Source organism: Sander lucioperca, chromosome 15, assembly GCF_008315115.2.
Source record: "Sander lucioperca isolate FBNREF2018 chromosome 15, SLUC_FBN_1.2, whole genome shotgun sequence".
Lineage (NCBI taxonomy): Eukaryota > Metazoa > Chordata > Actinopteri > Perciformes > Percidae > Sander > Sander lucioperca.
This window is the reverse complement of record NC_050187.1, coordinates 27,321,525-27,393,237: the sequence shown is the minus strand read 5'-3', so window position 1 is coordinate 27,393,237 and position 71,713 is coordinate 27,321,525. Positions and strand designations below refer to the sequence as shown.

At 39.1% G+C, this 71,713-nt stretch overlaps 4 protein-coding genes and 1 long non-coding RNA gene across 11 annotated transcripts in view; 3 read left to right on the top strand and 2 right to left on the bottom strand.

The window, feature by feature from the left end:
• The window catches only part of nphp1 (nephronophthisis 1), an 11,754-nt gene extending 5,811 nt beyond the window's left edge, over positions 1-5,943 (bottom strand). Inside the window, exons 1-9 of one of the 4 annotated variants that reach the window (XM_031316077.2) lie at positions 5,637-5,943; positions 4,898-4,959; positions 4,582-4,642; positions 3,779-3,912; positions 3,255-3,447; positions 2,396-2,497; positions 785-915; positions 568-613; positions 288-375 (exon numbers count right to left, since the gene is read on the bottom strand). In XM_031316077.2, the coding sequence (XP_031171937.1) occupies positions 288-375; positions 568-613; positions 785-915; positions 2,396-2,497; positions 3,255-3,447; positions 3,779-3,912; positions 4,582-4,642; positions 4,898-4,959; positions 5,637-5,702 (883 nt within the window). In that variant the 5' untranslated portion in view covers positions 5,703-5,943. Of the gene's footprint in view, positions 1-287; positions 376-567; positions 617-784; positions 916-2,395; positions 2,498-3,254; positions 3,448-3,778; positions 3,913-4,581; positions 4,643-4,897; positions 4,960-5,636 lie in introns of all 4 variants that reach the window. The other 3 variants (XM_035992431.1, XM_031316076.2, XM_031316079.2) reach the window with 3 other exon arrangements.
• A 2,405-nt stretch (positions 5,944-8,348) lies between these two features.
• zgc:65997 (uncharacterized protein LOC794398 homolog) lies at positions 8,349-10,432 on the top strand. The gene is made up of 4 exons (XM_031316080.2): positions 8,349-8,712; positions 9,661-9,838; positions 9,965-10,059; positions 10,223-10,432. Exons 1-4 carry the CDS (start codon positions 8,386-8,388, stop codon positions 10,412-10,414), a joined length of 792 nt encoding a protein of 263 aa, XP_031171940.1. The 5' UTR covers positions 8,349-8,385; the 3' UTR covers positions 10,415-10,432.
• A 2,546-nt stretch (positions 10,433-12,978) lies between these two features.
• On the top strand, positions 12,979-38,283 carry pank1a (pantothenate kinase 1a). Of its 3 annotated transcripts, none has more exons than XM_031315909.2 (8): positions 12,985-13,790; positions 25,537-25,683; positions 26,157-26,362; positions 27,283-27,536; positions 28,717-28,893; positions 29,395-29,518; positions 31,699-31,824; positions 32,096-38,283. In XM_031315909.2, exons 1-8 carry the CDS (start codon positions 13,526-13,528, stop codon positions 32,153-32,155), a joined length of 1,359 nt encoding a protein of 452 aa, XP_031171769.1. In that variant the 5' UTR covers positions 12,985-13,525; the 3' UTR covers positions 32,156-38,283. The 3 variants fall into 3 exon arrangements, with proteins under 3 accessions (XP_031171770.1, XP_031171769.1, XP_031171771.1); XM_031315911.2 differs by lacking the exon at positions 12,985-13,790 and adding an exon at positions 14,300-14,537; XM_031315910.2 differs by lacking the exons at positions 31,699-31,824; positions 32,096-38,283 and adding an exon at positions 31,439-31,675 and having other exon boundaries at positions 12,979-13,790.
• LOC116061617 lies at positions 34,495-53,389 on the bottom strand. The gene is made up of 3 exons (XR_004107752.2): positions 53,354-53,389; positions 47,592-47,602; positions 34,495-34,650 (listed from the first exon to the last, which is right to left on the bottom strand). It is a non-coding gene; the product is annotated as an uncharacterized LOC116061617 (long non-coding RNA).
• Positions 40,610-57,217, top strand: LOC116061615 (monocarboxylate transporter 12-B-like). 2 transcript variants are annotated; one of them, XM_031315908.2, is made up of 9 exons: positions 40,610-40,837; positions 49,999-50,364; positions 52,217-52,320; positions 52,804-52,947; positions 53,887-53,982; positions 54,218-54,374; positions 54,628-55,293; positions 55,385-55,644; positions 56,861-57,217. In XM_031315908.2, the coding sequence occupies exons 2-9, from the start codon at positions 50,228-50,230 to the stop codon at positions 57,046-57,048; spliced, it is 1,752 nt and encodes a 583-aa protein (XP_031171768.1). In that variant the 5' UTR covers positions 40,610-40,837; positions 49,999-50,227; the 3' UTR covers positions 57,049-57,217. The 2 variants fall into 2 exon arrangements, with proteins under 2 accessions (XP_031171768.1, XP_035847938.1); XM_035992045.1 differs by having other exon boundaries at positions 40,610-40,841; positions 50,186-50,364; positions 56,861-57,111.
• Positions 57,218-71,713: the final 14,496 nt, after the last annotated feature.

The following is a 71,713-nucleotide window of genomic DNA, read 5'->3' as shown; positions in this document are numbered from 1 at the left end:
GAAGATAACTGGCAGTTTAACTGATGAAAAGAATTGTTCATTGAAGCCCAAAACAGTTAATTTATCTGTAGTGTGTTCTGAGACAAGTGTGCTACAGTATCCCTGTCATTTTAAATTAACTTTTAGTGCTTCTAAAACTGCTCAACCCTTGACTTATTGGTATACCTTATTAAGTGTGATTGTGTGTGTTTCTGTTTGACAGTGTGTGTGTGTGTGTGTGTGTGTGTGTGTGTGTGTGTGTGTGTGTGTGTGTGTGTGTGTGTGTTTGTTAGAGTGTGTATAGTGACCTTCCTCCATCAGCAGTTTATTGAGAGATGATGGTCTGAATCCTGAAGGTATAGCTCCCATGGCAGAGAGCACATCTGTTGCATCAATCTGACACACACACACACACACACACACACACACACACACACACACACACACACACACACACACACACACACAGTTAAAACAATAAATATACTGTATATACAATTCACATATTGTGGATTTAATATTTGTTGATAGGAAGATTAACAGTAGCATCAGTTCCAGTAGCCGTAGTTGTAATGTGTAGATATTTACCTCAGTCAAAGCCTTTCTGACAGTACTCCAGTTGGAATGTGGAGAACTGCTGTTGAAGAACAGAGGAATTTAAATTGAACTGATTGATAATTAATGAGTGTTAGTCGTGCAGAGAAGTCTCTCATTCCACTTTAGTAGCAAGAACTACTGACGAGGTTACTTCTGACCACAACGCTCAATCTACAAAATCTACAAAACGTAGGTTAAAATGTAGAACCTCTGTTTCTCTTCGTCATCAGTCAGTTCTTTGCCAATCTGCTCTTCCTCCTCCTCTGACTCCTCCTCATTGTCATCGTCATCGTCTTCATCATCATCATCATCATCATCAACATCAACACCAGAGCCAATCTGAAAAGTGAGTGGATTTAACTGCCAAAGATCCCGAGTTTCGCCAGTTTACAGTAACACAATACAGCTACTTGCATTTAAATTAAAGGGATACTTCACCGATTTAGCATTAAGCTTTTTATCAGTAGAAACCCGGTAGTATTTTCAAATGACCGTGCTTCCCTCCCTCATGTCCCCCTGAGATGAGAGATCTCTGTATTGTGGGTCTGGAAAAAAATCTTCCAATGACGGAAAGCGACGATTTTTACGTCATCGGAATTTTTTTTCCCCAGAGGCAATAGACTACGAGCAGTAGTAGGAGCTACTTCCGCATGTTTTCAACCTGCCCATAGGGGGTTGGACTGTCGTCTTTATCCGAAGGTTACCGAAGCAAAACGAGTGTCAGCCATCTTGAAGCTAGGTAACAGGGAGCTCCGTCTTTTTAGCAGAAAACTTTTACAACAATTATGTGCATTCAAACTACCGCACATGTGTACCACCGGGATACATTGTTACAGATCGGAGAATATGCAGGACACTTTATTAATGATGGAATACTCGACACACTACGCGAGCTTCGTCTGCTACAGAGACCAGCACCTCAGCCTGCGATGTCGCCCGATGAAAATAGCCGGGGAAAGGGACCTCGACAGCGGTGTGCAGAAGTGTGTTTATACTCGGTGTTTACAGCCCACCAAGCTAATGCTAGTATGCGTTAGCTGAACTTTACGGAGCCTATAATGTGTGTGCACTAAATGTAGCCTTTTCGTATGTCGTTTTTATATAATGTCGTTTTTATATATTTTAAATGTGTAACACCACTTGAGCCACGGTGAAACGTTGTTTCGTGTATATGGTTGAAATGACAATAAAACACACTTGAGTTGACCGTCTCACTGTCTGTCTGTAAATGGTAGGCGTGGCTTGGGAGTGGACTCTAAAGCAGCGAAGAAAGTGCCTTCTGGGATTTGGTGTCTTTCATCCACATGAGCCAAAAACACATTTTCTGGCTTTTCTCGGCCTAGAAGCCACGAATTTCTAAAAAGAAATTCAGATTTCTACTACATAAGTGAACCAATTTAAAGATATATTCACCTTAACAACGGTGAAATATCCCTTTAACAACACAAGAAGCTTTAAAGGTGCACTATCAGTTCCTGCATGGTCACTTCTGTTGACGTTCCAAGTAAATTTCAAACAAAACAGAGCAAGCAATTCCGTAACTGTCCCCTACCCCCTCCCCCAACCATCTTGTCGGTGATTGGCTGGAGTGGTTTGTTGTATTTTGGTGTACAGCCTGTGCTTCTAGTGTTAGTTTGACGTTTACGACCCTTGTGTTATCTCCCGAGACCGGGCTTTTCACAGTGTATTCAGGGGCCAGGCAGCTAGCGGATCAAGGAGAGATGCCTATGATTTGAGACAAAAATGAAATTGCGCTGAAACCATGCAGGAACTCATAGTGCACCTTTAATGTGATGCAGAGGTTTAGCAAATTGTGTACCTTCAGATAGGTTTTTGGAACCACTCCTGTGTTGCCTTTAGCATCCTGAGCCAGCCACCATCCATCTCCTGTCTTTCTGATAATCCTCAATACCTCCCCCCTCTGAAAACAGCAGGGAGACAAACAAGTCATGTAACTTCACATTATATATGCATTACTAACAAACTCTCTGCTTAAAATTAAAGAAGTGTGTAGTTGACAAGCTTGTCGGGAATACTTCCCTTCATAATGTTTCCCTGTTAGCCTTTCTGTCACACTTTCATCGTACCTGCAGGGCTGTGCACATATGATTTGTGGGGCAAGAGCACCCTCTTTTGTTAACAAATGTAATAAAAAGCAATGTTTGAGTGGCAAGGAAAAAAAAGGAAAAACTAAAGCAGGCTTCTGAATTTACTTTCTAAGCACTGTGTTTGTAAGTTCTGTCGACAACAAACTTAAAGTATTTTTTTTTCATTTCCTGATTATCTGTTATTACTGGAGATGCTTTGAATGGCTTATTAGACATGATGATAAAAATACATTGTGGTAGTAGCAGGGAACCACGCAAAAGGCCTCAGCTCCTAAACCTCAGTACTCAAGCACATGCAGCAGTTAAAAAAGAGGTCACCTTAAGAGATTGGGCCTGGGTTTGAGCAGAGGGTTTAAAACTCAAGATACATGACCTGAAAGAGTCTATTGTTACACGGGTAAATTTCAAGTGATGCAAGAAAGCCACACGAGGAGAATGCTGGAATGTTAAGCTTGCATCTCCAGCTGAACTCTGGCTACTCATTATAACCACGTCTATACACCCCTGCATGCTGCTGACATGTAGCCTGTCTGTGCTTTATCTCTGTCTCTGAAACAGGAAGTACTTCACCTGAACAGACAGATCTCCCTCCTGTTCTCCTTTGAAATCACTGAGGGCTGTGTAGATGTGAGGGTCTGACTGAGAGGGCGGTTTCACAGCTTGTTTCTCATCTTCATCAGCACCATCAGCTTCATCATCTGCACTGTCTTCGTCGACTTCATCTTCGTCGTCTTCGTACTTGCTATCTTCCTTTGAAACATTTCTGTGGATTACAACATGGTAAAGTGAAGAGATACTCTAACATTTTGGATGAGATGGCAAACTAATGTCTTTATTTTTCTGCTAAACCCTGAAAAAAAACAACACTGAGATTTAAAGTTCAAATGAGCTGGATGTGATCGATGCTTTGAAATGTATGTTTCCGTGCAACTTCTTTACAAAGGATAAATTGTGGGGAAATTGAGCCATTGCAGAGAGGAATGAGATTTATATAATTGGATAACAAAGAGAGAGTATGTCTATAATAAAGCAATCATAAATGACCCCTATCACATCTCTTTATTGTCTTTGCAATGAACACACAGGCCACTGACCCTGCAACAGTACTGGGTCCTGGTGGTGAAAGCTCCAGAGAAAGTGTGTTTACACGCTCCAAGATCTTCAGCAGTCGTCTCTCCTCTTCCTGCTTCCTCTGATCATAGTTCCCCACTGGAGCCAGCTCATCTGCCTAGAAAATCAAGCAACAAATTACATCGTTAATTTAGCTAGCTTAGCTACCTTAAGAGAGCAGAACAATACACAATACAGTTGTTTTTTTATGAGAATTGTTAAGCAATACCAAAATAGCCTGTCAGTGATACCTGACTTTCTTTGAAAATTGTATTTGATCTATTATTTAATCAATAATGTACAGTACTGTGCTCATCATCATCGTCATATTCCTGTCATTGAACAGATCACCTACTGTAGCTGCCAACACAAACAAAATCATCAGTCTGGTTTTCAATAAGCAATGGTTGTCCTCCCATGATAATTGGAATGCTGCCTCCATGGTTTTTCCATTCAGAAAACAGGACATGATTTTGAACCATAAATGTAACCAATTTTCAAGATAAACCACTGATATAGGTCAAGCAATAGTATTGGTCACATCACTGCAATGTACCTCTGACCCACACAGGCGCTATGGTAAATGTTGCCCACATAACCCCTTTTAATCTTGCAATGAGCAATGATTTTATGTTATTTAGTATCTTTCAGTTAAACCACATTGTGATAGTTTGGTTGCAATTTTGGAGGTCATCTAGGATTTGAATTGAATCATTTTATTACATACTTATTACAAAGAATATACTTAAAACTATTCACAAGTGTACAGACAGTACAGCACACTAACCTTGGTCAGTTTCTTCAGTGTCATTAGTGTCTTCTCTGCCGACATTTGCAGTTCTTGACATCTGTTTGGAATTGGGCATTAAGATTGAAAAAGAAAAAAAATCAAGCCTCAAAGTATTGTTTAAGAAAAGGGCAATAAAATCAACCAAATCACAATAAGATAGGGAAAAAAAGGAAAAGGACAAAAAGCGGAGTAAAACCATGTCCCTTCAATAGTTTTCAGTGATTGTCTTGAAGAGGGTCCTAGTCTTAACTGGAGTTACTGTGAGTAAAACTAGTTTAGGGAGCACTGGTGTGGCTTTGTTGGAGCTGTTTACCTCCGAAATGCCTCTTCAGTGGATCCATCCTGACTCTGCACATCCTTCACTAGACTGTCAACCTGGATTAGAAGAACAAGAGTAACTGACAGTAAATACAGGGGTGTTGATACAAATGTGCAGTTGAGTACATCTGTGCAAATCACAGAGTATATAATGGATGTTTAATGATAATATTCTGTTAACCACATAGCTCAGATCTGTTCCATACGTTGGATGTTTTTGCTGGCAACAAAACTACAAGCCAGCCTATGAATGCCTTTTGTTAAAAAAAAAAATATTCATTCATTCACCAAATATCCTATGTTCCTAGCCAATCTTAATTTAAAATCTGGCTTTTTAATGTTTCCCTACTTCTTGACTGAGCACTTCATTAAACAAATCATAAGGCATTTCTCTTAATGTGTTCTGGAAAATTCGGCATTCACCCCATTAACCCAAAAGCACTTACTTTTAGGGAAATTCTCTTTGACTTTTATCTTTGTTTACATTGTTTAACGTTACTGAATGTCCATACGTGCTTCATTTCAGTCATGTATGTACATATATGCTAGCTCAAAGCACTTCTGTAACAGCAAAGGGGTTTTATAATAAATTGGTCAAAACGTAGCTAGCTAATTAAATACGGAGCTAACAGTTATAGCTCAAGCCTTGGGGATCACTTTATTTAAAAAGTGGTCGCTAAGTGCGACAGCTGCAACAAGGTAACTGTTATGAAGTAAGTTTTCCTGTAACAAACCTGTTTTGTGATTTCGTCCACTTCTCTCTGGACAAGCTGCAAACGTCCTTTTCGTTTTGGTGGCATTTATACGCGGTTTATGGGGCATATTCCATGTGTTAGACAGGCTAGCTAGCTAGCTGACGCTACACTTCCACTGGTCGCCAGGCAACCGGGCTCCTCTTCATGCTCGGACTGTAAATTACAGTCTATGGGCTTTACTGATCCATAGCTTGGAATCATCCATGCTCTAAGTCGTCTAATCTTTGTTTATTGATATAAACAATATGTGTTGTGTATGTGTTTTTTAAAATATATATTCATAAATTCAGTTCATTTTACATCAACCTTGAAACAATCTAATGCTTTCCTCTCGGATATATTGGAAGTTGGTAAAACGTTACCGCCACCTACTGGAGTGGAGGATGGAGCTATAGAAAGACCATAGACTGAGAAAGACAAATCTGTCTCTTTTGGATGCTGGTTAATTAAATGACGAATGCTATATTTCCAGTGGTAGGCCTACTTCCCCAAAATAATATTCTAATGTCGCTGTTTCCTAATAATATGTGTTATGTAACAAACTTGTTTATGGTGTGTTAGGCTACAGCAAAACCTGTGATCTGTCAGTCAGATTCTGACTCAAAGATGGGTTGGTGTACAAACCGCAATTCCAATGAAGTTGGGACGTTGTGTAAAACAAAAATAAAAAACGAATACAATGATTAGCAGATCCTTTTTCAACCTATATTCAATTGAATACACTACAAAGACAAGATATTTAATGTTCAAACTGATACATTTTATTGTGTTTTTGCAAATAGCCTGTTCACTCTTTTTGAATTTGATGCCTGCAATGCGTTCCAAAAAAGTTGGGACAGGAGCATATTTACCCATGTGTTACATCACCTTTTCTTTTAACAACACCCAATAAGCATTTGGGAACTGAGGACACTTATTGTTGAAGCTTTTGTAGGTGGAATTCTTTCCCATTCTTGCTTGATGTAGTCTACGACTTTAATTGCTTAACAGTCCGGGGTCTCCGTTCTCATATTTTGCGCTTCATAATGTGCCACACATTTTCAATGGGAGACAGGTAGGCCAGTCTAGTACCTGCACTCTTTTACTATGAAGCCACACGTGCAGAATGTGGCTTAGCATTGTCTTGCTGAAATTAGCAGGAATGTCCCTGAAAAAGACTTTGCTTGGATGGCAGCATATGTTGCTCCAAAACCTGTATGTATGCTACCTTTCAGCATTAATGGTGCCTTCACAGATGTGCAAGTTACCCATGCCATGGGCATTAACACACCCCCATACCATCACAGTTGCTGGCTTTTGAACTTTGCGCTGATAACAATCTGGATGGTCCTTTTCCTCTTTGGCCTGGAGGACACGATGTCCATGATTTCCAAAAACAATGTGAAATGTGGACTCTTCAGACCACAGTACACGTTCCACTTTGCGTCACTCCATCTCAGATGAGCTCGGGCCCAGAGAAGCTGGCGGCGTTTCTGAGTATTGTTGACATATGGCTTTAGCTTTGCATGGTAGAGTTTTAACTTGCACTTGTAGATGTAGCGACGAACTGTGTTAACTGACAATGGTTTTCCTGAGCCCACGTGTCATAATGATGTTGGTTTTTAATGCAGTGCCGTCTGAAGGATCGGAGGTCACGGCCATTCAATGTTTGTTTTCAGCCTTGCCGCTTACATGCTGAGATTTTTCCAGATTCTCTAGATCTTTTGATGATATTATGGACTGTAGATGATGAAATCCCTAAATTCCTTGCAATTTTACGTTGAGAAACGTTGTTCTTAAACTGTTGGACAATTTGCTCATGCAGTTGTTCACAAAGTGGTGAACCTCGCCCCATCCTTGCTTGTTCCTTTAATACCCAATCATGACCAATTAACCTGTTCACCTGTGGAATGTTCCAAACAGGTGTTTTTTTTTTAGCATTCCTCAACTCTCCCAGTCTTTTGTTGCCCCTGTCCCAGCTTTTTTGGAACGTGTTGCAGGCATCACATTCAAAATGAATGAATATTTGCAAAAAACAAAACAATAAAGTTTATCAGTTTGAACATTAAATATACTGTATTTATAATTTATTCAATTGAATATAGGTTGGAAAAGATGTGCAAATCATTGTATTCTGTTTTACACAACGTCACAACTTTATTGGAATTGGGGTTTGTAAATCAAGTCTATCGTTTGGTGTCTGGCATTGCCAGACCTGTCAGATTTTGTGCCCATGGGCCTCTGCATTCTTAATCCGTGCCTGTCAGCGCTGCAGAGAAAAAATGGTAAGGTAAGGGTTTGTAAAAATCAAATGAAGTACTCGAACTGAAGACAAATTATTTTTGTTCTGCTTACTGACTGTTAATTGCAGCTCTACAGCTCCATATCTGACCAGTGCACAGTATTGCAATATTATGCAAAGTAGACACGTGCAGCACTGTAGGCCTATGTACTTTGCTTTGTTATGAAACATGTTGCCTTCAGGTTCCTCTCGTTAGCCTCCAGTTTTGAATTTCTTTTAAAAAAAAAAATCAATATTGATTTCAAATCCATTTTCTGGGCTGCTATAGACAAAGGTTTAGGGTATACCAGTTGCTTACAGGCCTTCTGAAAGTCTGTCAGCACAATTCTATTCTATTCTACTATCTTTTCCGAAAACAGGACTTTACGATGATTCGGGTGGAATTGAAGGCAGCAAATATGCTACATCCGCCGGCCTCCAGTATTATGCTTATGTCACTTACCTGTCATGGCTTCCCCTGTGGCGCTTATTCAAGGGGCCAGCAGAGGACTGGGGCTTGAATTCTGCAAATATATCTTAAAAAACAAAACCCTCGTTGCCGTTATTGCGACATGTCGAAACCCGGATGGAGCGGCCGAGCTACGGGGCCTGGCCGGCCAACACCCGGGCAAACTGACGGTCCTAAGGCTGGACGTGAGCCGGGAAGAGGACATTCGCGGAGCTGCAGATCGGGTTAAGGAGAGCTTCGGCCGGCTGGATCTGATCATCAACTCCTCGGCAATGCTTCACCCCTCAGGAAAAGGAGAGACCAGCCTGAGAGATGTCTCTGCTCAAGTAAAGTGTTCTGACACTCTGAGCTGATCTCTCACCATTAAAAGTTTAATAAAACTGAGGCATCATCTGATGTGATGTAAATTTTATGTGCTGTAAAGAGTCCGTTTAAACTCTCAGGTTTTGTAACGACTGAGGACTCTCGACAGTGATTCTCAAAGGGGTTTTGGTCACTCAACAGGCCATTGCAGTGTCAGGGGATTCCAGATGCTAATGCCTCATTCCAAACTGCGTTTACAAATGCTGTCACTTTAAAAGGACCTAGACTACTTATTATAAGTACAAAACACTTGGTGAGACAGTTATGTTGGACGAATAGGTGGGATCTGCGTTTAAAGTCGGCATGAATGTACACAGCCGTATTATTTTCCAGGTATTTTCAACTTTTCTTTTACATTCGCCTGCTATCGCTTCACCCACAGAGAACTGTAGGAAGCATATTAATGCTGAAGAGATCGAGAGTGTATTGAAATAAATGCTGCTAGGTGCATCATCCACGAGCATGAGCAAGGCTCTTAATTTCACCACACTTTAAATGTTCTCTTCCAATAGGTGTGTTTGTGTTTTTAATGGAAGTCTACATTAAATGGCAATATTTTTGTACTGAGTTTGCTGCCATTTCTTCTTTCATTGAAGTAGAAAGAAGATCATTTCCTACACTGGTTCTTCCAGCCACTCAATAGACTCCTACTATACTATCCTATACTATCCTTCATACTGTGCCCCAGCTGTGTCTATCCAGAGGTCCAAGGAACCACCAGTTTATGCTTATATTTTGTCTTTTAATGTAAAGCACTTTGAGTTTACATATAATGAAAGGTGCTTTATAAATAAAATTGCCATTACCAGTCACCCTTTCACACCCATTCATTCAGCTCGACCAAATTCCTACCACGTCTTTTGATTGATTAAACCATTGGTCTGTATTGATTCATTTATTCTCCCTTTCAGGGCATCATTTCCACATTGACAACCAACACAGTGGGTCCCCTGGTCATGGCTAAGTATTTTGCCCCCCTCCTTCAGAAGGGTGGCGGTAGTTTCGGTCAGCAGCCTGCAGAGAAAGCAAAGCACCACAGCGGCATCATCGTCAACATCACCGCCAAAGTGGGATCCATTGGCGACAACGGTAGGTATTGTGTTTCTGGTGGTTACTCTGTGGTCATGTATGCATGCTAATGTAGTGTATGGTGATTCATTTGTGTTCCTCTATGTTTTCCTCTCTCCACCCTCCACCCCCAACCCCTCCTCTCAGGTCTTGGTGGTTGGTACAGCTACAGAATGTCTAAAGCAGCTCTCAACATGGCTACTAGGAATCTTTCTATAGAGCTGGGACGCAGTCGGTCCAAGGTAGGTTTGAGTGTTCTCATAACTACAACGTTAACATTTTTATTTTGGAAATACCACAAACAAATGAAACTATTGTTAGCCTCAGTCTGTCATCCAAAACCAGCATGTAAACCCATTGCTTTTGTCTTATAAAGGGTTAATTAACTTGTTTTTGGTTTTCCAGGTGGTCTGTGTGTCCTTACATCCAGGAACAGTCAACACAGACCTCTCCCGGCCATATCACAGGAACGTGCCAAAAGACAAGTTGTTCAGTGCAGAACACTCTGTGAACTATCTGATGAGCATTATTGACACACTGAATATTGAAAAGACTGGCAGGGCGTACAACTGGGATGGGACTGAACTTCCTTGGTAGAAACAATAAATGTACAAAACGAGAGGTGACTTTACTCATCTCTATTCATGAAGCTAAATCTCTCATCGCTGTCTAGACCTGCAATAAGCTGGACTTTTCACTGAAAACTAGTGGAGTGACGGTCTAAACAGTCCCATACAAACCTCTTTCACTACCTCACAACCAGCCAAAATGCTTAAATCACCTCTGATACTTGTTGATGTTGTTAATACAGCCATACATTAAGGCCTTATTTGGATTTGAGGAAATAATATACTTACTAATGATATAATGTAGCACAGAGAGTTTCCCTCTTCTTCCAGTCTTTGTGGTAAGCTAAGCTAACCACCAGGACCAACCTCTTAACAGACAGACGTGAGAGTGGTTCTGATCTTCTCATCCAACTCTCCTAAAAACAAATAAAAGCATGTTTCCCAAAATATGAGGAACGATTTGTGTGATTCCTTAAAGAAATTTCACATATTCCTTTTTGTGTTTCATGTCTTATTGTTGAATAACATCAGTTTATGTCATGCCATTAGACAGCTGAATTATGTGTCACAGTATCAAATTACCACTATGTGGTTTCACTGAAAGATACTAAGCGATAACATAAAACCATTGCCCAAGATTAAAAGGGGTTATATAAAATGTATTTTTGTTAACGCAGCACCTGTGTGGTCAGAGATACATTACAGCAATGTGACCAACATGTTTGATAAGTTACAGTGGGTCTTAAATGTTTTCAAATTGCTTTTCATCTGGTTTTGATACTTTTTTTCCCTTTGGTATAAAAGGGGGTATTGCATTTACAGCTTGCAGGCTTTTTATGTGTTACATTCTCTATCACAATGCTGAGAAAAAACTGCATTTTTACATTTGGATAACGGAGGATGGAAATAGGCTCTGTTTTTCACAAAAGAACAGAAAGTGACTTCCATTATTTATATATATATATATACTGTATATATTCATTTAAACAGGTATTTTCTGGAGCATACATATGGTGCAGGCCTTATTTACAGGAGAAAAGAAGAGATTTAAGGCACAGTGGGCTATGACTAATTGGCTGGATAATGACTGAACTCAATCTTGTTAAGGGATTTTTATACAACGTTGACCTAATTCTTACCCATCAGTGTAACAAGGTTAATTTTATTTAGACTATTATTACAACCATATGGTGCAAAAAAGTATTTCACTCTATCTTAGAAGCCAGCCCACTAAACTTATAGTTAAAATCCTCACATTTATTTCAGTTGCTCAATGCAAACGTCTCTTACAGTGAATTACTTTTAACCAGAAGATGGCAGCATTTCAAGACTCCATTAGTGCTCTTCGGTACTAGCCATAATCTTCACATGTATGGCTATGTATGTAACGCAATTTGAAATTTGAAGTTATTGCAAATTGCGTTTATTGTAGTATGATGGTCTTCCTTAAAGTATATGTCCTGCAATTGATGGTGATGAAACGGTGATATCATAACATACAATGATAAGTCCTTAGTGATTGAGATTATGTCTGCAGTGCTCCACTTGTGAATTTAATTAAATACATTTAATGGGGAGAATGTTACATTAATCATTATGGTGCATTTTTACTCTTTATGGTGCTTGTTAGCTTTATTTCTTATGGTATTACCTCACTACTATGAACTGCAATTTGTCTGTTGTCTGTGTCTTAGTTATGACTATATAACCTATGTTTGTTTGTAGGTTGTTTGTTTTTTAAAGAGTCAGTTTACATAGCTTAATTGCACATTTAGATAGAATATTTATGTTTAAATATGTAAGATTATGTTGTTCAACTGTGACATTTAAGCAATTCTTTATATATAAAATAAATGAAATAAGATAAAAACAAATATTTCAATTTACAAGAGGCTTTAGAAGTCCTTCATTATGTCTGCTTACTGATCAATTTTATAACGCATTTTTTTTTTTATATCTTAACCATAAGCTATAGCTATAGCTATAGCTTTAGACACATATACAGCATTTGAAAACTGAGATTTCAGGAACGAATTGCCAAGAACGAACGAAAGAAAGAAAGAAAGAAAGAAAGAAAGAAAGAAAGAAAAAGAAAGAAAGAAAGAAATGTTGTCTTCTTAATGGTCCCAGTGATTGCTTTTCCTTATCTAGCGGAGAGTGTTGTTGTTTGACCTTTGTATCTTGACTGTGCTTGCTATCTAATGCTCTATTCTCTTTTAAATAATCAGGTGGCTTTTAAAATGCATTTTAACCTTAATATGACTATACATAAGAAAATTTCTTTGTGACGGTGTTACATGTTTTCATTTCCTTCAACGTCTAATTGTGGTAAAGATCCCATATTATGCACAAATCAGATAAATGACTAGAAATGATCTGCAGGATGACAAAAGACTCCTGAAAGAAAGGCATTTCTATATTAGGCTATGCTATTGCATGCAACTACAGGGTTACAACGGTTCATTTTCATGCACATATTGATTGGCAGCTTTGTGCGTAGGCCTACATCACACGTGTAGGCCTATAGGACTGCGGGGAATGAGGGTGACAGCGAACAGGGGCTTAAAGAAAGCGCCCACAGCTGCACGGACTGTGTGTGTTTGTTTAATATTCCAGCTGGGAGCAACCGCGCCTCATTGCTACTGTATAGCCGACACAGGGCGAGCCCTGTTTTGAATTTCTTTGTGTTTAAGTGTAGAATGACAGTGCTGAGAAAAGAGAAAACCGGTCGGAGGAGGTAAACGGGTTCGGGCCTCGGCTGGAGGAGCTGGTGTGACGTAGCAGTCCACCAACAGAAACACACAGACAGACACACGCCACACACCGGCTGCTGCTGCGCCTGCCACAATCTCAATGTGGGGAAATGACCGCGAGTGACCTCAAAGAAAACACTGCATTTTAGCGACGGCTCGCATTTCCATTTTATACATAATTATATAAAAAATGCGCGTTACATTTTAGCGTGATATTCTATGGTAACATACGTTACATTTCGGAAAAGGATACGGTTTAGCTGCTCGCGCTACTGTCTCATTAGCTTACAAGCAGTAGGGCTAACATTAGCTAGCTAAGCTAAAGTAGCCGGGCTAGCTAGTACATTTGTCTTTCCTGCAGATGCTAGGCTAGGCTAGCTGCTGCCATGGATAAAGCCAAGTCAATGATCGACAAGAAAGGAGCGTCGGGACCCTTTCATGTCAACAACGGTCAGAGCCAGAGGGGGTTTCACGCTAACGGCAGCTGTTGCAGTAGCAATACATTCGGCTCGAGCACCGGCGGACCCAACAGCAGCACGTTTGAGAACATGCATCATCTGCACCGCGGGGACGATGCGGAGTGCAACGGGTCCCCGGCGAAGAGATGCAGGCTACGGAGGAGGACGGAGTCGTTGAGGCGGAGCAGACCCCGTAAGTGTTAACCTTGTGAAAACCAAATTTAATAGCTAGGCTCTCGTTAAGTTATGCAGTGTGCTGCATGATCTGGTATGACTTGTTCTGATGGTGGAAGCGGTGGTGTGTTTGTATGAACTGGGGTTAACTGCAACCCTCGGCTGTGTAATACCGATCACAACCGTGCCGTGTTGTAATGATAAAACCAATAACCTCCGTTCACTGCCTTATTAACTGCTGTTCTCGTTTCGTGGTTTGTGTTTCAGATAACAATGTTGTCCCTACAGGGCTCTTTTTTGATGAGATTAGCTAGGTTGTTAGTATCTCCGGCTGATCTTTCCAATCTACAAGTCTGCTGTTGTCAGGGAGACACCCTTTTGTTATTATGAGCGTTTAGGTTGAATTTGGTGCGCTGTGATTGGTCGGTTCCCCGGTGGTGAAAAAGCTCCTGATAAGTGGGCCTGGCTTGCCTCGGCCAATCAACACCCGACCTTTGCCTTCAGGAGGCAGGGGGACCCCGCCCCCTTATTTGTCAAGTATTTCGGAGGATGTGAGTAAAGATCATCAGGAAAACTTCACAGTTTCTATGCAGAATGTAGAAAAGTGTCGTTTTATTCAGTGTGTGAAGTCTCTTTAAATACCCAAGACTGACTGAGGCCTTCTAAGCTCTTCTCTAACAAACGTGTCTAATATCGTTTATTTGATTTTTCACCTGTGAGCTGATATTTTGCCTCACAATGAAGTTTATAAGTGAAAAGAAACCTGGTAAGTGTGAACTGATTTGTGTTTCACTGTATCGAGAAAGCCTATTAAAACAAAGAAAGGATTTAAATGTCTATACTAATTTTTTTCTTTAGGTGAGGTTAAGTTTCTCTTTAAAACTTGGTATTAGGCTATTTGAACCAGGATAAAAAGGCAAAGAGTATACTCTTGAATACATAAACACATGTGTTGTTCAAAGTTATGCTTTTGCAGGCAGCTAAATAGTGTTCATGGCAAGGAATTTCAGTGTCAACTTCCTCACTGCTCCTTTTCAGGGCTGTTTAGTCAAGCCCCAGGGTTTGTTGTGGCTTATTATGGCTGTCATGGTTAAACTTGTTCTTATGCCGAATTGTTTGCAGTGAGACCAGCTGCATGTTTGGGGGCCTTGTTGTTAAGCCATCTCCGGCATTCCTTACATCTATCTGTAATTGTGTTAGTGAGAGACAGAGAGAAATAGTTGGAGACATCCTTTTTAGTGTCTACTTTCACATTTATATAACTGAAGCTTGCATATTACAGCATTAATTAGAATCAGAGCTGGCCAATAGTTCAATTTGATCATTTATTGTCTCACCGTATGATTTTGTAATGACAAAATTCTCATATTGAGATTTTGTGGTTAATCATTCTAATGTAAAAACGAATAACAAGTTAAGTTTCTACTTACATCTTTCACAGTATGAGACCTTCGACACACTAGAGTAGACCTATTTTAACAATGAGATTTTATCCAGCAAAACACTAAGAAATCATTTGACACAATAGGCCGAGCATTGGATCAACCTTTTACAAAGGGAATGTGGATGCTTAAGTAAATAAAGCACCCTCAATGTTGTGATAATGTTATGGTATTTACTGTTATTGCATATCACTTACCCATAATCAGAAGCACTTTTTATTTTTTGTGGGTGCAGTTCTTTATTCATAATGTGGCTCCAGCTACAAGGTGGAAATGCTGTACATTCAATGTTAACTTAAGCACCGGCTATCTCCATTCATTTTCCGGCTATCTCCTTTCCTTTCTTTTTTCTCCTTTCACTGATATTTCATTAGTAAGTTAATTTGTAAGTATGAAAAGATAAATAAACCAATCTGAAAACAGGAAAATTATCATGAGAAAACTCCACCAAACAAAAAAATTGACATTCTTTTCATCCAGTGTAATAGGGTCTGTATGGTGTGATTATGGATGGACAAATAACTGGAGAAGTGTGATGTTGCAATGAACATACAGCTGATAAGGCATTGATCATTTGCTGTGGTTGCTGTGACGCTCAGTAGCCTGAGAAAGAAAGGCCCCACACCAGAATTGGACCAGATTACGTAATTAAGTGGACATTTCATCAGTTAGCTTTGAAATGTCCAGTCAAAGCGCCCCTGGTTTATAGCTGAGTTATCCTTGGATGGACGCCAGCCGTCCTGATAAACCCAGATAACCCTCTAAGCCTTTCCCTTACTGAGGGCTGACCCTGGAATGTATTCCCCTCGGGGATGTGATTTTTCACTTTTGTCCTCAGATTTTTTTTCTAATCAGTGTTTGAGGTGGTTGGATTGGGGTTATTTTTGGGTAACACTGGCTGCAGTACCCCGGGTTTACACCAGAAGTAATTTGGCAGCAATTTTCATTGACTGTTTCAGAATTTAATAACAATTTATTTTAACAAACAGGCCCATTCTTCAGCTCTTTCTACAGTTTCTTTTACACTTCTTTTTTTATATTATTTTTCATTTGAAAATCCCAAATGAGATGTTGTCACCTGTTTTCATACCAATGTTTAAACCAGACAATAAATACTTTACTGAGTGAGTGAATGTGCAGTATTTCAGTGCAGAGCAAAACTGCTTTGTGGACAATTTGCCACTTACTGTTAAAAGTTAAAGTTATACCATTACAGTCACACTGTGTGTGGAGTTATGGTTAGTGGTCAGTAGTGTGCAGCCTAGGTGGATAGGCAAACAAATTGAGCTTGGCAGCCCAGAACAGGTCTGGGTACTGAATTCAATACTTTTTACGCACCGATCGAATTGTCTACTTAGTAGTGAGTATCACTCTCGTCATTCAATACCAAATTTCAATACCTATGGAGCAAATGTCTCATCAGCGTCAATTAGCCAATAAGCATGCAGCATGCTTTTACCAAGATTTAATAATGCCAAAACCATAATAGTGGAAGAAAGCGGAGGAAACTTTCTCTTTTACCCCACCATCTTCATAGTGTAGTCTGCCGCTTGTGTGTCCATGTGTCGGTGAGATAAGTGCCTTTGAAGGAGGTTCAAAGATTCAAAATCCTTTATTAATCCCACAATGGGGAAATTCACACTGAGGCGTGTTGCACCATCACATCTACTGTGTGGGGTCCCCTTAAATAACAACAGAAAGCTCAGTATGATTGGTAGGCTTTATTATCAGTATTTAGAAGGGTTGCAGAAACAGTGCTTCTCCCAACAAAATTAATTTGATATCGACACAGAAACACCATTGTAAGAAGTAAGATTTTATCAGACACTTAAGTGGAATTGTGATTTGCGCTACAGATATGTTAAAAGAAGTTTTACATACAGTTTTAGCGGCAGTATCTACAGCACTAATGTGTTTAATTTGCAAGGCCAGTAGTTGTTTTTGCCCAAGCTTTCAAAGAAATCTGATTTGGCAAATTGATGCAATGTTTGGTCTCAGTTTTTGAGAAATTTTGACTTGAACAAAAGTGTGTGACTCAGAGTTTTGACTAAAATTCACATTGAGTTACAGATACCAGGGTGTTATAATATAGGAAGGAAGACAGGGAAAAAAAACATACTTTTCTTGGAATCTCTATAGGGAGGGATTTCATAGTAGTTCAATTGTTGAGACTAGGCTTTGGCTGCCGATACAAGGTGGTTGGGGGTCGGGGCTGGAGCGGTAAGTTTGATGGGCAATGCTCCTAGAAAATGAACGTTTTAGCTATTGAGAATCATAGAAAAGTCATAACATGTAAAATTAGGACCTACATTTAGAACCCTGGATGTGTTTTGGTAAAATTAGGTGGTGACTTTAAACATGTTTAGGGCAATGAGTACAGTTTCCAGCTGGTTATATCTGAGTGTAATTTAGTCACAGATTAACTCCCATGAAAAGATATAGGTTTGTCAAAAAGGTCAAGTCAATGTTCTACCACTTCCTGTTGCAGATGGATTGTGAACAGTGTGTGCTCACAAGTTTCAGTAAGGGTGTAGGTTATTTGTTTGGGGGGGGGCTTCTGTCTTCATGTTCTCTTTAATGTGATGTGTTACTAGACAGTAGAAAAGATAGCAGCCACATTGCCTGTTATATAAATCTCATTCCTCAATGATCTGCATGCATGTTAACCTGCCTGTGTGGATTCGTAGACTGAAATGAATTCAGATACAGTAAAGTGTTTATTGTTTAGGTAAACCTAGTAGTAATAGTTGCTGGAGGGCCAATGCTAGTAGGAGGTATTAATGTATTTGATACAGCAGTCATATTGCAGTAGAGGTAACAGTTGTAGTAGTAGTAATACTTACAAGGATTATTTTCTTGGAACAAGGGAATAATTGGCTTTTCTGCTTGAGAAATCACATAAATAATTGATAAAAATAGTTGCAGATGCAAAATACAGTGTATTACATCCAACTAATATATTTTCAACTTCCTCATGTTCAACAGGCCAAATTCAGCTGCAAAATCTAATGTTTAAAATTCAGTGTTAACAACCGGTAACCCAAGGAAAAGCAATCTATACAACTATTTTGTTGTACATCACTAAATTCACTTTTGAGACTTTTTCATGCAAGAAATCAACTGTGTAGCGTTTGAATGTGGGCATTTTTACGACAATTGATGGCCAATTGCACATTTGCACTGATGTTGTCGGACTTGAGAAGGTCCAGTCTGACGTGACAGCCAGCTGGTGGTGGCCGGGATCGCTCCCTCGCCGGCCGACCAGTGATGCTCACAGACCCCGCTGTCAGCTGGAAGTCTGTCAATAGACTCATGGACAAGTTTATTTCCTCAATCGTTTGTTTAAATAACAAAACACAATTATCTATTATAAGATAAACAGCAACCTGTGGAGGACAAAATATTGTTATGCTTAGTAATGAGTGCATATTATTGTATCCACTATATGCAGACAGTGTTCAGCTGCCCGCTGGTGTATTTTTTTTGTCTTATCACACAAGTGTGCTGTGCAAGTGTTATCCTTGTCCTGTTGCACACAAACACCAGTCCTCTCTGGAAAACCTGAGATTCAAGGAGGTCTTTTAACAATAGGACGTTTAGCAGAAACAGTTGCTGCCAATAGTTTGAAATTTGAAAAGTAAGCATGGTGGAAAAAACATACATTTATGAGGCCTTCTGCACTTTGTTATTTAAGTCAGGCGGTATACACACATATACCGTACCTTTTTATACCGAGACCTTTCACCTACATCGATACAAATCATTCCTCGCCCCCCAACCTTGCTCCTTGCCACACTGACCTTTAGCTTAACACATTGCGTGTGTGTGTCTGTCTGCTTTTGAAATAAAACCCCTGCACTATGAGGACTTCAGGACATTCAAATTTTCACTTCATTTATGGATGGATGTTTGAGGGTGGAGCAGCAGTGCTTAATTAGTGGCCTTTGGGCAGCAAAACTTGACATCTGTGTGGGAGTTGCATGCCTTGGTCAAGGAAACGTTGACAGGAATCTGCTGAGGGACCGCTCCATTATAGTTCCTGGGTTTTTGTAGAAGATGTATGTGTGAATTTAGCCACAGGGCTTCAGTGAACGAACGAATGAAAGAAAGAATGTAGGCCAGTACATTGTGTTATGTCTTTTTAGTCGATGTGCGGCCACGTTTCACTGACTTGTGTGTGACAGCAAAAAAGGAATGTTTCTCCTGGCATCAGGTAGCAATTTTGTTACTGTCACCATTTGTTTCCACTGCACAAGGGAATGATGATGGGAGACTATAAATCTCAAGTAGACTAATGAAAAAAACTGTCAAATGACTCTGTATATTCAGAGAACACATGTGGTTCAAACACTAGCTCAGGCGTTTGACTGGTTGTCATTTAATAGGCCTCAGGTTACAGGGCTACATGTTACATTAAGAATGCTGCTGCCATTATTTGCACTTGTGAAACTTCTCAAACTCAATATTTGACCCCAATTTAAAAACAAACAAAACCTGTTCCAAATGCTTTATGACATGCCACAAAAAAAAAAAAAGAATCACACAGTACTTGTTTGTTATCTGAAACCACAAGCACTCATTGATGCTATCAGGAAACATCATGCTGTTAAATTAGCATTTCCTCCCCCTCTGAATAGTTGTGTTCCTTATTAGTATTGATTATAATGTCGAGAATTTGTGTAACTTAAGGAATTTCCACTATGACAGCATTACATTTTAGTAAGGGAAATGTGCAGTTTCTTGGCACATGTATAATAGGTTGAATTTGTGAACACAGCATTAGCATTGACACAAAATACTGTCTCCTAGCAACTCAAAATATCAGTAGATATTTATTTATTTCAGAGAACAAGCCCTGATTTATGGTACTGTGATGTCAAAACAGAGACATTTAGATATTTAATTTTATTTAGATCATGTCATGTGCTGGTTGAGCGTGTGTTTTTGGCTGAGGCTGTGAAGGGAAATGCGATTGTCACTTGAGACAGACACCATCATGTTCCTTAGCTGGCCTCTAACAGCGTTGCTTTCCATTATATCAGAGAAGAAGATCATATTTCTTATTCCAGCGTTTCACAGTTCTGCCTTAGCTTTGGTGCTTGTTATAAATCTTTACTTCTTACGGCTTCAAGGATGCAGCACCTGACCTCAAAACATTAAAAAGACAGAAAGATCATTATCAAGTTTCCTGTTTTTCCAGTAGTTGGTTTGAGTTATGTATCTGAGATTAGTGTTGTCACGAGTGGAAAATATAATGAAGTAGTTTAGTTCAATCTGTCAATAGTATCAATCTGTGAATTGGTTGTTTAAAAAGCCTATCATATAAGCTCTGTTTCAGTTTATTTGACCTATTTTTTTTTTTTTTTTTTAATCAGCCAAGGGAATTTTCCAGAGCGGACACACAAAATCTATGCTTCTCAGTTCATGTTTACAGACATTAGAGCAGGTCAGTAGGTGAGAGGGGACGGTAACAAAAAGTCAACCAAACAATAAATGAGGTGATAGATGACCCCTGCTATAATGTAACCAAACACCAACCACTGTAGTAGAGCAGCAGCAGGTGTAGAGGTGGCAGCAGCAGTGGTGATGCTCGCGGTCATGAAGTTGGTTTCAGTTACGGGAGTACTGCAGGTTTCAGTGACCCAGTGCGCATAAAGGCTCGGACACACAGAGCCGATAATCGGCCGTTGGACAGTCTGGCGAGGTCAGTGACTCGAGTCTGTTCGGTATGTTCTGTGCCGTCGTCCGTCCGAGGAGCTGTCATCCTTCATTTTGGCCGATTTGACATGTAAAATCGGCGGGGCGGGCACTGCCGGCAGTCGGACTCAAATGACCCATCTGATTGGTAGAGTGCTAACCCGGAAACGGGGAGCGGAATGAGCGTGACTAGAGTCTCTCAAAATCTGACGAAAATCTTTTAAACTGACCTTTGTCGATGTGAAATGAAGACGGATTCAGCAACTGCATGGCCTATTTCTCTCTTAAAATGTTTTCAGAAACACATTTCGGTGAACTATTTTAGTAGAATATGAGATCGTATTCTGAACAAGCCGCCATGACAGTCTGGCTTGAATTTCCGGAGAAAACAGACCCACGTGACGCGTTCGTCCAATCAGCTGCCGGTTTTCATTTTTTTGGGCAACAATACAGATTAGCGCCGCCTGCTGTTATGGAGACGTATTACATCTCGTCGCTTTGGTGTGTTCTGAGGCATTTCTTTGACCAACTCGGGGAGACTGATCAGTCCACCTGCCTTTTCTGCCGATGGTTGGCCATCTGGTTGGTGTGTAAGCAGCTAAAGTCTTTCACAAAATACCATGAACACTTTAGTCTATATCCTTGACGTTCCACTTCCGGGATTGCTCCGTTGCTGACGGAAATTCCACCGGATTTCAATCATAGGCTAGATGCCTTGGTCTGCCTTTGTGTTGGGATTTTAAACTCTGGTCGATTTATGAGGACTATGGTTAACCTTTTCTCAGATCTCTGCAGGGTAAATCCAGACAGCTAGCTAGACTATCTGTCCAATCTGAGTTTTCAAGGCTAAAACAACTTTTGAACATACACGTTCCACCAAAAGTTCAAGAAGTTCCTTCCTGAGGCTATTTAGCACCGCTTACTGTTAGTAAACTGTTAGTAAACACACACCGCTCAAAGTTGGCCCCTCCTCCGCAGCGACAGAGAGAGAGATCAGCCGTGGTGAATGAAAAGAGGGAGCGCTGAACAAAGCAGTAAATCCGAGTAATAAAACGTCATCTCACAGCTGTTACGTTCTGAAGCACAAATAAGCACATCCACACCTCCGCAGGAAGGTGCCACATTGCCGGATTTCGTGTGAATGCATAGCTTCATCCTGTCTGTCTGTATGTGTAAATGTGTGCATCAGTATGAAGCACCAAGGGGCATGTAGGTACCTGGGAATGAAAACTAGCTGCACAACCTGCACGCTGTTATTGGCTGGGGGGGTGACACACCCATGTGGGGCCCAAAGGCTATTTGCTGACGCCCATAAACCTCACGCACACAGAAAAATAAGAAGAACAAAGAAAATACAGGCAAAGGGCAGAGTCTCTGCAGATACAGCCACCGCTACACACTTCTAGTGGGTGATAAGTGACGACTAAGCGGGATTGCGTCTATACATTGATGTTCAGTAAAATACTCCATATTAACATATAATGCAGATCAATACAACACCACCACATACTACAACACACTTTTAACAAAACATGCTGAACATTATGAGGTGCCACTATGGCAGGAATAATGTATTAGATGTTATACTGTTGTCAGGTGTGAATTACTATGTTAACTTTGAAGAAAAGAACAGCAAAAAGGATGTAACAATTTTTAACTGCCTTCAGCCCAATGTTGTTAAGGACTTGTAGTAGACTGTCACACAGTCACTGTTCTAAGTCACTACAAACTGTATCATGTGATATGATATACAATAAACACGAGATTGAGGGTTGTTCAAGTCAAGCACTTGAAGGTTGTAACTTGCTGCTCATATAGTATATGCCACCACTGTCTATCATAATGACTGTTATATTGTTAATGATACCTTACTGTATTTGGACAGCAAGGATAGTTAAGTAGCACAAATTGCTAACAACATTTAACACCTAACATCCCAAACTCAAATCTGGTGGCTCTAATCTAAAAGTGGACTTTGCCTCAATAAGCCAGACTGTACCATTCAGTTCCCTTCAATCTCCTTATCATCATGCGAGGGCAATGCTGCAAGCACAGAGAGGACCAGGAAAGGTTAAAACGTCACCAGTAATACGCAAAATGAATCTACTTTGATATTCATTTAATCATTTTTCAAGCAAAAATGCCAAATATCCCTTAGCTTCAGCTTGTCACTTGTGAGGTTTGCTGCTTTTCCTTGTCGAATGTGACCGTAAATGTAATATTTTTGAGTTTGTTGGTTGGTCAAAACAAGACATTTAAAGATGTTATCTTGGCCCAAAGAACACTTTGATGGCCATTTTTTATAATTTTTGTGGTTCATTTAATAAGTTACCCATATGAGCAGTTTCTTTTTTATGATTAAAGGTCAACATCGTGCAGAAACAATTTGGATTGAACATTCTTTTGTTGATAGCTGCTGCTTTCCACAACATGTTTTAGTGAGTGTGTCGCCAACAGTGGAACACTTATAAAACGTTTAATGTTTCAAAGGCTAAAAGAATGCTGAGTGTCCCTCTCTAATGTGACCCTCAGTAACCTCACTGTCTCACCATGACTGTCACAAGGAAAGAGCACAACGTTATGAAACATTTGCCTTTCTGAACCAGAACAACCAGATATTTGTTACTGCCAGTGCAAAGATAAGGGCAGGTGGCTTCTAAACATATGCATAGCTAGAATAGAATTTTTCTGCCAAAGGTAAATACATTTAATAGTGGATTTTTGTTTCGTTTTAACCAATGTGATTTTATTGTTATCACATAAATATATATATATCTATATATACGGGGGGAGTGTCACTGAAACGGCCCATTTGTGTGACGTCTTGTCCCCAACATAGCACAACTAGACTTTATATTATATTTACATTTGTCAATGTTGCTTAAAAATTGTGTGCAGATGAATTTTTTTGTCAATCGATTATAATCAACAAATCATTTCAGGTCTTATTATCATGCAAATAAAGCTTTCTGAATTGGACTGAAAAACCAAGAAAGGCTGATGTACTTCTACGTCTGATATAGTAGTTGCTTTGTGGTGCATTAAAAACATCTTGCGTTATCAGTTGTCTTCCATCCATGCCAGTAAATCTGACTTTAATTGAATTAGATCCATCGAGAAACAAGAAGCATGCAAAAGACGGTAAGAGGACCGGGAGAGGGAAAAGAAAATAGAAAACTGAGGGAGCAAGAAGGGAGGATAAGTAAGTGAAAAGGGATGAAGCCAAATAGGAGATGGAAAGAGAATGAGGAAGAAAGATAGAGAGAGAGTGTGTGTGTGTGTGTGTGTGTGTGTGTGTGTGTGTGTGTGTGTGTGTGTGTGTGTGTGAACACCGTAGAGAGGCTGAGAGTATGTGAAAGAGAAAATAGGAGGCTGAAGAGACAAGGAGAAGAGGAGATGATGGAGGAAGGGGGTTGACTGTTTCCATGGCGATTGTGGCAGTTTTTTTTTTTTTTTTTTTTTTTCTTTTTTTATAGCCGGTTGTGCTGAAAGATTTTTTTTGTTGTTGTACTCAACTGCTGTGCTGTATAAACAGAAAATATTTAGGTAAATCATTGGTGAAATAAAACAATAAAAAATATTGATTATAGGGAAAAGAATTGATTTTAAAAATCGTCGCCAAAAAGAATCACGATACATACAATTTTCAGACAGGCGTCACAGGTTGATAGCAGAGACTCCAGTCCAGGGCTGCAATTAACAGTTATTTTCATTATCAATTTATCTGCAGATTATTTTCTTGATTAACTGTTTTTATGTATATATAAAATGTCATAAAATAGTGAAAAACAGCCATTATAATTCCCCAGCATCTTAAGATGATGTATTTAAATAGCTTGTTAAGTTCAACCATCAGTCAAAATCCAGTCAAAAGATATTCAGTTTACAAACATATATGGGAACAACAAAAAGCAGCAAATCATCACATTTAAGAACCTGGAAATCACAAATATTTGGCTTTTTTTGCTTGAAAAATGACTGAAACGATTAATCGGTTATTAAAATAGTTGGCAGTTAATATCTGTTGATTAATGGACTAATTGTTTCAGCTCCACTCTAGTCTACAGTGTAGTTCCACACTTCACTGCTAAGCCATAGAATTACAGAATTACACTGACTTATATTGAATAATTACTAAATAGTTCTCTTTTATTTCTTTCTCTCTGTCTGTTTAAGGGTCACTTAGATGATTGAAACTTCAAAATCATTGAATCAATTTTATTCTCTCAGCCATGTTTCACCTGGTTGGGAAGACAGTCGTATTGAGGGTTGGATGATGTGCGTTGACCAAGCGTTGACCGATTCAGATAAGAAAAACATGATCAGCAACAATATAATAAGTTAATTTATGACCACATATCAGACATTGTATTTACTGTATGTTGGCTGTTAGCATAATGATACCTCTTTAATCACAGGTATTTTATAACACGGCTACTGTCTGTCTGGGTTTTAGTCAGCTTTTTTTGCAACTTAATAGTCATCTTTATAAAAAAAAAAAAGAAAAAAAGTTGATTATTAGCGTCAGTCAAATCCTGTTTTCTTTCACTTTGGTATGTATTATGTGTTGTTTTTATGGGTAAAGCGGTTCATTACAATCTTCTCGTTCTCCTCTCCTCTTCTTAGCCTTCCCCTGGTTCGGTATGGACATTGGTGGCACCTTGGTCAAGTTGGTGTACTTTGAGCCAGTCGATATAACTGCAGAGGAGGAACAGGAAGAAGTGGAAAACCTCAAGTCCATCCGCCGCTACCTCACCTCAAATGTGGCCTATGGTATGTCCACACACATGCACACACACGCACACACACACACACACACACACACACACACACACACACACACACACACACACACACACACACAACTGGTCACTCCCATATACTTGCATGTGTCAACTCACTTGTGTATTTAAAACAGGGAAGGTCAGGTCATGGACACTTCACAGGAAGATAGCAGGATATATTTTACAGTCGGTGTAACTAATGAATTGCATAAGATTGATAAGGTGTTTTGTTCTTGACTTCAGGTTCAGTTATTATTCATTAAACCAGATCATTCACCTCAAAGGTCTGAAGCTGAACAACATCACCACATTACAAAGAAATTACATTTATGTAGGTCATAAAAGTGCTCAGATAAACTTTAACCACAGCTTTTCGTAGAGTGTGTGTGCAATTTATAATTCCACATGAGTACATCAGGCCAGAATCTAGTGTAGTGTAAACATTGTTCCTTCCTCACTCAGGTAAAACCGGCGTCCGTGACGTCCACCTGGAGCTGAGGAACCTGACCATGTGCGGCAGGACGGGGAACCTGCACTTCATCCGCTTCCCAACGCAGGCCATGCACCATTTCATCCAGATGGGTCGCGACAAGAACTTCTCCAGTTTGCACACAACACTCTGCGCCACCGGAGGCGGGGCGTACAAGTTCGAGAATGACTTCAGAACAGTAAGGCCAGAGAAAATGTCAGCGTTAAGAAACACAAAGAAAAGTTACCATTAGAATCTTTCTCACTGCAAACATTTGATTTCTGATAGAGCTGCAACGATTAGTCGATCGACAGAAAATTAATCTGCAACTATTTTGATAACCAATTAATCACAAGTAATTTTTAAACCAAACATGGCAAACATTTGACAGTTCCAGCTTTTCAAATGTAGGAATTTGTTGCTTCTTGTTGCCTTGTTGCTTCTTCCTACATTATACTAAATTGAATGTCTTTGAGTTTTGGACTGTTGGTCGGATAAAACAACATTTAATTACTTATTTCTATTGACCAAATGATTAAGTAAAAAAATAATCTGGACATTAATCGATAATGAAAATAATCGTTAGTTGAAGCCCCAGTTCATGCTAACTAGGCCATGTAAACAGCTCTGTCACATTTAAAGTATACATAATTAAAGTTCTCACCAGTTATAATCTGATTTTAGCAAAATTGTCTGTCTGTGTCAATGTATTTGCAGTTGATTGAGGTTATCCATACATTTGTGCATGATTTTTGGAAGTGAGCGCATTTGATATCTGTCTCAGTGCCTGTTTACCTGAGTTCATTGACCCTTTCTGCAGTGCAGAAGGATTAATGGGGGGTCTCTCTCTCTCTCTCTCTCGATCCGCTTCCATACTCTTTGTGTCTGTATGCGGAAGTACAATCTGTAGTTCCAGTAGGCTTTCGGCTGGCCTGTGAGTAGGGTGGTCTGGGCACTGGGAGGAAAGTTTACCAACATTATTTGATACAAAGTTGGTTGAATATCAGCAAAGTATCCATTTGAAGTGCATTATATAATCTTTTACTGTAAATCATCTTAAACAGTTCCAACCCGTTTGATAGTGTTTTGCTAAAATAGTGTCCTCCATTTGTGCTGCAGATGGCTGACCTGGAGCTGCTGAAGCTTGACGAGCTGGACTGCCTGATCCGCGGCCTGCTGTTCGTGGACCGGGTGAGCTTCAATGGACACCCAGAGGGCTACTACTTCCAGAACCCATCAGACACCCAGAGCTGCGTGAAGAAGACCTGCACCCTGGACAACCCTTTCCCCATGCTGCTGGTCAACATTGGCTCTGGGGTCTCCATACTGGCCGTGTACTCTGAGAACAACTACAAACGGGTGACTGGGACCAGGTGAGGAGGGTAGATAGACAAATGTAAAAAAAAAAAAAAAAAACTACAACCACCAGCTAAAACCTGCAACCTCACAGCAAGCTGCCACCTAGTCTCCTACTATTATAGCCAAGTGACCTGGTTAACTGAAACATTGGACTGAAATTAATGACACTAAAAAACAGAGCCTAGTGAAAAGGGATATACGTATTTTGCATATTGTTATCAGTTGGGCCCAAAACCAATGGAAAGACAAAACTAGTTTGTTCCACTAAAGTCCACGTTGAGCCCAATGTTTTGAACTTGAAGTTGTTTTGCATGCATGAAATGTGCAAAGGGTGAAGGTGGCTGAATACTCTAGCTTCAGTAGATCCGGTAGATAAGCCAGAATCAGCTGTTTGAATTCCAGCCGTTCATTTTCTCTGGTCACCTTGTGTACTTTGCTACTTATGTAATCGTAGCAGTTGATTGCGATTAGATAGTGAGCTGTTACAAACAGTCAGAAGATCAAAGAAAGCCCCTTCCAGACATGATGAGAGCATGTTGACTTGGTTTGGTTATTTTACACTTATATTTTATTTAACAAGCCTCCTAATTATCTGTCACAACTTCACCCACCACAGTCATCTAGCACATACTAAACTTATGTTTTTTTATTAATGCTGGGCAAAGGAAGATTATTTGTATTATTTCAAAACAACTGTCCCATATTCATATGTTGAATTATTTTGTGTTGATTTTCTTTTCTCGTGTATTTTGCATCACATTACATACCGGAAATAAAAGTTGTTTAGAGAGGTTAGAGGTCTGGTCTGCATTGCCCAAACAGCTTAGGTGGCGTAAGAGACTGAAGTACTAGGAAGCGATCTTAAAGCTGAGGACAGAAGTAGATAGGAATTTAATTTAGTAAAGTAAACCTTTGCATAATTCATTTCAGACGAAAAACATTCACATCTTCAACACCCCTTTTGTTCTCTCTCCTCCCCTCTCATATTGTCTCTTTCTCCATGTATTTCCTTCCTTCACATCTACTCCTTCCTCTCATTATTCATTCCCCTCTTCTATCTTTCCTCTTTAACACCTCCTACCTCTTGCTCATCCTCTTATTTTAACACTCATGTTTTTCACTTCTTCTCCAACCCTTTTTCCTCTGTTATTGTCTCCCTCACACTATATCTCTGGCTATATCTCTTACCTTTAGTCTGGGAGGTGGTACATTCCTGGGCCTTTGCTGTCTGCTGACGGGCTGCGAGACATTCGAGGAGGCGTTGGAAATGGCCAGCAAGGGCGACTCTACCAACGTGGACAAACTGGTGAAAGATATCTACGGAGGAGACTACGAGCGCTTTGGCCTGCAGGGCTCTGCTGTCGCATCCAGGTGAGTGCAGAAGACACAGTCATAACAGAAATACACATACCAGCAAATGGTGTATGAAGTAATAGCTGACAGGGTACATGACACACACACACACACACACACACACACACACACACACACACACACACACACACACACACACACACACACACACACACACACACACACACACAGAATGTATACAGTTAACTTGCAGCTTTGTGTTCAAAAGTTGATCCATAAAGCAAAGTGAAAAAGGCATCTGATTAGAATCACTGTTTCATGTGATTGTGTTCCATTTGGTAATTCTTTTTAAATAAAACACGCACACACGCTTTGTCAAACAAAAATTGTTTACTGTTGTTCTAAAGGTTATTAACATTTACAGAGGCTATTTGTTTTTTTTCTTTTTCATTTCATTTGTTAAGAGTTCATCAAACTTAAATAGGTCTGTGCATTTATGTTTACATGTAAAATGATCTTTTTTTTACATGCTGTGTTTCTTACGGTCTGTTTTTACAGTTTTGGCCACATGATGAGCAAAGAGAAGCGAGACAGCATCAGCAAGGAAGACCTGGCCAGAGCCACACTGGTCACCATCACTAACAACATAGGATCCATAGCACGGATGTGTGCTGTCAATGAGGTACACACACACACACACACACACACACACACACACACACACACACACAGGATCATATCACCCAACACACAATTTCTGTATGTGCTTCATTTTTACCCAGGTTTGTACAAAATTACAGAGGGACATTTGCCTTACCATTTTTTTTTTTTTTACATAAAAACTGTTATGCTAACTATACTGTATGGTTGTTGCTGCAAGATGTTATGTTTTAAAGTTGAAAACCTAAAGCCCTAAAATCCCATCACTGGTGATGTTTTGAAACTATTTGTGAATGCTGATGAGTTTCAAATAATTGTGGGATTGTCGGTGCTAATTGGCACCACAATCAGCATCACAAAAATAAAACCACAGCAACCAAAAGTGGTTTAGTGTAATAGTGTAATAGTTTAATGACTGATGATGAAATGAATAAGTAAATGGTTAAATGAAACAAAAGTGAAACAACTGTTAAAGCGGGATTTGAAATTTTTTCGGTGACAGCAGTCAAATCAAACTCAAACTTTGTTGGTTTCTGGAGTGGGGGATCAGCCTGGAGTCTTTCTGTGTGCTGTGAGCTTCTTTACAGTGTTGCATTGTGGCATGGCGATCAAGCAGCATTGTACAGGGCTATCACTGCACACAGAGCTGCAGCGAAGACGCACACACATTTCCACCGACCGTAGGGTTGAGGGCTTATATTGATGGAGTGGAATTAACCAGTTGTCCTCTTTTGATTTTAATTATCTTTAATGTTGAAGGTGTTTCCCTTAAATGGTTTTAGGGATAAAAATGTTGATGCTAAAATTCTCCTCTGAAAGCTAGACTGATCTTCGAAACCAAGTGACCCATCATACCACTCTTTGGTAAAGATATATTTTTGGCCTTTACAAAAATTATTAGTTTTCAAAAGACTCACTGAGCACTTAAAGGTGCACTATGAGTTCCTGCATGGTTTCAGCGCGATTTAATTTTTGTCTCAAATCGTAGGCATCTCTCCTTGATCCGCTAGCTGCCTGGCCCCTGAACACACTGTGAAAAAGCCCGGTCTCGGGAGACAACACAAGGGTCGTAAATGTCAAACAAACACTAGGGACACAGGCTGTACACCGAAATACAGCAATCCACTCCAGCCAATCACCGACAAGATGGTTGCGGGAGGGGTTCAGGGTTAGTGACAGTTATTCAGTTAGTCATGACAGTTACGGAAACATGGGGGGAGGGGCGAGCTTGCTCTGTTTTGTTTGAAATTTACTTGGAACGTCAACAGAAGTGACCATGCAGGAACTCATAGTGCACCTTTTAAGCAAATAAGAGAAATAGTCTCTACTAGTTTTTCTTCTTCTGGCTGTGGACAGAAAGGGACCTCCATCTTATCATCGTATCTTCTTAACAGCAGAAAACTACATTTTTATAATACTGGTCACAGTCTTTCCTGCACACCTGCTTAATTTACACACTTGTGACACTGCATAATGTAAGGTAATTTGCCTAAATTATATAGAAGCAAATTATATATTTCCATGACACACAAGAAAGGTTTAGCAGCATTTAGTAGTTTTCTGACTTCATTGCAATTTTTTTTTTTTTTTTAAATTGGTAAAAAACTAAATTTAACCAGCATTTGGTTGGTTGCTGATTCGTTAGTGCTCCTAGACAAGAGATTTACTGATAACCAGTTGATCAGCTCTCCAGCACCACCATGTGGTGAGGAACAGGTGTTGCATTCTGAACACTACTTACTCATCTGTTTCAGATTCTTATTTTAAATAATGTATGACCTTATCTTACTTTTATTTATTAATATGTTGAAGGACAGATTAAAAAAAAAAAAAAAAATATATATATATATATATTATATATTATAATTTTGTACAATCAGTGTATTCTAAATGCACAGAGTAACATTTGGCCTTTCACATTTTCTTTTTTTCTTTTTCGAAGACTTTATCCGACTTTAATAGAGTCAGTGGTAGAGAGATGACAGGAAATGAGGGGAAAGAGAAACGGGAAATGACATCAACAACAAAGGTCGCAAACTGGAAACATTGCAGTTCAGGATCGGCCCTGGGCCACCAGGATACTCCAGCCTTTCATGTGTTCAAATGAGGATTTATTTTGTTGTTGTTGCATTTGACATAGTTGTCACACACATAATGGGGCTCGATTTTTCTGACTTTTTTTAATGTCTCTCTTCGTATCAGAACATCGAGCGTGTGGTCTTTGTTGGGAACTTCCTTCGTATCAACACAGTGTCCACAAAACTGCTAGCCTATGCCATGGACTTCTGGTCTAAAGGACAACTAAGAGCCCTTTTCCTGGAACACGAGGTGAGCACTCAACTAATGAACTATAGGATGGATTTAACCAAGCTGTGGATTCCTAGTCAAACCTGAAGGAAGTCAGGGTGAAAACTCAAGCCTCCTTTTTTTTTTTCTGAAGCTTTAGTTTTTAGTTTTGTTTACTAAATTAAACAAAACCAAATATCATCCCAGGCAGCATTTATAAAAAGTCTTCGTTTTGGATTCCTGAAACCTGCAGGCACTCAGTAAAACTCACATCATACCGTATGTGTAAAAAGTGTATGTGTGTTTGCACCAGGGTTATTTTGGAGCTGTCGGGGCGCTGATGGAGCTGCTCAAGACAACAGAGGACCCCTAAAAGAAATGATCTTGTGACATCATCAACCCTCGACAAGACGATGTCATCCACCCCTGAATGCTGTGATGTCATCTACTCACGATGCTGTGACGTCATCAACTTTTGATGCTGCTGAAAGGTCCCGTTCACAGAGACCGCTAAAGGAACACTAAGAGAGACACAGAAACTGAGAAAAGCCATTTTAATAATTTAACACTTGTAAATAATGATAACCTCTAACTTTCATCTCCTAAACTTCCCAAACAGAGTCCCCCTATCATAGAGGTTTTAATATTGTAATCTTTAATTTATGGTTTCCTGTAATCACTCTGTTGCTTCCTGTAATCAGCCCTGTGTCAGGAAGCACAGAGACAGAGTATTTTAGTGTTTTTTGTCACTGTGTATTTGTGTGAATAGCTACTGTAGCATTAAGTCCTGGAGGCTGTGGTTTCACGGGCAACTATTTGTGCAAGAATATTTTAATGTGGGCTGTCTGCACAGAAATTAAGTTACTCTTTTAAAGTAATTGGGCATTTTTACCTGCAGGGGCTCAAGATTATTTTTTTTTGTGACCACAGAAACATAATTTGACCAGCAATGCCTCCTGCCGTCAGCTGTCAGTGTGCAGACAGTGGATGCTGTAAAACCATCAAGACCACAGATAGTGGTCCCCCAGCTCCAAACTGCAGCTGCACAGCAGTCGTGGCAGCAGCTAAGGGTTGGGAGGCAATTTGCACAAAAAGTTGCCCACAACAATGCTACAGTCTTTTAAGGAGTGCACTGAAGCCAAATCCTGTTGAGGTTCGTACGGCACCTGCCTCCTTCAGCCTAGATGGATAACCTATAAACGGTCTTTGATTCTTTGTGTTGCTCACTGACTGCACATGGCCTTTGCTTTTTGTTTGTTTCTCCTCCATCTGCCTACATATAAACAACATTAACAACACCATATTGCCACACATGCATACCTAACCTGTTGAGTTTAGTGTTAGATGATGGGACCAAGACATTGTCTTTCAACAGATGGCGCTACAACTGTGTCCGCATTGTTGATTTCTGTTAACTAGCATCACCACAACTACAGTTCAGGACCCAGTCGGCCTCAGTGACCTGTGTTTGTGAAATACTTTGGGATTTTTGTAATCTCTGTAGGGAATCATCCTTTCTTTTCTCTTACCCTTCCCGGTCTGTCAACATTACTTCAGGAGAGTGGAGGCCTGCCTTGTTTGGATGTTGCAGTGTGATTTAATGAGGCGGCCAGGCTGAGCTAACGCAGGCTGCGATTAAAAATGCTCCATGTGAATCCTTGCATAAAAAGGGTTCAGTAGTAGATGCAGATGCAGAAGAATGGTGTCATCTTTTGGAAGACAGTGGGGACCAAGATGCTTTTAGCCAAGAGTTGCCCCTCATGTAAAATACACTAACGCAAATTTGCCAGCAACAACATTTTTACTGTATAATGGTGCAGATATTGTGCAGTAGTTGATGCTTTATTCTGAAAGTGCTGCTGGGTAGGTGCAGTTTTATTCCCCCCACTTTGTACTCGAAAACAATGAGAAAAATGTTATAGTAGTTGGCCAACATTTCCCAGCTACAACTCCAATTATCACGTTTTTATTCTTCTTAGACCCTTTCAGACTGAGCTTCATTTCAACCATGAAAACCTGGGGTATTGAACACGCCCAGGTCCAGATTGACTAACTTGTGTTTAAAGGGAAATTTGCAGAACTGATCAGAATTAACCACACTTATGCAAAAGATAGACATTTAAGCAATTCTTTTTTTAAATGTTGTATTTACAAAATACTAATAGTTTAAATTGTAGTGAAACTATGGCCTGAAATTCTAGGATGGAAACCCTTCTTGCTTGCCTGACTTGCCTGTAATACTGTTATGTTATTATGCATGACAAGAGGCTTTGTCATCAGTGAACTTTCCAGTCATCGTTAATTAATTATAGAATTATTGCATTATAGCTGTTTTAGAGAAACATGGTGTAGAGTTTCCTGTAATGTTTCCTGTCCCAGCTGGGACCTTTACAGCCTTTTTTCTATGTCTATTGCCCAAGCAGTTGAACAGTAAAGCTGAGTGGTGCGGTCTCCACTGTCCACTGCTTTACATATTAAGTACCACTGTCTACATGCCTTTACTCTCCAGCAGAAAAACTGTGCTCTTTCCCTTTTTGGAATCAGTCTGTGTAATTCACCTCCATCTCTCAGTTTTTTGTACTCCACATTATTTGTTGTTAAAATACCTCCAAGCAAACACTACCAACACTTTGTGGTGTGTTAGTTTTCTGTGTTTCTGAGCCTGATGTACACATGTACAAGGGTTTTTATATTTCACCTACAGTAATAATAACAAGGGTAAAATCCTAATCAGTAATGTTATGTAAGTATTCTGGACGTCTCATTGACAAAATTGAGTGATTGCAGTTATCTCCTCTTCACCTTCTAACATACCCGTGGACTACACTTGTTGACCCCAACAAAAAACATGTTTGCTGCTATTCAGTTCTAGACAAAGGGCGTTTGATTATAGGCTACGTAGTTCTTCGACAGTTGTTATTTTAAGATGATGTTTTTATCCACAGGAACTCACAATACACTAACATTTAAAAAGTTTTGCTGTTGAAGCAGTTGTGTTTGCAAATTATAGATTGAACAGAATCAAAATAGATGAGGGTCCTTTTTTGTGATTTCTAATTTTTATTTTTTCCTTTTTAATAAACTCATTAGGTAACAATACATAATAATCACATTTTTACAGAGTGGATACCCTGCAGTTCATACAAACTAAAAGTCCAAACTTAATATATATCTACCGTGGATACTTTGATTGTAATAGGCATTATTAACTACCTATTAGCTTCAATAATCCAAATACCAACATTTATGCAAGTGTTAAGAGTAAAACTGTGGTGAAATACTTTTGAAGTAGTAGTGTTTTAAAAGGAGCTTGGAGTATTGCAACCATTTCCTCTGGAAACATTGAATCATCAGTGTGTTCGATCCTGCTTGTTTTCAGCTGCTATGACGCTGTAAATGTTCTTTTTGGTTTGTTTTCTTATTTTGCCTTGTTCCAACTCATGTTTGGATGATAATAGTGGCCTCAACCTGTCAGGTACCACTCATCTTTAAAATCAGGCTGGTGTTGGTTATCTTGTGCCACCCCTTCTTCTCATCTGAAAACCCCAATCAGTTGCCTTCACTGTGTGTTAGCCTTGTTACACCAGTCTATGCCCTTCAGTTTCCTGTGATTTAATTTCAATTTCTTACCTGCTGTACTTCACCTCGATGTGTTTGTAACGTTACGAGTGCAACCATCTTTGGGTTTCACTCTTTCTTTCTGTGCTTGTTTTCTTTGCCATTGTACAGTAACAGAATATTCAGTGCAGTTAACACACATTCACAGTTTGAATATCAGATTGTGGCATTCACAACTCACCTGTTAGCCCCAAGTGTGTCTTAGTACAAGAGCAGCATTAACTTGAACTGCAGTGGTTTTAATAATACAGTTTGATCATTTGAAAAGCCACAGCATCCTTTATGTATCACTGATCATTATTAATTAAATGAACTTGAATTTTAGATGTTTTGGGCAACTATTTGGTTTGGGAACATTTTTCAAAAGGTATGTCCTATTACTATTTTTATCCTTTGTTTTTGTCGCAAGTAGTAAGTAATAGTGTGGGTTAATGTGTTTTCCCCATGTGATTTGAATATACTGTTGTGAAGAATTTCTTTTAATGGTTTGATTGTTTTTTTTTTGTTGGCACGATAGAACCAGTGTGACTGTTTGCAGAAATGTAAAATCCCTGCTATCATGCTCTGTCAGGCTGAAGAAGCCATATCAAAAATGTGATTTAGAGCACTTGAGTTGTACCTTTGAAACCCATACCACCACTGTCCTGCAGAGCCTTTTATCTCAGAACAGGTCAACACCCAAGTAGAGTGAGCATTTTATTCTGTTTTAACATTTTACGCTATGCTGTTTAACATGTGGCTCAGTCCGGGTGTTCGTTTTAAGATAGATGACATGGGTTGGAAAGTTGATCATTTTAAACTGTACCTGGTATGTTCGCAGTGACAGTGTAATTGCAAGTTATAACATAATTTTCATACTCAACTAATGTAAAACTGTTTCAAGCCAGAGTTACAGACTGTCATGGCGATCTCATGAGTTCAAATACTTGTAGTATTTTTTGTACCTAACTATTGTAGTAATTTACTGCTGCAGCTTCAGTATTTTGGAGAACAAAAAAAGGAATAACACTTGTGAAATTGAAATTCTATACATAAACTGTTGTTTTCAGCAACAACACTCATGAAACACATTATTTAAAGCAGTATCACATCTTGCACTGTAGTTGACATTTTTGTGAGGTTTTGTCCTTTCCACACATTTTCTGTGACTACAACACAGATACGGTATGAGGCAAGTATTCAGTCATTTGAGTATATTAGCTTTTAAGCCTAGATTTTCTTCATTCGTTATCATGAGTCAAAAATGTGGGTGTTTATTTGTTTGATGACGGTCTGAGTTGTGAGTTTGGGTTTTCAACCTCAGTAACACTTTGTTTCGGGTTCATTTCCCACTGGGACCACCTGTACTCAGATCAGTATGCGTTTCTCGGTACTGCAAGGAGCTTTGGCTTAAAGCGCCACGGAACGGCAAATGCCATGTCATCCATAGTGAAAATCTAACCAACGGGCTATGCAGTAACTCGTCCATCAATCCCTTGGTCCCTTTCAACAAACTCACCTTTTTTCTAAAGCTACAGAGTTAATTTGACTTGTTTTGTAAATGTAAAGAAAAAAAAAAAAAAAATATATATATATATATATACATACATACACACCCTGTTAGTTTGCCCCAGTTAGAAATCCTGTTTGAATCTTGACGGAGAGAGTTTCTCCTCTTGAAGTTTCTGTCCTGCTGATGTAGTTGTTAACACTATTTAAGATGGATGCTCGCAACAGGATGGTTTAGGCCGAATTATACGCCAAAATGAGCGTACCAAGCATATTTTTTTCAGTGTGATCTGTGTGACATAATCATGCTTACCTTCAGCTATTATCCTAGTTTAGGATAGATATTAAACCGTAAACACCTTGTTGCTGTCAAACCTCATGTTGCATACTAGTCACGGTGACATAATGTCCCTTGTGACCTTCTGGCCTGCTTTATACCCCACTTTGCTAAAAACGTCAGGATTTCCTCAGAGGTTGTTGATCTGGTCAAACATCCTGTTGTGTGAACACATCCAGCCTTTACAAACTATCTTCTGGAATGCTTGACTAGCAGGACGCACCTTTTCACCCTTGTGTATTTGATTGTACAGAGATTTTGTAAATAATATTAACATGATATATTCTACACCAGCAATCTGTCCGTTGGTTACGTTGTTTCAGCTGTTCAGGGCCTGGCTTCCCAAACATGACTCAGCAATTCATTTACAATCCCAATGCAGACAGAAGATGAAATGAGACAAACTACTTTTCTCTGCAGTTTTACCAGAGCTGTGATGAATAGCATTAGCAAATCCTTTTAGGAGTCTGTTTTAACCTGCTTGTGGTATATGATTGATGAGAGTTTCCTCATTAGGACTAGATACATGTCTAGATGTTTATCAGTGATTGTCTAAAATGATTGGCATACAATGTGCATGTGTTAAACCCACAAACGTTTTTCTTTTTTCTTTTTTTTTACATTTATTGTCACTTTAAATAAAATATCCTCAATTTTATTCAGATCCATTTGACTTTGAATAAAAGTAGCCATGCTAAATAAGTCATACTTGATTGTGATTGAGAAGTGAAGGGGAAATATGGTATGTTGAATAAGTCTTTAACTGGCATTGATGCTCTTGATGTCCACAGCCGGGATGATGATTTTCTGCCTGCTAGATTTCAGTGCAGCTCCTCTGTGACCTGGATCTGGGTGTGAAAGTTTTGGGAAGCCAAGTGCTGGTTGTTGGTGTCAGTTCTGCTGCTGCTTTTAACTCCGGTTTGAAAACAGAAAGAAAGGGTTAGAAAAAAAGAAATGAAAAAAAAAAAAAAAATGGCTCCCTGCCTTGTGCAATGCGTATGTACTGAAGTGAAAATATTTCTTTTTTCTACAAAAGGAATTAAACTAAAACTGGATGAGAGATATGTGTTCTGGATGTTTCTTTACTCACTTTGCTCTGTTTATGAAAAGACATAAATAAACAAAGAAAAAGACAAGACAGAAAAAAAGACTGATAAAGAAATAAACAAAAATAGCAGAAGCAATGACAGTGATTTCCTTAAAATCATTTAACATGGTTAGGTGAAATTGTATAAGTTTGTTGGAGCTGAAATCCTACAGGAGGATAAAAAGAAGTGACAGCTGACTCAACAGTTGACAACAACAGTTGTTGACTACATTAGTTTACATAACAATGAACAAGGTGTTAAAAGTGAAGCTGATAAATGTGTGATATGTGCTGTGATAAATTTGGGGGATTGGGTCAAATTTGTCCCAAGTGGCATCCAATGGCAATACAATCCAAGATATAACTTAACATTAACCTCAAGAGAATATCACTACAAAAAAAGACTATGGGAATGTGTCATAGGTACTATAAGCACTGCCATAACACTACACATAAGTCATTGATGTCACTTTTCAGAACAGACTAAATACAAGTCACCATATGGGGCCCTGAAACTGGCAGTGATGGCCAAAGTATTCAGATCATTTACTGGAGTAGGTCTATATGTAGCAATGTAACCACATAAAAGTCTTGTAGTATTATTTGCAAAATGTAGTTAAAGCACTCAGTGCAGAAACATGGCTCATGATTGTTACTGTTGTTGTACATATTATAAATTGATATTCTATTCTATGTTATATTGCTGCATTATACTATATTCTACTATATACTGTTATATCAGAATCAGCTTAAATGGCCAAATGTGAACACATACAAGGAAATTGAATTGTTGTACTACACATATTATATTGTTATTCTATACTATATTATAACGCTACTGCAATGTGTCTCATTTCATAATGTACCATATTATACTATATGTTCATGTTTCATTGACCCTTGCAAAATATTCTATTATATTAAGAGTGCCTATCACACAACTTTCACGTTATCCGCACCACTCACTTCATAATGTCTTCTGCCTTCAAATGCTCTGTATAGTTTCTATTTTTTATGATAGGCTATTCTATTTAAGTTCATGTACCTCTTATTACTTATTTCTGTTACTTTCTATAATTATCTGTATGTATGCATGGTGTTTCTGTTGTACTGCTGCAACAACCAAATTGCCCACAGGGATCAATAAAGGTGTATCTTATCCTACTATTAGATAATTAATACAATGTGTGAGAAGTATTTTTTTGTAGTTGGTTGAGGTAGAGAAATGATTAAGTATTTTACACATTGGGTTTGATCTATAATACTGCATTATTCCATGTTTGCCATAAAATCTTAATTTGTAATGCAAAGCAAGTTTATTTAACAAGGCACATCAAAGCCCTGTACATAAGACAACCGAATGTAGGTATAAGAACATAACAACTAAGATACGATATGTAAAGTAATTTGTATAACATACTGTGTAAGAGCCCAGAGTGTACTGACATCAGCTTTTTTTTAATCTCTTGTGTTAGGCGATAGGTTACTCTTCTCTCATGTCATAACCCTAACCCTAACCCAAACCTAACCCTAAACAGATTTCTGCGCTTTAATTTGTTTTTGTCGTGATAATTACTTTTTAAAAGCCTATCCTATAATTTTGGCTTAATGGTATGGAGCCACACAATTGACTAAAAATAGTACAAGTAGGCTACAAATATAACTACCTAATAGTTACATAGCAAAATCATAGTTAGGCTTAGCTTAAAATGGATTGTTAAAAGAAATGTAGCTAGCCTAAGCTTCCTTTAACCTCCAGTTGGTAAAACAGATTAGCAGTTTATGAAAGTAAATGAAAACAAATTTGACTCTTATATGTCTTTCAGTAGCTCATTCTCTTTCAGCTCCATATGAAAATTAATAAATATAACATTAACTACCTATCCAAGCTGACACTAAGATAAAGCTAGCTAGCTACCTAGCTGACGCTAACATTAAAAGCTTGTGGACCTTAACCCGCAAGCTAATGCTAAGAAATGAACATTAGCCTGACATTAGCTGATGAAAGTTAGCTTCAGCTAGGTAGCAGAGCTAAAATGGCTGGTGCGTTAGACATTCTCTGCTTTGTGTGCTAATTAATTGATGTAGGCTATTGAGTTGTTAATATTAATAACCTTTTGTGTGTGCTTTTACCTTTAGCCTACCACAGAGATAAAAAAAAGCTGATAAAGTCCACTCAGGGCACTTTAAGACCATAATGTTTGATAGCTTATAATAGGATATCAAACATTATGGGACTATCATGAAATATAGCCATAAAAACACGTGCCATTAAGTAAAATAAGGGGACCTATTGAGACACACTTCGCTTTGTGTGTGGAAAATATCCCCGGATCCCTCCCCTCATATATTGAGTTTGCGGGCTTAGTTGTGTTGCAGAGCACCTTCAGGGTGCAGGAGAGGCAGCAGCAGAGACACGTGTTAGTTGTCTTTGTTCGTTTTTATTTATTTTTATTTTATCGCCTGTTTGCGTTTCTAGTCAGTTGAGCCGTGAAGCGATGACACATGAGGAGCTAAGACCGAATGTAAGTAAACACGCACTTTTCTTTTCGCTTCTTTTCTGTGTGTTTTGTTTGACTGCAATCGCTCTCCAGTCTCTCAGTCGCCTCTCTCTCCCCTCCCCTTTGCAAGACGTCACTTTGTGTCGAAAAGTGGAGGGACTTCAGGGCTCAAATGAAAAACACTTTAATATGTAATGGGGGGGATCGGTGTGAGGTCAGAGTAGATAATTAATAGGCTACTTCAAAAAAAAAAAAAAAAAAAAGCATAACGGGCCAACGGCGCACGCATCAAAGGGCTATATAATAGGCTACCAAAAAAAGGCCTGCTCAGCATAAAACGTTGACTGCGCAAGTCATATACAAAATTGTTGATTTCATTTCAGCATTGAGCGGACACATTATGTGCAGGCTCTCAGGCATTCTGTATTGCTTTCAAATATGTATTCTCCTGTAGATCAACTTTTCTCATTTTATCCCCGCTGAGTATAGGACGTCTTCATCCTCTGTGGCTTTTGTTTGTGGAATTAACCTCTTTAAATTTGCCTGTTCACATCAATGATACATTAATGCATTTTAATTCATTTATAACCCCCTGGACTCAGTGGCGGTTCTACATTGAATTACACCCAGGGTGATACCCCCTTCTAGCGCTCTCTCCCCCCCCCAAAAAAAAGCAACACAACATTTTTGCAGAATTACTATATTATAGTGTATATTTATTTTAAGTTCTGATACTGTCATATTTGGTGCAGAATTGTGTTCATTGTCTTTTGAAAATGTTGGAGGTGGAGATTGTGCAACTTAAAAATTGTGTTTCCTGTTGTAATTGCAATAGTTAAATAACTAGATTCTCTTAAGTGTGTTTTTCAAATGTTCTAATGAAGGATTTGTGCAATTGAGAAATATAATTTTCTCTTTCACTTATGTTGTTATAATAAAATATATAAAAAAATATATATAAATGTGCCAAAAATATATAGGCCAGATATGTAAAAAAATTAACAAGAGCAGAGAGCAACAATAATATAAAATATTAAGAATAATGTGCAAATAAAATATAGACTAAATATTCTAAATAGCACAAATCCTTCATCACACAAATGTGAAAACACACTAAAGAGAATGTAATTATTACACTATTGCACTAAGAACAGAAAACACAAACTAAAACTTTCTGGCCTTCCTTGATGCAAAGTCATCAATGATGTCATCATATGAAATCTGCTCCACTACTGAATGATTGATACTGACGGAAAGGCCAGTGAGCCGTTCCTGGGACATGGTTGACCTCAGGTATGACTCCAACCAAAATTAGACTTCAAAATGGTATTATTTCTGATCCTCCTGCAATAGCTAATGCTTTTAATCAGCATTTTTCTTTTATTTGTAAATCCCAGTCTCTTAAAGCCCATGTTGCAGGTTAACCACCACTGTTAATTAATGGGTACATAAATCACTCAACATATGTGTAGTGGCAAAATTGCATCGTATTAAATCCACTTCTGTCAGCGGTAGGCACAATTAGTCTTGACTCGTTCTTTATTTCCAATCCTTCAGTTAAGTTTGCAGACAGGTACTTACAGAGTAGACATCACTGCGTTGCATTTTGTGAATTTATTAGCAAACTTTCCTGTACAGCCAAAGTCCTCTGTTTTCATCCAAACATTTCCCCGAGCTTCTCTCAGACAGAAATCCACATTGAAAACGTCCAACTTGCTGGTCTAACTTTCCGACCTTATTACATTACTCATTCGTTAGAGACTTTTCATTACTTTTTACGGTCAAAAAACATTTTGTCCCGTAGCTACCGCTGACCCAAAACACAACTTTTTTAGCAAAACAAAGAAGCCCCTGTGCAGTAGCTCGAACATAGAACTAGAGTAAATTAGATCTGTAACAACACTCATAGTTGAATACAATGTACGTCAACATCAAATAACTATAATAATATAGAAACTTAAACATTAGTAAATACAAAAACTCAAAATGACCATTAGTTAGCTTTGGCTCTTACAATATGTATATCATTGTTAAAAATGTCTCTAAATAGTGTTAAAGGCCAGTTTTTGTCCATTTTGGTATTAGTGGGTTTTTTAACGCAATTCGGTGATGACGTCACGTTGGGGAGACGTGCCTCAGCCTAGTACTAGAACTATGGTGACTGACTGCGATGAGGAAGAGGTGTTTTTACTGTCAGTGAATAGCACCGAGTGAAAGTCAAGGTTTTCTTTATATCTACTGACAGTGATCATGTTGTTAGTATAGATAAGAACCAGTAAACTTATCTAGATCTAGAAATAGAAGGCATCATGCTAGCTATGGGCTAACTTGCCAGTCCCACCTGTGAAATCCCCCAACGTTGTAAACACATTTTCGATTAGATATTTCACGTTTTGATGGTAGCCTACTAGCTCCAGTAACAACATATTTGCCTAGTGTTTATTTATTACTTGGACGGGGATACTGTTCGGCTTTTCACAAGTTTATAGACAGCTAGCTAACGCTATGCCGACGTCTTGCTAACGTTAGCGCAACAGCGTTAGCCTAGGCAGCTAGGTAAATATTATGACTGCCTTCGGAGTTTCCTATATCTGCGTCCACGTGGTCAACATAAGACATGTGGCGTTAGTGCTCCTTTTGTACCATAATTGTATTGAATGAAATGTTAAGCTTCGCTCCTACGAGATGGGTGGGTTTCACACAAAGCTAACTGGCTATAGTTAGCCTGTACGTATGCTATCGGAATTAGCTAACGTTGTGTAGCCAGCCAGCAACTTCGGCAGTAGTTTCAGCAAGCTAACCACGACAGCTAACACATCCACATGTGTCTCCATTTCAAACATCACTGCAGGTTGACTGCTTTTAGCAGCAGAGGTTGATTGTAGGCGACAATACTGTCGTGGTTAGCTCGCCGAAACTACTGCCGATTGCCGAAGATGCTGGCTGCCTACGCAACGTTAGCTAATTCCGCTAGCATACGTACAGGCTAACTATAGCCAGTTAGCTTTGTGTGTAACGTAACAAAAACACACCCATCTCGTAGGAGCGAAGCTTAACATTTTATTCAATAAAATTATGGTACAAAAGGAGCACTAACGCCACATGTCTTATGTTGACAACGTGGATGCAGATATAGGAAACTCTGAAGGCAGTCATAATATTTACCTAGCAGTCTAGCCTAACGCTGTTGCGCTAACGTTAGCAAACGTCGGCGTAGCTAGCTGTCTAAACTTGTGAAAAGCCGAACAGCATCCCCGTCCAAGCTGTTTCACTTTCCCTCCAATATTATTATACACATAATAAAGACACACGGACTCGGTCGAGACCAAAAGCCATATTTTGCAAGACCAGTGGCACAAACCGAGACCATAGCCAGTGAACCGAGACGGGGCTTTTGCGCTTTTTCTTATATATATGTCAATGGGCTTTCGTCTGTCCTCTCCGTTCTCTTAATACATCCATGGTCGTCTCCTCAACGTGACGTAATGCAATGCATTGTGGGGGAAAAGAGAATCATTGCAAACCTCTGTAAAATAGTACTACTTTTTCGTATTTTATTCCGTTTTGTGATATCCATTGCATTTGATGTTGTTGTAACAGTTTAAATGTTTATTACCAACAAGCAAATTGCGCAAATTCGTTAGAAAATAAACCCTGCAAGATGGGCTTTAACTCCCATAACACCACAAATATTGCTCAACACTTTTGTGCCTTTTCTTTCTCTTTTTCAACTATCTGTCCCATCAATGTTCAGAGAGTTATCTCAGAACTGAAGTCTGGAAGTAGTAGAGACCTAGATGGTCTGGAAACTAAGTTTCTAAAGATCACCTCTGACATACTGGCATATCCACTATCTGACTTACTAAACTTATCATTAACCTCTGGCGAGGTCCCACTAAGATGGAAATGTGCCAGAGTAACTCCAATTCATAAAGGTGGTGATCCATTCGTCCTTAACAATTACAGACCCATTTCTATTATCAGCAATGTGGCAAAAATCTTCGAAAAGCTAATATTCATTCAATTATATAACTATATTAATCAGTCCTCTATCTTGTGTCAACATCAATCGGGTTTCAGACCAAAATTTTCTACCACAACTGCCTTACTAAAGCTCACCAATGATGTGTCATCACCCTTGGATAACAACATGTCCACTGGAGCGATTTTTATAGATTTAACTAAAGCATTTGACCTTGTCAATCACTACATTTTTTAGATAAACTTCATGCCATTGGTCTCTCTAAACAAGCCCTTCTCTGGTTCAACTCTTATCTACATTTTCGACATCCATGTGTCCTTATCCAGGGTAGTCTATCTCGCTTCTCTATTATGGAAAAAGGATCATCGCTGGAGCCTCTCTTATTTTCAGTCTTCGTCAATGACCTCCCCCAAGTTTGCTTAGATTGTTATACATCTATACACTGATGACACAGTGATTTATACTTCTGATACTACGATATCTAAGATACAGAACAATCTTCAATCTGATTTCGATACCATTCAACAATGGTTCCAATGTAATGACCTTCTGTTGAGTAAGAAAAACTCATACTGCATGCTTTTCCCAACAAGATCTGCTACCATGAATCAGACTAACCTGTTAATTAACTTCTTAGATGGCACCCCTCTTGGGAGAGTTGATAAATACAAATACTTGGGCCTCTGGCTTGACGCTCAACTCTCCTTTAAAGCACACATAAACTCTTTTGGGGGGGGTTAGGGGGAGCTTGTATGTGAGTGAATGTGTATGTTGTACTGCAATGTCTTGTCTTCTGTACTGTCCAGTCCTACCAAGGACCCTCTCGAAAATGAGATGACACATCTCAAGAGGTATTCCTCGTACAATAAATAAATAAATATGAATTGTTAAAAAAAAAAAAATCTTTTTTCTCTGTTATCCAAAAAATAAACATGACCATACTGCAACAAAACACATGTATTGAATTACAAAAGAAATGGTCAAATTATGCAAAAAAATATGTGAATGACATTCATTGTAAATGCTTTATTTTACAGACAAAACAATTGACCTAACTCTTTAGACTTCAAAGTCAGTGAATATGTACAGTACAAGATTTGTAATGTGCAAATTTGTTGTTTTTTTTGTGACAAACTTCACATTAATTTAACCCATTCTGAAATAATGCAAACTGAAGAACTGGCGAGGAATTGTGTGAACTCTGCTGTTTTCAAGGCCTAGTGCCAGTTTACTTTGCAGCAGGAGGGAAATTCTCTGTTGGTGACGTAAACATGCTGTCAATCAGCACACACATGCACACGTGCAAACTTTACAGCATGTTTGTTTGAGATGACAAGGTAAAAGAAGTGGCACATAAACCTTTGGACGGGTGCATGAGAGCAGTTTCAACTAGACAGATCCGATTGTTCTTCAGATACTCATTTTATGTTTTAATTACATCTGCCAGTGTTTCTTTTATTGTTTTATTTTGTAATTGAAAGTTTGCTGACCTGTAACTCAGCTATCTGCCCTTCACTACCTCAGAATAATAAGGTTCTATCTGCGTTCAGATCAGTTTTGAGATATTGAGGTTTAAAGTTTTAGCATTGCAAATAGCAAAACTGACAAATGGAGCACATTTCTTTATAGCACCAGAGTTATATACACCATGAATGTATTCTACATCTGAGATACCAACATTCTACATGAATTGTAAATTAGGGTTTTTGAAACAGGTCAATTGTAGATAGAACCTTTTAGTTCTAAAAACTAACAGCAGCCTTGGAATTATAAGGTTCTATCTTCAAAAACAGAAAAAGGAACAATGATTATCAAATAATTTTAACAATTTACTCATACATACTGTTGGACTGTTCAATTTATATAATAAAAAGTGTCTTTTTATTGGTTAATATGTTAAATCTTCATGCATTCATGCATTGTGCAACACAATATTTTTCCAGTGCATAATTTTCCTTATTTAAGATAACAGTAAGTTAAATGTAAATGAATGATTCTAAAAATGCATGGTGTGATGCATGTCAGGTCCTTCAGTTTATCAGTCTTTTCAGTAGAAAAGCAAAACAAGTTGAATGAATATTTAAAATCAGTCTTTATTTTAAAGGTTTATCAAATCATGTTTAAACAATTTAAATGTAAAACGCATCATACAATATTTCATATAGCAATACTCATTCAGATAAAACTGATCAGAAATGTTTTGCTTATGAATAAGGTATTTCAAACCTAAGACTGGTTACTTAAAATGGATTGAGATACATGCTGTTACTTGTAATGAGGAGATAATCACTTACCAGGCTATTGATAGTGTGCTAATGTTAATTTAGTAGCCTACATGTAATTTAGCCATCATTTTGAGACAAGCCCTAACCAACAATGGGATTATGTTGAAGTAATTTCTTTCTTTCTCATGCTTTTGGATTCTGCTGAAATCGAAGACAACTTTTAATATAGCTAATGTTAGCTAGCGTTAGCTAACAGTAACTAGTCTTAGAATATGATGTAAATCAAGTTGGATATGACGTTTGGCAAGGAAATGAGGGGATATGACTGAATTTCCACTTGTAGTTGCATTATAGCGTTTGGATTTTGCTGAGGACAACTTTTAGACTTAGGTCATGTTAGGTAATGCTAGCTAACGTTAGCTAACGCTAGCTAACGTTAACTAGCGCTAGACAACCTGGCACCATAAAGAAACAGTATTTGATTGGTCCTTCTGTAAATATTCCAAAAGATGATTGGACCACAGATAGAACCTTATAACTCCAAGTCTGAGTGTAACTTTGTAGATAGAACCTTTTTGTTTTCTGAATAAGACGCCCAAAATTAATTTTATTTTTAAAAAAACAGTGTAAGAATATGTAAATAACTCAATTTTGACAAAAATGTCAGATAGAACCTTATTATTCTAGGGTAGCGCCTTTCCAACCTTCTTATAAAAACACACACACACACACATAGTGCGTGGCACTATCTTTGTGGGGACCCGTCATTGACATAATGCATTTCCTAGCCCCTTACCCTAACCTTAACCATCACAACTAAATGCCTAACCTTAACCCTTACCCTAACCCTAACCATAACCTAATTCTAACCCTAATCCTAAAACCAAGTCTTAACCCTCAAACAGCTCTTTAAACTTGTGGGGTCCAGCATTTTGGCCCCACAAAGCTGTCCGGACCGCACAAGTTTACTGTATTCCCGGTTTTTGGACCCCACGAATATAGTTAAACAAGAAAACACACACGCACGCACGCACGCACGCACACAGAGCTTGTTTGTCCAGATTCTTCAAGCCTGATTGTGTTTCTGTAACAGCCCAGGTCAAACCAAGCTGAAATGCAAAACTGGCACAGCTGGTGTGAAGGCCTGAGCTTTTCAACTGGAAACACATACTGCATCACTGCTACTGGTTTGCACACACAAGACACATTAAAGGGATGCACTAAGAGTGTGGAGCTTAGCCTATGGGTGTGATTATGAAATGCAAACAACCAGGACCTAGCTTAGCTTTTCCACCACTCAAAACAGTTCAACCTCAGACTTGCAGCCACTACCAGCTCTAGGGAATCTCCTCACCTCTGACTTCTGATCTCATGTTAGACCACATTTGCTTAAGTGTTTCAAACCATAGAAGAAATTTCATTAACCGTAACATTTTTCAGATCATACATTGTGGCAACATAGAAAAAACGCGCTAAAATCCTCCTAAAAAGGTGATTTTGTCTAACTTTAAGATATGTTTATGATGTAGTGACACTATACCTGTTTCACAATGAGAACAGTGAAAAAAAGCAACAAAAAACATTTCTTTTCCCTGTTTAGCGAGAAGTGGGAGCGTTCTCTTTTTGAGATGGAAATTAGTGGGTGGGGTCAAAGGGTGTACGCCTAAACAATAGTCTGCGCAGTACAAACATTTTAAACACACCAACGACAACGTAAAATAAATATTTTCTTGTGTTGTGACAGTAGATGGGCCAAGGATTCTTGCCAGATGTTATCTCATGTCTAACCAGTGCTGCTTTTCACAGTTACAGCCACAGACATGAATGAGGAAAAACAGAAGCAGAGACATGAGTGCTCACATTATCGCTTGCAGTAAATTTACCTAAGTTTAATCTTGAAGTAAGAAGTATGCAAAATGTGTCCATACTAAGCAGGATGAATCTGAAAATGCATCTAAAAATGAAGATGTGTCTACATTAGTGTTTCCAAGTCAGTTCTGAAAAGTTCTTCGTTCACACTGAACAGAAACACAGCTAAATTCTTCTTCTTCCTCCTCAATAATATAATAATTATAAAATAAAATAATATACAATAATCCAGTTGAATATTTGTGGGAGGTGCTTTTGCCCCATACTTAGCTATCTTACTATATTATTATAATTCTGGCTCATACTAACCACCCACTTCTTCTAATCCAAGCAAATATATTCTTGTATTTGAATAGTAGATACCGTATTTTTTGAAAGAAACTGTTATTTTTTTCTTATATTCCTCCTCCATCAGCAAACTGAAAATTGTTGTATTCATTTATTGCTCTTATTTATCATGACACACACAAACATATCATTTAAAAGATCACCCTGCCTCTTCTGTATGTTTGACTTTTACATTACCTTACTCCAAATGATAAACATTGCAGTCAGTAGGCTATGTGTACTCCCTGTACAGGACGGTTTAAAGAGCAGACATGTTCTAGTATTTTGTTCCTTTTTGGTGAGCTTGAAACCAGATGTATTCTGCGTCTGCTCACAGAAACATTGAGTGCTTCATGCAGAAATTCTTTGGAAAAAATGCCATGTGTAAAATGTAATTTGATTAAGTACTTTACAATTACAATGTATTCCATGAATTATGTTCATATCCATGACCAATTTGCAAGTTTACATTCACTGGTAGTTGAGGCGGTGCGACTAGGCTATTTACTACTCCTAAACACTACACTTAGACTTAAGACTTAGTTAGTATTGATATTTTAGCCATGCTAGCGGTGTGGCCCTGAAGACGACAATGTCTGTCTGTCAGTTGGTCAGACTGAAATATTTCAACAACTATTCAATGGACTGCCAGTGCCATGACAATCATAGTTCCAAAGAAGATAAATCCTAATGACTTTGATGATTCTAACACTTCCTCTAGTGCCACAGTATAGTGGTTCATGGTTTGACTTCTGCTTGTTGTGATTTCTGTGTTTTCTTAGTGATCGAGAAAGAGGAAGAAGGATCAAACAGAAAGGAAAGAAGGTCCTAAGTTTTCTGAAGATCTTTTAAGCAAGTGACTGCGGTTTTGATGGAACAAACGCCAATGAAAACGTGCTGTGCATTTAGTGACAAAAGGGAAACATTGTAGAGTGGAGTTGTGACCGCCAGCATTCCTTGTAACAGAAGGCGAGGACACTGATGAAGTCTGCCTTGTGATTGGCTGGAGCAATGGCAGGTACCAAGGTGGAGAAGCTCGAGGAAGGCAGAAGGCCACCGGGGGTCACAGCCCCACCGGAAGGTGGCTGGGGCTGGATGATCGTCGCTAGCTGTTTCCTCGCCACCATCTGCATCCGGGCAGTGACCAGGTGACTATGTGTGTGTGTGTGTGTGTGTGTGTGTGTGTGTGTAGTAACTTATTAATATATTATTGACGCAGCATAGATCTGATGGGCAAGGTGTAAGCTCATTTCCTGAGGAATGCGTGACCTACCACTTTTCCCTGTCAGATGATTTTATTTTTTATTAAATGTAAGAACATTGAAAACATTGTACTTTAACCTGGAACAACAGGTGAGATTGCATTGAAACATTACTTCACATGTGAACACAGAGATTTGTAGCTTCTGGATGTGCAGAGTTGTGTGGCATACAGTTCTGCCATGTAGCTGTTCTTAGCTTTGGTCATTAACACCACTATGTTATTACTTGGCAACACTGCATTCCCAGTCAGCTCACATTGTTTAAGCCACTAACCTGTTTCAGCAGCAATATATTTCTTTTTTTCCACGAAGACTTTGGAACCCTGCAGAGAAGTTTCCATCTCATAAGTTTGTGCAGCCAGCACATTGCCTCCACAAATCAGCTGTTAGCTGACATTTGATTTCGACTGCCATTGCCATTTTAATATTTGCACATTGAAAACAACAAGTAGTACGGTAGGACTACTCATTTTTTCATGATGGTGAAATGTTAATAAGGGAAAAGATGTCTGTAGTCATTTTTTTTTTTTTTACAAATTAATGTTTGTGGGAAGTGATCAGTGACTGGCTTTATTTTCCTCTCAGTTCAACTTTCACAAAAGTCTGATCTGATCTGGTCAGATGCCATGAGACCATGAGTTCCCTCTGAGGTTATATAATGGACAATGAGAGTCATAAATATTGGGTTTATTGGGAATATTTGGTTCGGTAGGACAGATTCTTAAGATTGGTGGACATGAATGACAGCCATAAACTGACAAAGACCTCACTAAACTCTAGTTTATCAGCTTTAACATGAGATGCTGACACCTAATAAGACATTGCCAGACCTATGTCTACAGCGCTGTGTCTGCGCCGAAAGTATGGTCTGGCTATACCACTTATTTTTTCAGGGATAGGGGGGGGGAACATATTTCTTTAAACCAATCACAACCATCTTGGGCCCCCGGATGCAGCTTAATCCCAGCAACATTCAGCCAGAGTGAAAAAGACCTAAATGAAATGACTTCCTGAATATAGTTTTGCTTTGCCAGACCATCCTCCACATGCTGCGTAGGAGGGTCTGGCTAATCCACACAGAATTCTGGGATGGGAGAAAAACGTGCTCTGGTTTATTGGCATTTCTTTACACCAATCACAATCGTCATGGGCAGCACTAAGCTCCGCATGAAGCCGCTGCAAAAAAGCCTCAGGAAGGAACTTGTTTGGAAGGAACTTGTTTTAGTCGTGCAAGAGAAAACTCAGATTGGACAGATAGTCTAGCTAGCTGTCTCGATTTAAGCTGCAGAGATCTGAGGAGCAGTTAACCATAGTCCTCATAAATCCACCGGAGTTCAAAATTCCAACACAAAGAAAGCGGAAGGAAATGGACTTCGGCGAAAAGACATACATCCGGTGTAATTTCCTGCAGCACCAGAGCAATCCCGGAAGTGGAACGTCGAGGATATAGACTATCCTAAATATAATAATACATTATTTAAAGTTGTTATAAAGGAAACCATTCCATACTCCTGCTAAACCTTGTGTCCCCAGTTTATTGCCTAATCTAAAGCGGTATTGTCTTTGATTTTCTCTTAATGAAGTTTTCTTTCAGCTGCCCATACCTCTTCCACTGTTTGTTCTAAACAAACTGGACTGTCATAGACAAAAGTAAAATTCACATTTATCAATATGCCATTTTTTCAGACTATTGTGTGCAAATGCATTAAATCCAGCCTCCCTCTGTCTCTGTACCCAGATGTGTTTCCATGTTCTTTGTGGAGTTCCAGCTGCACTTTGAGAAGGATTATTCGACCACCTCCTGGATCAATAGTCTGATCGATGCCACCACCATGCTCTGTGGTAAGCCCATCAGTACCAGTATCTGAAGGCAGATCAATGCTGCAGTTAAAACCCGATTTGGCAAGGCAAGATTTACTTGTTTTTGTCTGTTTGGTGCAGGTTCAGGAATAGTTTTTGTTTTGTAGATAGTAAATATGTAAAAAAAATTATTATGAATTAAAGTTCTAATGTATTTTTTATTCCAACTATTAAAACATACAGTTAAAATAGAAAGAAACTTTTTTTTGCCAGGACCAGGGTACAGAAACTGACAAAACATCAGACGACACTAAGACAAAAAATAAAGTGTATGGGTACATGAAAACTGGAGTGCAATAAAAGACCTGGTCAGATTAAGTGTAAAATGATGCATTTATAAAAACAAATCGCCCTGTAAAGTTTACATGTTTTATACCATGCATATATATGAATGGATGTGGGTAAATATATGGGCAACTGCTCAATCAGTCAGTGAAATAATAATCCACAAAAAACTGTTTCCAGCTCCTCTGGGTGGTTTCCTTGGGGACCGACTCTCCTGCAGAGCTACAGTGATCCTGGGAGGTCTGCTGTCTTCTTCTGGTCTGGTCCTCAGCTCCTTCGCTTCCAGTCTGGAATATCTATACATCTCCCTGGGCATCCTCCCAGGTACACAAGCACCTCACATCCCATTATAATTGCGTACCAACCAATACCAACATATGTAACAATAATTAATAACTCAAAATGATGCATTGTAAACACATGAATTTGCAAAAAAAAGGAGAGTGATCACAGTCAAATCTTCAGAAACAATTAGTTTTATATTAAATATAAAAGAGGGAAAATTGAAAGCCAATTAATTAATGTAGTTTTATAATTAGAAGGCTGCTACGGTATTCTTGGCCCAGTGTACAATGACCTAATATTTCATACATACACAAATCACAGGATCAAGTTCCTTATAAGTGAAGTGTTTATTGTACTCCTAACTACACAACTAAACTACTAAAGTTGTTATCTTCTGTGCACAAGATACGAAATATCACCTTACGGGTCTTTAGAGCCTCCATACAATTCCTAAACAAAAAAAGACAAAGATGAAGGACAGAGAAACCAAGGGTGACTTGACCAATGAGAAAAATGCAACACATCTGACTAGTGTAGTCAAAAAAATGAACAATTGTTTTTTGACCCTTTGAGAATATTTGTGTTTTCAGTCTACACCCCAACAGCCCATGCAAGCACTTACTGATCCGTCTCTGTGCTGCCCTCTTCTGGCACAGTTTTACAGTACCTTTGGGAAACACAATTTTGTTCCTCTATGTACTGTACTGCACTGTGTATTATGGAAGCCTAGAATAGTCTAATTTCTTTTCAATAAAAAAAATAAAATAAAATAGTTCTACTGTGGCACTGAACAAGCCTTAGTTGTTAAACTTTGATGACATCTCATGTTCCTGTGGAGGTTGGAGGTTGAATGCACTTTAATCGCTTTGTCTGCCAAGGGAATATAATATAATGGTTTGCATGTATTGCAGTATAGATCAGAGTGTTATATCCTTTGACATCCAAGCAACCTCTGTTCAACATATCCATCTTCTACAGGTCTTGGCTTTGCTCTTAGCTACACACCAGCTATAGCAATGGTTGGGAGGTACTTCAGTGAGAGGAAAGCTCTGGCCTATGGCATCGCCATGTCTGGTATTGACATCTTTACCTATCTATTGCTTTGTTTTCTCGTCATTTATACACAACTTTCCCATCTCTCTATTCTTCATTATTATTATTTTTTTATTACTTTTCTTCTTACCAGACTTCTTTGATTTCAGCTGTGCTTCTCTCTAGTCTGTTTTTTTAAGTTCCTCTACCAGTGTTTCTCCTCTACTTTCCTTGCCTTTATTTCATCCCATCAATTCCAATTTCACCTCATCTTCAGGGAGTGGCATTGGGACCTTAATCCTGGCTCCTGCAGTCCAACTGCTTATAGAGTATTACTCCTGGAGAGGAGCTCTGCTCATCCTGGGAGGATTTGTTTCCAACCTGTGTGTCTGTGGTGCTCTGATGAGGCCGCTGGAACCAAGAAGAAGTGAAGGGTAAGTCCTCAGCTCTGTTGCTGCTGCAATAGGGTTCAACTTATTATTCATAGGAATTGTTCAAGATTTGTGAAAATCCGATTATTTACTTTCTTGATGAGAGTTAGATGACACCATCTGTGTCAAGAGTGGTATTGATCTTTTCATGTAACTCTCCCCAGAAGCAAATAAGCATATTTCCCCAAATCTGAAAACATAACCAGTTCCATTTATTGATCCATGTCCATATATTTTCTTCTATTCTGTTCTAAAGGATATGGGAGAACAATATGGCAAACCTGGAGAAAGATTGTATGACAACAGCAGTGGATTCCAAAGACACTGAGCAAGTACCTGCTGATTGCAGCCAAGTGGAGGCAAAGCAGCTGGAAATAAACAACTTAATGGATACTCAAAGGCTACTTATAGCCAGTGGAGCACTCAAAAACATCAAACTAGTTCAGGGGAACATAGCGCTGCTATCAAGTTCAAGCCCGTCTGATCGGAAGATAGCTGATTGCATTTTATTTAGCAACAAGCTAACAGAGACAATGCCAGGGGTGCTAAAACGCTCAGATCCTAAACTAGCAAATGCTAGCACAATTGAAGACTCGAAATTGGTGGAAAGCAAGAAATTGAACAAGGCAGCAGCTGACATGGATGCTAAGATAGCAGAGCCTTTAGTGAGCACAAACACTTCATCCAGAGGTTTTTGTCTCGAGTCCAGGGAAGAGTTTGGATTTCTTGTGATACCCGACTTCCTGATTCTGTCTGTGTCCTTACTGTTTCTGGCTTATGGCTGCAGCGCTCCAGTAGTTTACCTGATTCCTTATGCCCTCAGCATGGGGGTGGAGCCCCAGCAGGCTGCCTTCCTCATGTCCATATTCGGAGTCAGCGGCATTGTGGGTAACATCACCTTTGGATGGATCACGGACAGGCAGTAAGTAAGGGCTGGAGATATGTTTTTGTGTGTGAAATAAATGCCAGGTGTTTAATCAAAGCCCAATACTGATAGATTTCCTTCCCTCTAGGTGTCTGAAGAAGTATCGCATGCTGAGCTACATGATGGCGATAGGCATGGATGGCCTTTGCTGCATGTTCATCCACCTCCTTCACTCCTTCCCCCTCCTGGTCCCATTTTCTGTACTCTATGGGTACTTTGACGGGGCGTATGTGGCGCTTATCCCAGTGGTGACCTCTGATGTTGCGGGCTCCACCTACCTGACCTCCGCTCTGGGTGTTGTCTTCTTCCTGCATGGCATCCCCTACCTGATTAGCCCACCAATAGGAGGTAAGTGCTCATGAATTCATTACAACTGATGCAGTGTTTGAAGGTATCCTGTAAAGCTCTTGTGGGTACCACTGTCACATCAGTCTTGATCAAAATACAGTAAGTGCATTGCTAGGATAAGCCTGAGGAGGAACGAGCCACTTCATAACACTGAAAAGGGCAAGTTTTGACAAAACCACCTAAATAACTTTATTTTCCGAGACTATTTTGCAGAGGCACCGTCGCTGCATCCAGAACTTAGCGCCTTCCAATACGATTGTGATTGGTTTAAAGAAATTCGAACAACCCACAGCGTTTTTTTCTCCTATCCCAGAATGTATCTGTGGTGCAGCCAGACCGTACTCCATAGCACTGTGGAGATGGGTCTGACATTGTGAGACTACTGTCATATTATTTTTGAGATCTTAACATATAAACCATAAACAAGTGAGACCAGTGTTGAGATGATTTGCTGGCTTCATGTTAGAGCTGGACTCTAATCTCGACCCAATATGCCCTGCCATCTTTCTTTTTACTTAAAAAAGGATAAAAATGTTGCCAGTGATTATTACATTGGCCTTTTACTCTTTGTACCATCTGCTGGTTCCAGAGAGAGAATAGCACCATTTATTTTTGTATGTGCCATAGAACAGTACACCTTATTTCCTGTCCATTTCACTAGTCATAACATCCATCATTACAAAATATTTGCTCATAGTTTGTTTTTTTTCATAACTGAGGAGAACAAGGAAGGGAGATCTTGAGTCCTGATATCACAGCTAGCTGCCGTCTTGGAGCCACACAACCCATTTGATCTTGTGTAGGGCTGTAACTAACAATTATTTTCATTATCGATTCATCTGCCAATTATTTTCTTGATTAATCGTTTGGTCTATAAAATGTCAGAAAATAGTAAAATATGTCATTCCAGTTTCTTAAAGTCCAAAGTGATGCCTTTAAATGTCTTACTTTGTCAGTCCAAAACCCAAATATATTTAGTTTAATATGAAAGGAAACAGAAAAGAGCATGAAATCTCCATATTTGAGAGGCTGAAACATTTTCTGCCATTTTTTTTAATGAAAAATTACTTTAACGATTAATCCTTTATCAAAAATAGTTGCCGATTTTATTTCTATCAATCGACTAATCGATTAGTCGACCAATCGTTGCAGCTCTAATCTTATGGATTGTTGTCCGCTGAGGTATAACACATATTTCCTGTTTCTGTGTCTCCAGGTTGGTTAGTAGACAGGACAGGAAATTACAAGGCAACCTTCTTTCTCAGCGGGGCTTGCTTCATGTTCAGCTCTGCGGTTCTAGGAGCTGCCATGCTCGTCAGACGCTGCCGGACGTCCAAGTCTAACTCAGCTGCACACTTAAATCCCAATCACACTGCTGCTGCAGCTCAGCAGAGCATTATATAACAATGCAATCAATATGCTGCTCCTCCAACTGCACGGATGTGCACCTTACCACTGCTGGTATGTTCAGGTGCTATTTTGATATGTATTATATGCCGTTGATGTGTTTTGGACATAAGACCTCAAGCTCAGACTCAACAAGAGCAAAGCTGTCAGAACCTGTGCCTTTAAAAGGTCCCATGGCATGAAAATTTCACTTTGAGTTTAACATTAATGTGAGTTCCCCTAGCCTGCCTATGGTCCCACAGTGCAAAGCAAAAATAAATGTGTTCTGAGTCTGTCACACCACAGTAAAATGTATTAACCACCCAGACAAAAGTGTGACTAAATAAGCAGTATTTTCTGCTCCGAGACCCTGCGGGCATGTGTAGCATGTGGCAAAGTGTAACTGTTTAATGGTTTTACTCCACAATTCAGTACTACAGTTTCCAGTCTTCACATGTTTTTAACAAGTATTTTTTAACATAATGTGATTGGAACAAAATCACTGATTTTGCTTTACCTGAAATGTAATGATGGCTAGATATGCTCAGTTAACCATAAACTTATAAAGAATCATGAACAACCTATAGTGGATATTGCTTATCAAGTATGCTTGATTGTATTAATGTGAAAACAAATAATTTCAATACCTCAGATTACACAACCTTTATTTCTAAGAATATGAAACTTTTAGCCTGCACTGGAGCTGGTCTCTAAAGGAATCAATATTTGGGAAAAGTCATATTCATACTGTGATTAGTGATATATTTGTTAAAAGGACAATAGAAGAAATCTTGTTTGAAAAAAACAAACAAGTTTCATTTTTTTTTTTCACAAGAATTTAAAACTGAAAATCATACATTCTTTAGACTTCAATTTTGTGATTTAATTGTGTTATGTTTTATGTCATTATTCACCCTTCCTTTTAGTATGCGGTGTATCCCTATACATTAGTGTTATTATTTACAGCAACAAATATCAAAACATGTGAGACATTGAAGCTAAGACAATGTGCTGAGTTTTGGAGCTGAGACCGCACAAGAAATATTGAATGAAACAGTGTTACGTTACTCTATTTTGCACAATATCCAAACTGTTAGGTTTCGGTCAGGAAAATAGTGAGGCTACAGAGTTCCATATTTATTCACAAAATCTACAACAAAAATTGTCCAGAGGTTGGCAGAACTTACAACAAAAGTAATCCAACAGTAAAACAGGCAGAAAACAAGACCACGAGGAACCCGAGACGAATAAATCCACAGACAAAATAAGGCAGCACAGAACACGACTGAACCTGATAACACAGAACAGTACCTGACAAAACAGCACAATGATCCAACAACAGACAAAGACAGCATAAAGACTAAATACACAGGGTAACGAGGTAACAAGGACAGGTGACACTAGGGGTGGGGAACAGGTGAAACAAATCAGGGTGAGGCAGACAATCACACAAGGCGGGAAAACACAAGACAGGAAGTAAAATGAGACATAACTAGGGAGAAAAACAGAGACTTCAAAATAAAACAGAAAACAGAACGTACACAACCATGACACAAACCTACCAACCCTTACTCCACAAATGGTAACAGGGGGTTAGGGTAAGGGTATTTTTATTACAAATGGATTAACCATTTGTAATAAAAATGAAAAAATTAAGCCCTTAACAGATTTTAATATGTGAAAATAATCTTTTAGAAAATACCACAAAAAAATGGGTAGGAAGAGGTGACAGTTCCCTTATACCTGGAAAGCTGGAAAGATTAAAATGTCTGAACTGGTGCTCATATTTAGCCATTTGTGCTTAACTTTTAAGACTAGTGTGTGGTTTACAGTGACCAATAACCTCTTTGACTATGAAAACCATATTTAAAATTTCACTCAAGACCATGAAAGCCTATGACAGTTGTGTTTAGTGTGTGCTGATCTAATCATGTCACTTGACAAGAACCTAAATGTGACAGTTTTGTTAAATAAAGAGAAATTATATTAATTCAATCATTTTTGTGTGGGGTTTTTTTCATGTGGAAGTGGAATGTATGTTTAGTGTGTGCCTTTACTTTGAATTATCTGTGTACAATTTTAATTTTACTCCAAAGTACAGTAGATTTAGCCATTTCGCCAGTAAAAAGACAACGTTTCGATGGGGTTGACACGGAGAAGTAGCAGTTGGAAACAATAGCCGTAGGGAGCAGGTGGCTTCATCAACTTTGTTTGATGATAAAGATAATCTTTATAGTTATGGAAATGTCCTAAGAGCCAAATCTTTTCCGGTCAAATATAAAGAATTTGTTTCCATAACGAGAGCTATTCACACAGGTATAATTGAGTTAATGAAATGCCACCTAGGCTATTAAACTTTTAACGTTCAAGTGCCTTGTTTGAATGTGGTGGGATGAACCTAACATACATACAATGTACATGTTTTATCTCCTCTATATCCTACAGAGACAGAGCTTTTTGTTAAAGAGTAAGATCCTTTTTGTGTAACCAGAAACAGCCCCATAACTGTCATCGCCAAACTCACCAGACTCTATTTATATAAACAATACATTTGTTTGGAACGTGTATGTTCAAAAGTTGTTTTAGGCGTGTGAGAGAAAACTCAGATTGGACAGATAGTCTAGCTACCTGTCTCAATCTACCATGCAGAGATCTGAGGAGCAGTTAACCATAGTCCTCATAAATCCACCGAAGTTTAACATTCCAACACAAAGAAAGAGGAAGGTGACAGACTTCAGCCGAAAAGACATGCATCCATCCGAATTTCCTGCGGCACCGGAGCAATCCCGGAAGTGGAACGTCGTGGATATAGACTAGCTTTCATGCCATACATTCAGAACGATGCTAGCTTAAAGCGATGCAAAGTTAGCAAACATTATGTAACTTGATTTATGGATTCATCATTATGGATTTATTGTACAAAGACACTGGCTGGATCCCGTTTTTGGAAGACCTACGATTGTACATATTATGACCTTGTTGCCTTCTGTTGAATACAATGGTACCAAGTAATAGTCTGTGATGATGGAAGAAGAAAACAAAACCATGTTTTTTTCCAAAATTGATTCTTAAATGCTATGTCACATTGGAGCAGCCACTGAGTGTGAAGAAGTACATCCCTTCTGACTTACAGCTACAGGTATCCACACAAACACACACACACTGCTATGCTTTGTGTATGTGTCCACGCACGCATGCACGCAGGCACACACACACACACACACACACACACACACACACACACACACACACACACACACACACACACACACACTGCTATGCTTTGCTTTGCTTTGTGTAGGGAGTGTGTCCATTCATCTTGCGTATGCATGTAGTACTGTGAACTGCGTGTATGTGTTGTATGCAGTGTTTTAATCAGATTACATTTGTCTGTAACGCAGTAATGTAACGCATTACTGTTGATAACTTCAGTAATCACATTACAGTTACTAATCAACAAATTATGGCGTTACTTGCATTACTGGTTCTTCAACTATCTGCATAACGGGAGGAGAGAAAAACAAATCAATTAGTTGCCTGTTTCGACATTGGAATCGCCCTCTTTCCGAAACATACTGGGCAAGATACAGGTAACGAAGAGTGGCCGCCATCAGACAGGAAACATTTTGCAAGCTACCTGGGATATGTCTTGTGTATGTTATCATTATAATGAGGGTTTTTGTTGATCTGGGCATATATGAGGTTTAACTTCATATTGTTATTTGGCAAAGAAGTTATGATGCATCTCAGGTTATGTTGGAGTAATCCAAAAGTAATGTAAACAGTAGTGTAACTAATTTGCATTCAGCAGTGAGTAATTTAGTAAAGGCATTACTTTACTAAACTAGTAATGTGTTATCCATTACTTTTTTGAGTAACTAGTAATGTGTTATACATAATTTTTTTTGAGTAACACTTAATGCCTGTTGACTTTTATGCATCTGTGGGCATGTGTATTCAGAGAAGTGTGTGTACAAGCGTGTGTGTGTGTGTGTGTGTGTGTGTGTGTGTCCGTGTGTGTCCGTGTGTGTGTGTGTGTGTGTGTGTGTGTGTGTTCACCAAAGAGAACATCCCGTTCTGAGTGTATCTGCCCCCACACAGGGAGCCCTGCATTGTTCTGCTGCTGCAACCGCTGTTGTATGTTTTCTCCATATCCTCAAATGTGACACGTATATGTCTTTACCCATAACACAGTGTAAACCTGCTCTGAGTTTGGATTTATTTGATCAGTGTCCGAATACCTACATACGGCCTATAGTCTCCTATTTTGTGAGTCTGCAGTTCTTTATTGACAGCTGATGTTTTGTTTTATTTGTAGGAAGTCTTTATTAACTCTGAAATGAGTCATTACACCACACCAGTGTGCATGTCAAGCAGAAATTAAGTCACTTTCAGTTCTTCAAAACACTTTTTGTCAAAAAGGGCCTTCTACAAGTCAATAACTATGTATGTATATAGTTCATATTATGTAGGCATTTCTATAGTTTTAGATCAAAATGAAACCAGAAGTCTATCAGTCAATATCTTAATATCAGTTGAAAAAATGGAGGGTGCAAAAGTATTGTAACAACATTTTTATCTTTAACCCTAGTCTGTAATCCAAAATTAATAGAGCAGCTGTTTAATGCCACTTTTTTCTCAAAGCACATGACTTCCAATATGGTTTACTAGCAGGTGCTTTACATCACCTAAAAGCCTCCAAAGACGGTTTCCATGATCAAACAGTTTGTGTGTGTGTGTGTGTGTGTGTGTGTGTGTGTGTGTGTGTGTGTGTGTGTGTGTGTGTGTGTTTTTCAGAGAGAAGTTTCCACTGTGTAGGTGGATGCGTGGGAGGCAGGCGGAGGAGGGGTTTCCTCTGAGGTTGGCATCCCCGAACAAAGAAAAGGACTTCCCTCTGCTTCTGTAATGACACATTACAACAACAACAAAAAACCTCAATTTTTCCGTCTGTCTGATGTTCAGGTTTGAATTAATTTAATTGATGTTAAACACCAAAGCACACAAAAATGTGTCATCGCTTGTCTGTAGTCTTTTGTAGTAGAAGTGGGGCTGGGCGATTTGGCAAAAAATGTGATCACGATATATTTTCCCATTTTGATTGATATCGATATTTGTCATGATATAATTGCTTGGCTAATACCGCCCATTCAAAGTGCATACTGACTGAAGCCTGAAGAAACCAGAGGTTTAATTACCCTTTAGAATATAGTTTATTAACTTGCTAGCGCTGTTAACAGCAGACAAACTAACGTCAGTACTTTTAACTTGCAGGCTGTGTGTGTGTGGACTCGAGCCGGAGCATTTTCATACTCTCGGTGTGGTCGCTGGGATGGTACCTGTTCAGGTGCTGGAAAAGATTTGTTGCGTTTCCCGTCCTGGTTGGCACCAACCGCTGACATATTTTGCAGACCGACTTAATCTGCATCTCATCGTTTTTGTGAAATCCGAATCATTTTCACACAAGTGACGTCATGTAACCGTCTTTATCAACGTCTTCAGCTTGAGAGGATAACGCAAGTTCATGTTCATGCTCCACTTTCGCTCATTTCTTACCTATACCTAAACCTGAACCAACTGTTATCCCTAACCATAACTATGGATGGGTGCGCCACGTGTTTTAACAGGAGGGAAACACTATTCGACGGGCGAACACACTTCGACACAACACCAGCAACAGACAAACGCACACAATAGGAAGTGGGTGTGCCCGGCAAGCCGAAAAGCCTGACTCTGGCAGTTTTGTTATCGGGAAAATATGTCTGTAAGCTTATCAATGTTATCGACCTGAATTTTATCAAGATCGTTGTAACGGCGAGCTCTAAGTAGAAGCCATTTGGTCGGATTCCACACAGGTATTCATGAACACATGATTTCTTATTATTATTCTTCATCATCAGCATCTTATTATTATTTTTCCCATTCTCATTGTTTCAGTGGAGCCTTTCAGTCCTGATAGCATACAAGGCAAACATATGATAGTTCAACCCCACGGTGTATACAATCTCTGCCTGCATATCAAGCAAGCATACTTCAGCATCCTGGGTTCACTCTGAGGTTATAGACTGCTGATCCACATTGGGGAGGCAAAGCCAATGTGATGCTGGAGCAGAGCACATGGCCCCCAAGGGGGAACATGTGCTTTTATACTTTCTTCAACTGTGCAAAAAGCTTAAGAATAATTCCTCCTTCTATTTTCATTTGTTTACACCGACAGTGAGAAAAGTTTGGACTGCTCATTTCACATGCAAGATCAGTATCAGTTTTCTCTTTGCATTGTCACACTACATGCTTGTGTAGTGTACTGTATATGATACACTCTCCCATTAATGTTTAGATGCTGTTTCCAGCCGGGCAATATTGCCGTGGAGAGAAGCACAGATTTCTCTGTTTTTTTCTTAGGAAGAAAATTATAACATTAACATGATTACTGGTCTTTGGGTATTAATATTAGCTGTTCCCACACTTTTTTCGAAGCACAGAACAGGATGGTTTACTGTTAATTAACTTGACACCTTAACATTACACTGTACCTTAAAAGCAATATTATAAAACAAGTTTTAATTTTGATTTAAATCAAATATTAGTTGCTACTTCAAACACAGACTTTTGAACTACAAAACAGCACTATTGATGTCAGCCAGGAAATGTACCATCACACACACACACACACACACACACACACACACACACACACACACACACACACACACACACACACACACACACACACACACACACAAAAGACACCTGCGTTGTTGGTTTACACTAGATTCACTTGCTGATAAACTTCTGTCATGTTGCAGCCAGGTGCATAATGCCACTGTGTGTATGTGTGTGCATGTATGTGTGTTACCACATCACTCACACACACACGTCTCTGTGGGAAGACAAACACCCTACCAAACACAAGACACTCCTGAGGGTTGCACAGATGAAAAGGACAAATGTAGACACTTCCTCACAGCCAGATAGTGTATGTTCCGTCATGAAATCTTTATCTTACTTCTCTTACAGACTGTATTATTTTTTGTCTCTCTGACATGTATCCTATTTGGTATTTTGTAGTTTTTAAGCATGTCATGTTTACTCCACAACTACTATGTGACTGTCTAAAAAAAAGTTCCCAGTACATAACTGTGCTTATATGCTTGAAGTATTCCCTTATGGGTTTGATCTGATGGGTATAAACAGTCGCAGCAGAACTGGATCACTGAAATCTGTCAAAACAGTATTAAACAGGCGACAGGCGTGTGGAAACATGGTGATGCCTTCAAGTTTGGTTTTACTCATTGTATTCAATGCTAAAAACCCTCCCATTGCAACAGAAGGTGATCTTTGCATACATGTAAACTTTCTGTTGACACTTGGTTTTACAGTAATGTGAACAAATGATCAGGAATGAGCTTACAGTAAAGTGTCACTGTGATTCTCACAGTGACACTTTGCGTTTGCGTGATTCTGGCGGATTTTGGAACTCCTAATTTTCTGTGCACTGCAGTTCACTGTTGACCTAAAAGGAATGCAGACATCTATTTGCATCCTCTGATATACATGGTGTCACCAGCCACTTCTTTTTCCTCTGTGAGGTTAGGAGGTAAAGAACTTCAGGAGGCTTCGTGGAGTGGAGAGCCAAGATGTGTGAAAATATGCATAACTCTCTTTCCTTTCACTTCTGGTAAACAAGCACTAATGACCTTATGGTATTTGTTAGAACGCGCAACTAACTTTTCAAAGGCTGCAATCTCGAAGTTGTACTGTGGTCCGCTGTTTTTTATATGTTCCCTGTTTGTTCCATTTTTGAATTCAAAATAAGGGGAAGCACCTTTAGTAAATGAAAGTTTCTTTTCCCCTTTTCCTTCACTTGTTGTAAGTCTGGTACAAAGGACCTGGACAAGGTGATGGAGCACAGGATTCATGTGAAACTAACTGTTGCCTCCTCCAGCCACACTCGTCTTTACCATCACGTAACAGTACACAATCAAAACAATCTCACACAACTTTTTAGGGTGCACATTTCAAAAATAGGGGGGAAACAATTTATAGACTGCTGTCATCATTTAATTGCTATACATTTTTTTTACAATTCACAAAAGATCCAAGTCTGAAATTGAAAGTGGTTGATGGACACTGAAGATTCAGGAGATTTGTGCTGACGAAGCGGCAACCTCTGGGGCTGAAAAATTAAGCCAATGCGAAAAATGCCCAAAACTGCCGTTCATCGAATGCAAAAGAAATTTGAGGCTGTCTCCAAAAGGGAATCAATCCCCATAGACCCCCATGTTAAAATGCCCAACGTTACAGCAGAAATAAAAAGGTTACAGCCTGGTAGGAAAAAAACGGTTTTGCTGAGTTCTCCCTTCATGACAACTTTGGGGGGAGGTGAAGTTGTTTTTTAACTCAACCAGCTTTGAGTGACAGGTGGGTTGCCGTCACAGGAGGCATGCATAAACTGTAGGCTTCATTCAGCCTACCTCAGCTTCGTACACGCTCACCTCTTTTGGCTCTTCAGGAGCCTATGGGTGACGTCACTGAGACAACGTCCAAAATGTATACAGTCTATGGTGCTAACAAAGGAGTGCAACTTTATATACTTATTTTTGTATCACCTTACAAACATTAATGCAGTACCTGACAGTCTACACTACACCTGTACTAAACTGAGGTCAACAGCAGGGTCATGGAGCCACATCTGGTAACACATGTGATTTATTAAGCCAAATAGGGTTCATTTAATTTTTTTCTTATGCTCGCCTAAAAAGCTTTTAGACTGTGAGCTCCCTGTGTCTTCCCAAAAGTGTGTAGAAACAAATGTTGAAGCTCAATCAGCGCTGAACTGTCCCAACTGTCAGAAAAATATGTTGTGTATAGAAAACAGGTAATAAATTAGATTTGCTATATTTGACTTCAAATGGTTGTTGCTTTCTTTTGAAGTTGGACTGACAAAAGGTTAAACAAAACAACAGCTTGCCTGGACTGCTTGACCTTATTTGCTAAGTAAAAAGGTATATTGTCCTCATGTTATGCAATGTCTCCACATTTATGAATTATATCTAGTTTTTTTTTTTTTTTTTTATAATTATCACATTAGGAAAATCTCCCTCTTTATTTGTTCGGCTTTAACGCTATTCTGTGTAATTTTAAGTAATGTGTGAAGAATCAGCAGAACGGCACTGCCCAACATGCCCACTATACTATAGGTCGATCTTGAATAGCAGTGATCCAAGTTAACTTAAAACGATCAACACGCTGATTTTTGCCACGTAACTCAGCTGTTTCACCCTCAGCAATGTGACTGATGTCTGTGTTAACCGTAAACTAATTATACATTCAAAAAGATATAATGAGAGTTTTGTGGCTCTCTCCTTTCGAAAGCAAAATATCATCATAGTTGTGGTGTGGTATAAACTAAGCTTATGAGCAGCAGCTGCTGGCTTGAATTTCAAAATCAAATATGAAATTTAGATTAGGGACAGTGATGGTGCTCTTGAGCACAGCAAATTATTCAAATTACATTTTTTTTTATCTGTAATCATGTTGTAGAAGTAAATGTTTAGTTACTGTTTGTCACTAAAGGCATACATTACATGTTTCCCTTAAAATGTGTAATATACAGTACTGCCGCCAAGATACCCAGGGGACACATGATTCTTTTGGTTTAAGATTAGCTGTGATAATTATATAGTTTAGTTTGATTGGATTTGGCTCTCTATGCCTTTCCACACTGACAAAACTCATGTTCGACTGAGTGGCGATGCAGGCTATCTCCATGACTAACTGACTAACTAGTTGTTGAGGGTTTTTAAGACGGTGGCTAAAACTGTGAGCAGGGGAGGCCGGCAATTCTCACCCTAAACTGGACACTCTGTCCTCATCTGTAGCAGAATCTGAAGTCCTCACACTCAGTCACAAGGCTTCCACACTACACTCAATATTTGAAAGCGACCTTTTGTCGGCTGCTGAAACCAGATTGCATTAACTGACCACTCCCAATGCGGACAAATCAGATTTTTCTCACATTGAAGACAGGCGGGAGATTCAGCTGGCCTGTTTGGTGGTGGTTCATAACATATGTGGAGATACAACGTTGTAATTAAGGACACTTGCAGTAGCCTACAGATGCAGCATTAATCTGTAAAAATGGGAATGTGACATAATATGTCGCAGCATGTTCTCAGAACAGCTTCACACACATTACACCATTATCATGTTTCTCCTAAACCACTCAATAAGTAATGTCTTAGAACTGTGTGTGTGTGTGTGTGTGTGTGTGTGTGTGTGTGTGTGTGTGTGTGTGAGTGTGTGTGTGTGTGTGTGTGTGTTAAAGAGTGCACAAGAGCATTTTTTGGTGATTTACATTGCTGTAAATTGTCACTGCACAAATTTTCTTGCATGTTCTTGAAGCCTGTCAAAGTAAAGAAAACCGCACACTTTTTCACACCTTTAAGACCATAACCTTTCCTATCTTTCTTTACCACCCTCCCACACACACACACACACACACACACACACACACACACACACACACACACACACACACACACACACACACCATTGCAAAGAGTTGCTTTAGAGGATAAGAGAGAAAAAGAAGAATAAAGAAGAAATGGAAAACAGTTACGGTACAAATATGAGGTAACATAGATGGAAAAGAAAAAAAGAAAAGCTAGGTTGAAGCAGGTTCGCTGTTTGAAACAACCATAGTGTGAAAAGGGATTTGTGTTTAAATATTAAAACCTCACAGGGAACAAGAAACAATGCAGATGAAAAACAAACACGGTTAGAAAAGAAACACAAAAAGAAATAAAAGGTGTGCTGCTTGTTGTGGCAGATTTCTTTGTCTTGCATGCTGTTGCCTTTTCTCGCCTGCGGTTTTATTTCCACCACAAGAGATTTAATCATAACTATAGACTTTTAGAAACTGTACTTACAGTAATAGAATGATAGTAACCCAACTCAAACTTGTACACATACACTGAATAATGTTTCCCCCTACATGTTGATGGTAATTCTCAATTACACAGATGAACAGTGTATATTTATTGTATATTCATGCTGATGTTTTTGACACTTAATGCATTTTATCAATTATTCTTTTGTCATGGTGTATTCTGCTGTTTTTATTATCAAAATGTTTGGTCAATGTGCTGCCTACAAAACTAAAAAAGCATATTTACATATGAGAAAAAAGAAAAAAAAGTTTTCTTTATTACATATAAGCTTTTTTTAAACACACAAATCACAAGTTGTTTTTTGATGCAGTGTGACGCATAACTCCTGTACGGTGTTTCTGCGTTATAATGTATGTTTTGATCTTTGACCTCTTGTGGCGATCATGTTGCTTATTTAGCCCCCTGTGTGTTTGCATATTTGCCCTGGAGCATGTTGCTTTGGCTGTTGAACGGTGCCTATCCCGCCTTTTTAACAAAGGTATGCATGCTGGCAGGTGGGTGTAATGTTATGTTTCATAGTGTACGTACAATATGCATGTGTCCATCTCAGTGTGTGTGTGTGTGTGTGTGTGTGTGTGTGTGTGTGTGTACAGAATGTTGTTTTTTCAGGGGGTTTTTGTTGTGTGTATATATGTTAGTATGGTTTTGTAGAATATTGTATGTGTGTGTGTGTTTTTTTAAAACCAGTTTTCCACTCGTCTTCTGTCTCTCAGACTTGTAAAGGAAACCCTGAGTTCTCATTTTGAGTCAGCCCACTGTTCTCTATGGAAACTTCACACACACATACACACACACACACACACACACACACACACACACACACACACACACACACACACACACACACACACACACACACACACACACACATACAGGCATGGAACATGACGGAACATGCCATGTTTACATGTGTTCATCTGTCAGGTTTGTTACACATAAAAATATACCAGATCTAAATATAAAAGACGAAGACCGCAGTACTATGAGTTGTAAGTTCTTTGTTACAAAAATACTCATCATTGGCCGTCGACTACATCTGTCTTTGCGGTGTGTTCAAGTGCAACTTTTTGGCCAAGACACAGGCAACGTGAGGTGACAACACAGCCGGCCTCCGTCGCCAATTGTTTTTTGCAAACCGATACCACACGGAAGCAGTCCACAGTCATGATACACATTGCACATATCCAGACGACTCATGTGATATGCGTTATTGACAAAAGATCAAGTCCTCCACACTGACCTGTGCAGAGCCACACTCATTTGTTCTACAGATGACAAGACAGCGACTATTATTGGAATTTAATTTGATTTAATAATGTCTTAGTCTATATCCACGACGTTCCACTTATGGGATTGCTCCGGTGCCGCAGGAGATTCCGCCAGTTGTCACTCTTTTCGACTGGATGTCCATTACCTTCCGCTTTCTTTGTGTTGGAATTTTAAACTCCGGTCGATTTATGGTTAACTGCTCCTCAGGTCTCTGCAGGGTAAATCCAGACAGCTAGCTAGACTATCTGTCCAATCTGAGTTTTCTGTTGCACAACTAAAACAACTTTTGAACGTACACACGTTCCACCAAAACAAGTTCCCTTCCGAGGCTATTTTGCAGCGGCACCGTGGCTCTGTCCGGCGCTTAGCACCGCCCAAGATGATTGTGATTGGTTTAAAGAAATGCCAAAACAAGAGCACGTTTTTCTCCCATCCCGGAATGCTGTGTGGACTAGCAAGACCTTCCTTTGCAGCACTATGGAAGAAGACAACCATGTATTGCAGCATTAGACAGGCTATCAGGTAATGGTTGGTGATCGATCATGATTTTCAGAGTCCCCCCAGAATGCAATCTACATGGACTATAATTGCAAACATGCTTATTGGCTGGTTTACTCAATAACTCACACAATAAATAGAATTACAAGTTTGGCTCCCACAAATGTAATATTGACACTTGTTTAAATTGAGTGATTCCTATTAATAACAATTACATCCAGCTCTCTGTAATTTTAGTATTTTTGCAGTAATATTTTTGGTGTTTCTCTTTCTGCGGGACTAAAACCCCACCAGAACCTCTGCAGGGGGAAACACCGAGTGCACATTCTGCTGTCTCTGCTTCTTTCATCTAAATATCTGCATCCTGCCTCTGAAATATCATGTTTTGTGTTCTTTTAAGGTAGTTTATGGTGGGTTTTATTTCCCCCACATATTGATGAGTATGTGTAGGGGTTTGTTCTACACAAGACTAGAGAAATATGGCAAGAGTATGAGAGAAATGGATTTCACATTTGGGTTTGATGCAACGTAGAGCAGAATTCAGGTTTTTCAGTTGAGGAAATGTCATGAGGTCATTTTGAGTGACTCCTCCCTCAGTGTACATCCTCTGTAGTCTATTTTGACATTTCATTTAAGTGCAACTAATCCTTTTGCAGAATGCTTGCTATGTGTAATTTTAAACTTAAAACCTGCATGTGTCATGGTTTTTGGTTGTGTTTTGGTTGATAAAGTGCAGTGTTTTCCATGTGCAAATACATTTACACCTGTAAAAAGCGATGTGTATGTCATAATGCCATCATGGCAGCCCCTCCCTCTCCCTGTTTGTATGCGTTGTTTGTGATCCCTCATATTTCTCTCTCCTGCTCTGTCTCTGTGAGTTGTGGGCGTGGCTTATTTTGCAGGCTGCGCCAGGTGAAGTTCATTCCCTAATCATCCCCAGCAGTACTTAAAGGACAATTCCGGCGCAAAACGAACCTAGGGGTTATTAACAGATGTGTACCCACTCTGTTGCTCTCTGGGACATATTTTCATGCTAATCGAATGTGTTTGTAGCTTGAAAGACGCTAGCGCGGACCGCTGATTAGCTTACAACGCTAGTATTCGGGGCACAGGGAAAGTAAAAACAAATCGCCATTTATACCACTAAAAAGGCTCAAAATACTTCAACGGTAGCATAATGAGGGTCCCTAAATGTGAACCGAAGCATTGAGAACTTTGTAAGTGTACAGACAGTTTATTGAAAAGATAGATTATAAAGACACTCGCGTTCATGTTTACATGCTGCCGCCGTCTTGAAAACCAGTCATGACTTACAGCTGGTGATGCAAACTAAAATCAAAAGCAATTTGCTCAATATATCTGAAATAATTGCACTCTGCATAACTTGTCTAGTGTACTCAGTGGATCACTGTCCATCTGGTCCCTCCGGTCTGGGTCGCCGTCTCCAATTTATTTTCGGGACATGGAAAAAAGTTTCAAGTACAGCCCTGTTTATCAGAGAGGGGAACTCTTCAGACTGTACAAAACACTGCGTCTCTTGGGTGTCGTGACGCAACAGGTCACACTCCGTGCAACACACACACTCCTGTTCGGTGGCCATAGCTTCACAATGTCCGGAGGTACACCACCAGTTTCCCGAAGTACGAGGCTGTGTTGCGGCATTGACTACCGGTAGCTCTCTCTCTCTCTCTCGTAGCCCTTTCACGAAGCTCCCGCAGCTCTTCAATGCTTCGGTTAACATTTAGGGACCCTCATTATGCTACCGTTGAAGTTTGGTGATATTTTGAGCCTTTTTAGTGGTATAAATAGCGATTTGTTTTTACTTTCCCTGCTGGAGAGCGCACTATTTACAATAATCAAAACTGGCTTTTTCCAAAGTTTTTGTTGCTTTTTTCAATGTTTCTGTTGCTTTTTATGATTTTTTTTTCAATGTTTTTGTTGCTTTTCTCAATACATGCAGATATGTT

Coding starts and splice junctions, on each gene's coding strand:
- LOC116061615 (XM_031315908.2), top strand. CDS start 50,228: ATGGCAGGTACCAAGGTGGAGAAGCTCGAGGAAGGCAGAAGGCCACCG. Junction 52,321..52,803: donor TGCCACCACCATGCTCTGTG/GTAAGCCCATCA, acceptor AACTGTTTCCAG/CTCCTCTGGGTGGTTTCCTT. Junction 52,948..53,886: donor CTCCCTGGGCATCCTCCCAG/GTACACAAGCAC, acceptor CATCTTCTACAG/GTCTTGGCTTTGCTCTTAGC.
- zgc:65997 (XM_031316080.2), top strand. CDS start 8,386: ATGGCTTCCCCTGTGGCGCTTATTCAAGGGGCCAGCAGAGGACTGGGG. Junction 8,713..9,660: donor TGAGAGATGTCTCTGCTCAA/GTAAAGTGTTCT, acceptor TCTCCCTTTCAG/GGCATCATTTCCACATTGAC. Junction 9,839..9,964: donor GGGATCCATTGGCGACAACG/GTAGGTATTGTG, acceptor CCCTCCTCTCAG/GTCTTGGTGGTTGGTACAGC.
- pank1a (XM_031315909.2), top strand. CDS start 13,526: ATGGATAAAGCCAAGTCAATGATCGACAAGAAAGGAGCGTCGGGACCC. Junction 26,363..27,282: donor TCGAGAATGACTTCAGAACA/GTAAGGCCAGAG, acceptor TTTGTGCTGCAG/ATGGCTGACCTGGAGCTGCT. Junction 29,519..31,698: donor GGATGTGTGCTGTCAATGAG/GTACACACACAC, acceptor TCTTCGTATCAG/AACATCGAGCGTGTGGTCTT.